At 44.8% G+C, this 72,089-nt stretch overlaps 1 protein-coding gene across 1 annotated transcript; it reads left to right on the top strand.

The window, feature by feature from the left end:
* The first annotated feature begins 53,245 nt into the window (after positions 1-53,245).
* SCRT2 (scratch family transcriptional repressor 2) lies at positions 53,246-66,267 on the top strand. Its single transcript, XM_083146634.1, has 2 exons — positions 53,246-53,598; positions 62,278-66,267. Exons 1-2 carry the CDS (start codon positions 53,457-53,459, stop codon positions 62,982-62,984), a joined length of 849 nt encoding a protein of 282 aa, XP_083002760.1. The 5' UTR covers positions 53,246-53,456; the 3' UTR covers positions 62,985-66,267.
* Positions 66,268-72,089: the final 5,822 nt, after the last annotated feature.

Below are 72,089 nucleotides of genomic sequence, written 5' to 3'. Positions count from 1 at the left end.
TTTTCAAACCCAGCATGTAAAACGACCGGAGCAGATTGGCTGGTTGTTTATCGCTGTCCATTTTATCACTTTTTGAAGCTTGATACATTTGGCCCTGTGAGTTAAATGATGTTCAGATTTCTCATTTGCTTATGTAAATGCAAGTGCACACTTACATTTCAATGTCTATATTTTAAAGTTACTTGAATTTTAAGATAAGTCTAAACAAACCTTAAATCTCACCTGGAGCAAATATATACAATTGTCATCTTCAACTCAAAAACAGCACCACCTTGTGTAGGCGTACATTTCTGCAGAGTAAGGAATGTACAGTAAAGATTGTGTAACTCAAAATAATGAATGAAGCTCATGGTCATTTTCATAAATGCCCATATATACTTACAGCTCGAAATACTGGTGCAAATGATTCTCAGGCACATACTGTATGTGCATGATAAAGATGTGACTTGGTCAACTTAAACAATTTATTTACGAATTGGTGGCTTCTAAAATCTGGCCCTTCCGATCACGTTTATAGATGACCCGGCTGTGTTTCGCTAGTAAAGTAAATGCCCTTGCAAATTTTAGACACAAATGCATTTAGAAGCTCCAGGATTTAGAACCCAATGCATAGTAAGTAATCCCCTAAATGTGAATTGGTATCCCATGGAAAGTACAAGCACACCCCCATCACATGTCAAATATTTTTGTGGGTTAATGTTATGTTAATCCTTCAAAATGTTTAATATTAACAGTAAATATATAATTACTCTAAATTGTATATACATTTATATTATATTATGGATACGGCTATGATGCCCTCACTTTCAAACTATCTCAAATGTCAGAGTAGAAATACTCATAGGACTTGAATTAATGAGTAATAATGACAAACTGACATTTAGTCATGAAGGTGCAAAACCCTCTGGGCATCAAGAGCCTGACATTTAACAGTATGCCCAAAATACACAGACATAATGCTAGCCATTTCACCCAAATATATTTCTATTGGAAAGATACAGCAACAGATTCATCAGGAACTCATTTAATTAAAGAAAAAAGTTGCTTTCAGAGCATCTTGAGGGAGGGGAAATAATTGTATAGTATGACATTTACTATGACCCGCAACTGTGGCATTGCAACATACTGCAGAACAGTTTATGCAGGGGAGTAATGTGTTTATTGATTTTAACTTACTGCCAATTAAACAAATCCTTATTTGCTGTTTCAAGACACCAGTGAGATTTTATGGGTCCTATTTAGAACTTTATTTAACCCCATAGCTCAGTTCTGTGATATCATGAATAAGTAATTTAACAAAAAAGCACATTGTCAAATAAGTACACAACGGCCGTTATTCAGATCTGATTGCAGTACAAATTTGTTTGGAAAATGGGCAAAACCACGTGCACTGCAGGTGGGGCACATGCAGTGTACTGCAATCAGATCAGAATAAAGGCCAATGAGCCTAACTCAACAGGAGTTGTAATTTAGGGAAGTTACATCTGCCCCACCTGCAGTGCATATGGTTTTGCCCTTTTTGAGAACAAACTTGTACTGCGATCAGATCTGAATAAGGGCCATGGAGCGAGCCATGATTAGGGGGTTATTGTGGTTGGTTTCAAAAGCACACTCATTCTTTAATGGACAAAACCATGTTCACTGCAGGTGGAGCTGATGTAACATGTGCAGAGAGAGTTAAATTTGGGTGGGGTGTGTTCAAAATGAAATCTAAATTACAGTGTAAAAATAAAGCAGTCAGTATTGCCCCACCTGCAGTGCACATGGTTTTGTTCATTAAAGGAGTTTGCTTTTGCAAACCAGCCAGTATCAGGCCCTTCATTTCTAAGGCATTTGGGGCATTATTCTGGTTCGCTCGCAAAGGCAAATTCCTTCCCAAATGGATAAAACCATGTGCACTGCAGGTGGGGCAGATGTAACTTGTGCAGAGAGAATTAGATTTGGGTGGGGTTTTACTTAAAAGTGAGATCTATATTGCAGTGTAAAAATAATGCAGCCAGTATTTACCCTGCGCAGAAACAAAATAACTCACCCAAATCTAAATCTCTCTGCACATGTTTCATCTGCACCCCTGCAGTGCACATGGTTTTGACCATTTGAGAAGGAATTTGCCTTTGTGAGTAAACCAGAATAACCCCCTTAGTCAGATCACTTATATTGGTTTCACATTGCAAACCTGCTTTTAACCCGTTTTTGTAAACGTGTCTTAAAACGGGTCAAAAGCCAGTTAAACCCCTTTCATATTGCATGTTGTAAACGATATACTGCAGTTTCAATACTGTTTTTGTACCTTTCAGATTCAACCCGTTTCACCCATAGAATGCCATACAATGTAATTTTAAATGTTTATTTCCTGCTTGTGGGCGGGGATCATGCAGGGAGATAACCTATCACCCTTGTGTGGTTATCATTTGTAGCAAATACCGTTTCTGAGCTGTTCAGACTGCAGAATAAAAAGGGACCAGAAACGTGTAGGATCCTGCTTTTAACACGTTTCAAAATACCGGTATTCTGTAAACGGTAAATTGACAATGGAGCTTTCACACTGCAGCTGTACCCATTTTAAAACGATAAAAAAACGGCAATATACCATGTTAAAGCTGCAATGTGAAAGGGGTATTAGAAATAGCCCTGGAATCCGACCGTGTATATGCCCCATAATGCTGCTTTCCCACTGCCAAGCCATTTAAAGAACTGGAATTTTTAAACAGTATTTAAAACGGTATTAGCTTTCACATTGCAGTAGATTACCGTTTTAAATACCGTTTAAGTACCATTCACATCACAGTGAAACCGTTTAATCCCCCTCGTGTCCCCTGGTACCTGTCCTGCCCCCCCTCCCCTGTACCTGCCAGCTGGTACCCTCGCTTCCCCCCCTGCCCTGGTACCCCCCTCCCCCCCGCCCTGTTACCCCCTCACCCCCTGCCCTGGTACCTTGCTCCCCCCACCTCCCCTGGTACCTGGCAGCAATCCATCCGGGCAGCGGGGCAGTGCAGTAGGCAGCGGCATGCCAGGGCTCCTAGTTGGCAGGTCCCCCACTGATGCAGGAGCATGATTCAATAGGAGGCTGCAGCTGGTGCACAGACAGCGGGGGCACTGGGGATCCGGGCAGGTCCGTGCTCAGGAGGAGGAAGCAGAGGAAGGTCCATTAGGAGATTGTAATTTCATCGGCGGGGGTCCCTGCCGCGAATTAGTAAATAGCGGGCCCGAATATTAGATATGTGCATATCTAATGAGCCACTAACTAAATATGTGCATATTTAATGAACGGCTCCGCTATTTCCCATTCACTGCCAGGTACCAGGGGAGGGGGTTGCGGGGTTACCTGGGGAGGGGGGGGGGGTTACCATATGCAAGGTACCAGGGGTGGGGGGGCGGTACCAGCTGCAAGGTACCAGGGGAGGGGGCAGGGGGTACCAGCTGTCGGGTACCAGGGGGGGGGGGGTACCAGCTGCAAGGTACCAGGGGAGGGGGAAGACTAGTGTGGGATCCTAAATACCGTTTCAGAGCCATTCTCACTGCATAGAAAACGGCTCTGAAATGTGTAGGACTCTGCTTTTTAAACGTGTTGCTGGCGCTTTCCCAGTGCAGCCTTAAACGTTTAGAAATGGAAAAAAAACGGCAATTTACCGTTTAAGACCTGCAGTGAGAAAGGGGTATAAGACTCATCATCAGAACTGCAAAAACCCTTTGTCGAAAATCCTAGCAAGAAAATAATACTAAAATGAAAGAAAACGAGATGGGGCATTTTTATTCTTCTTGTGTAAATAAAATTGTCCCATATTTGTAGTAAAACATATACTGGGTGAATATTTTCCCCTGGACTAGTTCATTATGTAGCAATAAAGGAAATGATTTATCATTTGTTAAACTGCTGTCTAGCTTGAAAACTGTGCTGACTGTGTTGAGCTGTGTTTGCAGGTATTTAGGGGGTGATTTCGGTTGGCTCTGTTACCTGCGAAGCTCGCAGCTTACCAAGCGCCTGTGATGCCACCTCGCCGTATCCACGCCGCCAAATCCCAACGTTAACATGCGAGGGGATGTGTAACAAAGACACACCCCCTTTCATGCGTTCCTCTGTGGGCAATGCTTTGCTGTAGTTTTACAAATAATGATAATAACTGGTTCTGTTTAAGACAGGGGTCTTCAACCTTTAAGACAACGTGGGCCACCTAAAAAAATCCAGTGAAGCCCGAGGGCCACTAAACTCTACTGCGGTATTTCGGACAGCCCCATAGAATCACAGCTCCCCTATAACATCAGCACAGTCCTTCATAGATAGTTGGCACAGCCGCCCATACTCAGCACAAACCCCCCCCCACACACACACACCCCAATAGTCTTCAGCAGCCAATTTGGGATCCAGTGCAAACAGTGAAATATGTGGGCCCCCCATATATAATTTGATATTGAATAAATTGCACGTGCCGCAGGCGCGCTCCCAAAAAGGGGTGTGACCTAATTATAAGGGCGTGGTCTAATTTTAAAGAGTGTGAACTAGCAGGAAAACAATTACCTGACACCTCTTTTGCAACCTGCATGACCAGACATTGGTTACCGCAGGAATGGTCTTTGTCCTCACACGCTTAAGTTGACTGAAGGCTGCACAGTGACATATAAGCATGAAGGCCCAACACAGTGAACTAGTATGCCTCACAGATCAAGCCCAAACAATGAAAGGCTACTTAAATCAATATAAACTGTTACACTGTTTATCCGTAATGCCCATTACACATTGTGCATCACACCATAGTGTCCATTAGACATTATGCCACACACCGTAATACCTGTTGTACATTATGTCATACACCGTAATGCCCATTACACATTATGCCGCACACCATGATGCCCATTACACATTAATCCACACAAAATTATGCCCCACACTGATGCCCATTATGCCACAGACCATAATGCCAGCAGTACTCCTGCTTTTACATATGATGCCCCAGCAGTGCCCCTCACCCAATGCCCCAGCAGTGCCCTCACACAATGCCCCAGCAGTGCCCCTCACACACAATGCCCCCAGTAATGCCCCACACACAATGCCCCCAGTAATGCCTACAGCTTTGCCAGGTCCCCTGCTCCAGCCAGCTGTACCTCCTCATCCTGCAGCTTTGCCGGGTCACCATCCATGCCTCCTCCTGCAGTTTTGCCGGGTCCCCTCCGCCAGCTGTGCCTCCTCCTCCTGCAGTTCCTGCGCCAGGTCCCCTGATCCCGCCAGCTGCGTCGCCTCCTCCCGCAGCTTCGCCGGGTCCCAACTCCCCAGCTCCCACCAGACGTGCCTCCTCCTCTCTCAGCCGCACTGGATCCACTCCTCTGCCCTGCCTGCAGCCAATGAAAAATCGGGTAGGCGGCACCCGGGGGGACTCCATTACCCTGCCTCGGCAGCGTTTTCTTTTACTTAAAAAAAAAAAAATCCTGTGCATGGCTGGCCGGTGGGCAGAGGGCCACTGAAATCAGCTCCGTGGGCCACTCGTGGCCCGCGGGCCATGGGTTGAAGACCCCTGGTTTAAGATATACTCACTCCTATGTTCATAGCATTCAGTTAAGAGAAACGCCATGCATGTTTTTTGCTGAATACGGGCACACATGCATCTATAAATATAACCGTATGACAAGATACATATACAAGATACATATACTATCTCTTTTTCCATTGTGTGCCTGCAGCTGCTATGTATCCAAAACAGTTTTTGATGCTTGAACTTGTCTTCTCCTTGGAATCAATCACAGACTTGCATTGCATTGCCTGCAGGAAACCATTTACAATGAGATGAGATGAGAGGAATCATGGCAGGTTTGCCTTGTTACCAGGCACAGCTAGGAAGTCAATCTAGTCCTTGGGATCTGTAATAGATTTATCTTGCTCTAGTCATCTAATGATGAAAATACTTCAAACACCTCCCATAGCAAACTGCTGTCTCTCATATACCTCTACCTCCAGCTCAGGTATATTGTGTTATTTTGTACAAAGCAGTAATGAGGGATTTTGAGGCTACTCTTTTGGCTAGTCACAGTTATTAATTAATAGTTTAACCCTTTGAGTGCCGGGGGAATTTGTCAAAATCGTTGGGAAAATTGCTGAGCAAACATTTTTATTCATCATAATAACCGGTAATGTTTACGTTATATAGAAAAAATGGTCTATTTTTACACAATATTTGTTTATTGAATTAATATAACAAATGTGAGTGCCGCTGTCATTTTTACCGGACATTATGAACATCACTGATGTTGGCACTCCAAGGGTTAATATGCAAGCATAGCTTCTCTGGGTGAATTAGATATGAGAGCTCATAATTATACATCTACATATTTAGAATTATGACCAGTGTTTTAGTATGCTCAGGATGAAGTCATGAATGGAAAACAGAAAGCAAATAGAAATTCATTACTGAGTCAGTTATGTGTGATGTAAAGACTAGGGGCGGGATGTATTAACATACATCGCCGCCCCTCACTACGCCCCCACCGCGATGCACTAACATATGCAGCTACCATCACTTTGCAGTGATGGAGGCCCCCTCTATACCTGTGATGTGGTGTGCGGAGGGTCTCTGTCACCTCCTGGGCTCTGCGGCGGTCCCCGGCGTCTCCTCCTCCACCCTGCAGCCGGAAGGACATCCCTGGCTGTGACATGCTGCTGGGGGTGGAGGAGCAGCACAGAGGACAGGGAGGGGGGTAGGGGTCTGCAGCGGACGGTGATAGAAGCCCATAGGCTTCTATAGGGTATCGCCACCGGAAGGTGGTGGTACCCTGCCCTGCAATGCTGCGGCGGCCGGGTAATAGTACATTTGAAAATGTGGTTTACTGCATTTTCATCTTAGTACATCCTGCCCTGTGACACAGTTACCTTATGTAGAACACAATGATATAAACTTAGCAACTGTTTACTGTACAACAGAGTGCCGTGAGGGGAAAGATACAGATGACTGGCAGTCAGAATACCAATTCCGGCATCCCAAAGAAGCGAATCACAACATGGGTCAGCTAAGTAAACTCACCCTCACCCTGCCAACCCTCCCTTCTAGCAACCATCACACCCCACCACTAATGCCCCCTTCTAGGTGCCTAACCATAACCCTCCCTTCCCCGTATTTTAACCCTAAATTTTCCTTCCCTGCAGCCTAATCCTAAATCCCCAAACTAATGCCTAAACCTGACTCAGCAGTTCTTGTGTGTACTGCTTCACTGTGCTCAGATTTGGCTGGGTGTCTTGGTGCCGGAGTTCCCTCCAAAAAAAAACAGTATTCTTGCTGGCATCTTGGATGTAGTTAGTTAACTCTACAGCCCATGTGGGAGCTGCTTCAAGACCAGCTGATCACAGCGCCCTATCACCTTCCACTCTGCTTCCTGCCAGCACCAAGTCTCCGGTACAACATCACTTCTGTTGAAGTTACCACCCAGTACTGCCCTCCCATATACTGAATATTTCCTTGGCTCCGCTCCAATCATTCCAGTATTGCTTACTGCTATCATATACCTGGCAACTGTTCCCATGCATTCCAGCATCCATATCCACTTGGATAATTAGGGCACAACTACTTCAGTTCCAGTTGTATTACAGGTTGAGTCTGGTTCCAGTTGTACTGTGGGTCCAGTCCGGTTCCAGTAATATTCCAAGTACAGTCCGGATTTCAGTTGTATTCCAGCATAGTGCGGCTTCAGTTGTATACCAAATCTGTTCATGTTCAAATTGCATTGCAAAGCTAGTCCAGCTCCAATTGTATACCGAGTCCAGTCCAGCACCAGTTATGCAGTATTTTGCTTCCTGTTGTATACAGTCACTTGCAGTTTCCAATCCAGTCACTTCTTGGGACAAGTCGAGTTCCAGTTGTATTTCTTATTACTGTTAAGAAAAGTTATCTGTTTTCCAATACACACCTTCAGGTCAACTTCTGCTCCCAAGCTCTGAGTTAACAGAACACCCTATGTCACCCTATGCTCCATGAGCAAGAGCTGGATCACACCGTAACATTGATCATTGCAGTGTCTGTGCCTTTGTCAGCAGCCCCTGTGTGTTTTAACTAGCATAATGAGATGCACCTTCAGCATTTCCCTTAGAAATATAAAACCTATGCCATTGCTTGCTCCACACATGTGGGCATCCATGAAGCCCTGGTTCATACTCGGTAGCCATTTTGTTAACCTGATAGGTGCTCGAGTCTGGCCTGCTTGTACTGTATGCTATTCATACTGTGCTGTAATTCTGTTTAACCAGTGTAGCATAATGAGATGCACATACAGCAGTGCCCTTACACAGCTGTAAACAATGCGGTCGTTAGCGCCATAGATGTGGGCTCCCATGAAGCCCTGGTTGAATCCTGTTAGCCATTTTGTTAACCTGAGTCTAGCCTGCTATAGTACATACTTCGTCCATACTGTATACTCACTCACTTATCCCCATAGCCCATTATAAGTAGCATAATGAGACGTACAGTACATCTATGCATCAGTATTTCTGAGAAAAATGTCTATTTAACATACTAAACAATACAGTATTGTATAGTAAAGTAGTTCTTGTGCTACAGTGCTTTACAATGGACACTTAACGCACACACAATTTGGATTATTTTGCTAAAGCTTTCCATTACACACCTGACGCATGCGCAGTGGTGATTTTATAAAGCAACATCTGGTGGATGATCGCTGGTATTATCTGGTAACACTAATTTGGTAACACCATACACCTAACTGTGTGACTTTTTGAACTGCCGTGTGACTAGGTGCACTGTGGCATGTTGGCAGTGCCGTCTTTCCCATTGGGCACAATGGGCAGTTGCCCAGGGGCCCTAGGACATAGTGGCCCACCCTAATGGTAAAGACGGCGGGGATCCATGTCTGCTGCCTGTGCCGCGATTAATCCTCCCACCAGACAGCCCTCCACAATCAGCCCAAGGTCACCGCAGGAAGCGATCAGTGCTCATGTGTGTCCCCATTCAGTCCCATCGCATTGCAGGAGTGGCATCTGATGGAAAGAGGAGGGCAGGTAGATGCACTGCCACCCCCTTATTGCTCTTACAACCCCGGTTGTCAACTGGAGACTTGTCCCCCTCACCTTTCTCACACTCTGGAGTGCACCAGTGTACCATGCCTTGCTGCAGTCCGGGGAGGGCGGCTGGTCCTGAGTAGAGAGAGGGATAGGAGTTGCTGCCAGGCTCTACCTCTTCCTCCGCCTTGCGAAATAAACCAAAGAAGCTGTGTCTGTGTCTGACTCGGAGCTGTTCCCGGGAGCGCAGCAACAGCTCCCACCCCTCAGCCAGCTCCCACACCGCCTCCTCCCAAGGCTCCTCCTCTTGCAGGGACACGTGACGTGACCCCAGCAGCAGCAGAGGGCACACACCGCCCGCCTCCTCATGCATCTTAACCTGCTACCGCTGTGATGCCCCAAATGCACCAACGCCATGCCCCTGCTCACCCACCGCTATGGAGCAGTGAGGAGGCATTGGATGCAAATGCTGCGATCTGATTGGTCGGTGGCAGGGCCGGTGCTTGGCTGGGAGTCTACCAAGAGGGGCAGTGTAAAGAAACCATGCTGCTCCACCCACTGGGGGGGGGATTTGGGGTGCGGGCGCCGCTCACGGCGGGGGACGCTACATGGGGGGGGGCATTCTGCCGCCACTGACCTGTTCCAGGGGAAGGGGGGAGTTGCTACATGGGGGGGCGGGGGGTGTCTGCGGCCATATCCTGCATGTTCCAGGGGAGGCAGGGGGTTTGCGGTGCCGCTCACCTGCACCTCCACCGCTCACCCACCGCTGACCTGCTTCAGGTTCCAGGTGAGGGAGGGGAGTTTCCGGCGCCACTCACCAGACTCAACTGAGAGGGGGGAGTGGCTGCTCCCAGGTGGCGCCCTCAACTGGCCGGTGACCCAGGCAAATGCCTAAAGCTGCCTAGTGGTGGCGCCGGCCCTGTCTACCACAGCCTGTCTATCTCAATGCGGTAGATGGAAGCTGTATCATGGGGGGGGGACTGTTACTTTGTGAATTGAATGGCGTATTGCTCAGATCCTAAACTGAGGTTCTTTCTGTTTTGACTCATGCCACCAACAAGATCTTTCAGTCTGTCCCATCCAGATATTCCTCCTCAAGGCTGGAGCAGATGTTCTTCCATCTTTCAAGAATGGTAATGACTTACTGATTTAATCCTTGGCAAGTCACCTCCAAAAGGTCATTCCCCAAAACCAGGCCAGGTCTGAATATATCAAAGAAAATGTGGAAAAGGGTATCATTCGACCTTTTTTTTTTTAAATTCAGTAATTTTTATTGAGATTTTGAAATATGCAAAATAAACTCCCAATACAAACATAGGGCCTTATTCTGGTTGGTGCGGCCGGGCCGTACGCGTACGTTCCGGGGTTTTTCATGATCTGCGCATGCGTACATTCGCTAATGCACAGGCGCGAACACTCCACAACGCTTACGGACGGGTCTCTCCGTGCGAAAAAACCTGTACGCGAGTGTACGGGCATTGGGGGCGGCATTGGGGCGTGTTGAGGGGAGCGGCCGAAATAATGAGGGAAAATGGGCGTAAATATGGGCGTACACGGGGGTGTGCACCAAAAATGAGCGGTGCTACTACCGCACGATCGCCTAAAGCACCGTTCATTTCGGACACAAAACAGGCGGCCGCCAACCGCCAGCTCAGACCACCCCTACAGATACCGCATGCCTGCGTGCGCCTGGGTTTGCTAATTTACGCTGATTACTACTCAAACACATACACCTGAATGTAATAAGCAATGCTGCAGTCTATTAAGTCCAAACCATGATTTCACTACCTGCAAGCCACACACAGCACTCAAACACATTGGAAGCTTATCTTTCTATACTTCTCTACATTTAAAGGTTTGTTTAATTTAAGGTAAGAATCTTTTTAAGACCTGCTTATATATGCTAAGGTAGGTATTTGTTAAACAGTTAGACACATTCACTACGTGCTTTCATAGACTTTACACAGTAGCACACTCAATCTACACAAGTCGACATGTGTCAACATGTTCACTCTAATACAAACATAGGTTTTGTATTTAGGATACAATAACATAAACCACATCTAACACCTACAAAGGATGTTTCAGCAATGTTTTAAGCCCATGCCCACTATTTTGCACACAATCTTTGTATAGTACCCAAAATACAGAACTGTACCACTATCTGATCTGCTATGAATTGGATTTTACTACACTCTGGATGTAAGATGCCACCAATCACATTATTGCACTCACATCTCTCTAACAAAGGATTCCTACATCTGCTTATGACACTGTAAAATCATATATATTTAAAAAGTTATACATGTTTGTTCACAAGCAATTTTCTCATGTTTGGGCGATTCACACATCTTTTTTTAGGGAGGACACATATGCATTCCTACACAAATGTACCTTTTGACCCTTGTTTGTCTGCCTCACCCACTCCATGAGGAAAGCATTGTTCTGGACCTGCTTTTACCTACTACTGTAGGAGCTACCTCACCTGCACACAAACTGCTTTCTCACCTATTAAGTTGCTCTGCACATGTGCTGACACAAACTAATTAGCAGGGAAAAGTTGGATAGGAACATGGGAATGGCCATGGAGAGGGTTACACATGGGAAACTTCTACCACACTTCAACAAATGTTCAAAAATACCCTGGTCAGTAAGTACACATAAATGTAGTATTTGTTTCACACAAGAAATTACACATACAACAATTTTGTTTTAATTGGTAAAATACATTTATTTGCTGTTCAGCATCACAGCTTATTTGACACTTTAATGTCATAAATCAAATAAACAAATAAAATAGACACAAAAATAAAAAAACAGCCAGAACAAGAGGTTGCATATCTCCAAACATGTGTTACCCTGCAAATGCAATGGTGAAAGAAATGGGGACACCAGAATACGTACTGCAACAACCAGGGTGAATACTAAGCAAGATACACACCACCAAAAATTTATCCTGCATTTGTAGAGGTCAAAATAAGAACTTTAATGCCCATGGCACGAAAATGGATCGATGGCCAACTCAGGAAGTGGATGTCCAGTGCAATTTAAACATTTGGGGTCCAACCACAGAGGAAGTGAACCAGGTCTCATTATTTGGGCCCTTTTTTCCCCCTTTTAGATGGGGCCTTGGGGACAGGGGCCTTTGGCTCAGATGGCTTGCGGCGTCTTCCCCTAGTGGACACAGGAGGGTCAGCAGAGGTGGAAGGTTGGGGAGCAGCTTGGGGTGGGCCAGCAGATGGGGGATTGTCCCTTAGGGACCTGGCGGTGGTCAGCAGCTCCGCAAGAATTTCATTCTGGCGGCTGAGGTGTTGGCCAATGCTTTGCATGCCAGCCGCCAGAGTGTCATTCATGCGGTTGAAGGCCTCACACTGCTGCCTGTTTGTGGCCTTCCACTCCGCCAGAAATTCCCCAACCTGCTGCTGACGGATCGCAGCATCCACCCCTTGCTGCTCGATCCTCTCCAGCATCACCATCACGCTCTCATCCCATGTCTCCTGTGGCTGGGGCTGGGGGTGTCGTCTTGGTGGAGGCTGGACCACTTGCTCCACCTGTGGCTCTGCAGAGGAAGATGCTGCCGGTTCATCCTGGGTTTCTGCTTCTTCTAGGATAATAATTGAAAACAATGTCACCATCACATACGCACAAAAAAATATCTTTCAAAATACAATGCATTACTGTGACTTACCAGCAAAAGCAGCAGCAAAGACCTCCGCCGGGAGCTCACTATCCATATTGGAGATCCCCCTGACCTCGGCCACATCAATGACGTCCAAGGCGTCCTGCTCCAGGGGGGTATACTCCAAATTATCAGGCATAGGACCTCTCCCGGTGGACATGCTGTGGTTGTACCGGTCAGTCATCTTCCTCTTCAGTGTCGTTTTGAAGTCTGTCCACCTACAAGTTTAAAAATACAAATATCACCATGAGATATGTGCACCACTGTGCTAGTGAACATCATGACTACGTTACATTTCCTAGTGTGGGTGATCTTATGTTTTTTAGCCATATGTGTCCCACACACACATTAATGTCTCCATTAGGAGGCATTTCAGTGTCTCATCTCATTCATTAGGCCACTAAATGCACATACATAGATCACTATGCAGAAATGACATCATCCATGGCCAAATTATGCACCTCCACCTGTTGTGAAACTACACATTCCACCATAGCTTGACAGTGTGGTTATTATGGAGTCATTTAACTATGGGATGGCATACTGGGATGTGTAGTTTCTCACCAGCTACATGTGCACAGTTTGGTCATTCTTGTTTCAGTAGCATCATATGGAACATGTTACAACAACTCTTTCAAAAACACACTTTCTCTTGTCCCATCACATACTTCACATACTTCACATGAGCAGAACTGTGCCCATAACCTCACATCACACCAATGGTGCATGTTTCATATATCAATGTGGGTTATTAGACATGGCTGTGTTCACATGTGACATTGAAGTGTAGCACTATCTACAAACACACCTTTCTATTATTCTCAAAACATACATGTAACATATGTACACACATATGACATTATCAGGGGGACAAACACACTTGCCTTTTCTTCACCGCTAGCCAATCTCTGACCACTGGTGACACCTGGTTCACTTCCTCTGTGATCTTGTCCCAAAGGTTTCTCCTTGCACTGGCACCCGGCTTCCTGGTTGGCAATTCGATCCATTCGCGTGCTCTGGGCACTAAAATTCTTAATTCTGCCTCTACAAATGCAGGGTTTCTCTTTTTGGTGGTGGTATCCTGCTCAGTCCTCACCCTAGATGTTGCAGCTCGTTTTCTGGTGGCCCCAGTTCTCTCACCATGCACCTGCTGGGTCACACCTGTTTGGAGAGATGCAACCTCTTGTTCTGGCTGGTTGCTTGGCCCTTGTGGAGCTGGTGGAGGTTGAACAGGGCCTGTTAGTGAGGGGCCCGCTTGGTCTTGCAGGCTACTTCTCTCTTGAGCCCTCCTTCTCCGCTCCTGTTCCCTCTTCTGTAAAGCTTCAAGCAGGGATTCTGCTGTAGCTCTCTGTAGAGCGTCCTCAGCTGCGGAATCATCTGAGTTAGACATGTTTGCTGCAATTCTGGCCTGCATCTGACTGAATATTTATATGTTAATCTCCCGCCATGAACAAGGGGGCGTATATTTTTCCCCGCAATGTAGTTGCTAATTTACGCCGATATTTCCCGATGATAATTGCCGCTTAAATTACGCAGGTCTCAAGGCACCTGATCAATCACCTGTATATGCACATACACAGGTTGTGGAGCATTGTGTGCTACATCGTGAAATGTGTGCACCTGTCATTCCAATGATGAGTGTTGTCAGCTGGTATCTGTTGGAGTTCGTGTATGCTTTGTGAGTCACATTTCAAAACATCACGTTATAATGCTTTCCTTACATATGTAATGAGTATGAAATTGTCATACACCAACATGTTGCATTGTGCCCCTTTTAGCAGTGTATTTATTTGTAGACGGTTGCGTGTATTCTTTTACGCACACTGTATATACAGTTCCTCTCTATACATTGAATGCATGCTGTTGGTTATGGTGTGTGTATATCGGAACGGTCCGCGTAAGTTTCTATTCGCATCCAGTTTGTTCATGTAAGAAGGATTAATAAAGTTAATACTAAACAAACAATTTTTTACACCAATCAGCAAGCACCAAAAGTGATATATGTACCTGCAATTAATAACTGCGCCATTGCCACTATGACTTCAACCAGGGCTAGGGCGTTTTCTACCCAGGAGCTGTTGGCCTTGGTTGAGGTCATGGACCGGCGCCTGGGGCCCAGGGGCCCATATGTGTCCAACATGGACAAGCGGCGGGCGTATAATGCTGCCCGCCGGCTAATCTACGCCCGGACCGGCGTCCGCAGAAGCCTGGCCCAAGTTGAGCGGCGCTGGTCTGACCTGCGCCGGCGGCAGCCAGTGTTGCTTTACTTCGCCGCCATATTGCCCGATGTAAGTTTTTATTTACTAGTATGTCTGTGTTTTTTTGCAATGTTTTCTGTACTTTTTATAAATATGTTCCTGAGTATGTGGGTGTATATGGGGTGTATATGGGGTGTATATGGGGTGTATATGGGTGTATAGGGGGTGTATATGGGGTGTATATGGGGTGTATATGGGTGTATAGGGGGTGTATATGGGTGTATAGGGGGTGTATATGGGGTGTATATGGGGTGTATATGGGTGTATAGGGGGTGTATAGGGGGTGTATAGGGGGTGTATATGGGTGTATAGGGGGTGTATATGGGGTGTATAGGGGGTGTATATGGGTGTATAGGGGGTGTATATGGGTGTATATGGGGTGTATAGGGGGTGTATAGGGGGTGTATATGGGTGTATAGGGGGTGTATATGGGGTGTATAGGGGGTGTATATGGGGTGTAAAGGGGGGGGTTTAAGTAGTTGCTCAGTTTTTGGGTGTAGCATATCAATTAGTTTGCATGATAAATGTCTGAAATATAACAGCAATGATAATTTGGAAGGTTATGAGCATGACTAATGTGAATTTTTCTTTCCCCCTTTTTTATGAAACCCAATCTTCGATTTCTATGCCATCAACATGAACATTTCAGCACGGGCAAGAGCACGCATAGAAGCCCGGGAGCAGGCAGCCCGGGAGCAGGCAGCCCAGGAGCAGGCAGCCCAGGAGCAGCCAGACGAGGAGGAGGAAGAGGAGGAGGAAGAGGAGGAGGAAGAGGAGGAGGAAGAGGAGGAGACAATGGGTCAAGCTGGGGCCCACCAAATTTCGCCATCCCCTTCCACCAGCCACTCCCCAACCCCCACCCACACCCCTACCCCCACCCACACCCCTACCCCCACCCCCTCCCCAACCCCCACCCCCTCCCCAACCCCCACCCCCTCCCCAACAGACAATTGAGTTAATAGAAAACAATAATTGAATAACAATTAGAATAATTAATTAATTGTCTGATTTGTAGTTGAAAGGCAAGATTTGCAGGTCCATATATGTGAAGGGTATGCCAGCGTGCACGGACGTACGCTCACTCTCACGAGCGGTGACATAAGCTGAGTTTTCCATTGAAAACAATAGGGACCCGTCCGTGCAAGCTGGCGTACGCTCAGATTTCCGCAAGAAGTCGGTGGGAAGACGGACGAGAGACGTCCGTAAACTGTGGCGGACGCTCTGTTGTACGCCAGTTGTCGGAGTGTAAGGGCTGGGCCGTCCGTGTACGTTGGCGTACGCTCAATTGTACGCCACTCCCCTTTGACGTTGTTTCTGGCCGTACGTATGCGGCTGACTTGTGGGTGGACTTAACCCCAACGGCCGCGTACGGAGAGCGTACGTTAATAGTGAACGTACGCACGTTTGGCAGCTCCGATCAGAATAATGTCCATAGTGTATTGTAGACACAGACAATGATTTCCACATGTACTGAGACAGAAACACATGGTGCTAATATCAGAATATACAGCCAGGGTAATGGTAATAGTACAATGGTGTACGAGAGCAACAGCAAAATGAGGGAATTATGTGTGGGCACATCAAGCAAGATCTCTGCATTGCAGGATAAATCAGTTCCCATTGCCCAAAGGCGCCATTTGGGCCCTAGGAACCGCCGGATGCATGGCACGTATACATACAGAGTAAAATACCACACCACAGTACAGCAAAGGGATGACATTACGGATAATTTCTCAGCTAGGAGGAGTTACTATACTAGGAGAAATAATCATTGCAGAATCAAAAGTCTGGTCAAACAGGGGGAATAAAAAAAAAATATATATATATATAAACTAACAAGCCCACCCAAGGACCCAAAGCAAACCTCCCCTATAACCCCTCAAAGCAACTATACCACAAGACCCCCCACCCTGTAAAACCCACCCCCAACTTTAGGCGTACCTGGATCCCCGATATCTACCCTTACCCCACTATCTATTAAGGTTTACAGGAGACGGCAAATTAGTGGCCTTTAGATATAATAACTAATCTAGCCAAACTAAGATCTAACCTACCTCTCCTGCTTTACCCAACCACTCCCCCCTACCCTACAAACTATACTAACCCACCCCCCACCCCCACAATTACACTAAAATAACCCAGCCCCATCCTCCCATGATCGGATAATTAAGGAGTGGACTGACTGGGGCAGTGACACAGCATTTGTCAGGAATATATAACTAGGATGTGGCCGTGCAGCTACAATGTAGGACAGGGCTCCATCACATTCAATAGTAGGCAGCATAACATAGTGAATGAAAATCATATAACAGGACACAGGCGTCTTAGTATAGAGAAATGCAGGATAAGCTACAATAAAATGTAAATATTAGTCCGGCCATGCCTTCATCAAGCGACAGGGCAGGAGTAGCATCATCCCATCCTCACAGGAACCAGAATGGATATCAAAATAACCAGCATAATAGAAAATTAGAGATGTCAGTATTTTCACTAGGAACAGAGGCAGCATCATTAGGGGCAATGTGGACAGTCCATAGCACGAAAACCTGGAGTGATAGGGAACCGAGAATCCGGATATGATCTCGGAAGAAAGACGGTTGCAAATATACTTAGGCTGAATAGGAGTCGCAGAGTTGTTGCATGAGAGTGTAGTAGTCCCGTCGCCATTAGTAGATGACCGAATGGTGTACACAAGACAGGGTGTTTCCTTAAGGAAGGCTGCGGGGGTAATATTAGATACAGAAGTACAATAGTCAAGAAGAGAAGTCTCAGTGCTGCCATCTTCATGTGCGACACCATAGACAACAGGGGGTGTTTTCAGCTGCATAATCTCAGGGCATGTGGAGGTTGCAGCGTTACAACAGATAGATGCAGCATCTCTAACCCTGTCAACCCAAGCTTCAGGGGTATCAGAGAAGGGAAAGTCGACCACTTGTATCCCTTCAAGTGTTTGGAGGAGTCTCTGGATGGAGGCTTGAATAAATGTGAGGATTTGAGAGACATCCATGGCTGCGGTAGAAAACGTGTAGGATCTAAGGCACACCCTAAAGAGGTAGTAGGAGTAAGGTAGTGGCGGCTAGCACACCACACACTGAGTGCAACCTGAGGGGTACTGAGGCTATATCCAGACCCAAAATACACTGTAATTAGAAGACCAAGGCTTTAACAGTATAAGCCAAATATGGAAATCACTGTAGTACACGCAGGGTAAAAATAAAAAAAAGGGTTCCCAGAAAAGTTCCCAGTGGAATTCAGTGGCTTCAGGGGCCCATGTGGAGGGTATGGCATCGGCACAACAGCAAGGGAGTCGCGGATATAGAAGTTAGCTGAGTAGATGCAGGTGGCAGAAATCAGGCTGTGTAGCCACATTCACCCCACCCAAGACTGATGAGGCCCCGGGTAATGGTGCTCTGTTGATTGGCGTCTTACACCGGCATCGGAGTCAATGGCAGGTGCTGCTCCCCTCTGTGAAGTCCCCCGACCAACTCACTATCAGGAGGGAGATGGCAGCCTCAGATGATTTTCGCCGCTGTCACAGCAGCCGGGCAGGCCTGAAGACGGATCCAAGATGGCGCCCGCCTGCGGAGGAAAGGGAGCACGGAGCCACTGATGCCTCCACGGGTTGTCCAGATGAGCCACGGGCAGCACAGGGGTGCAGGAAAGGCTCCGGAGGACGAGGAGGCAAGGAAAGGGTGTCCGCTGTCTCTGGGGCAGGATATTTAAACAGGATTATAGCGGAGCTCTCACCCCATGCGTCCGCTCACATATCTGGCCAAGCCACGCCCCCCATCATTCAACCTTTTACTTATGCTGGAGCAGGGTACTTTTTAAAAAAAAGAAGAATGATGGAGTATTACATTCCTGCAAGATTATAGAGGATTGAATGATTTCACTATCAAAACTGCTATCCTTTGCCCTTGCTACCCAAACGCTTTGACCAAGTTTTTGGAGCCACTGTCTTCACTAAACAAGATCTGCGAGGAGACAAGAATTTAATACGCATTTGGGAAGGAGACAATTGGAAGACCGCATTTAACACTTGAGATGTTGAATTCACTATGAATACCTTGTCCTATGGTCTCAGCATTTCTCTTTCTGATTTTGCCAATACTCTGGAAGAACATTGTTGACAAGTCATGGATGTCCCTACCTGTCTCCATGTCAACTGCATCTATTGTATACTAGAAAAGTATATCATTACAATTTGTAGGGTACATCATTTCCAGTTCTGGTCTCAGGATGGGCCCAAAGAAACTTTGTTCAATTCAAGAATGGCCTATCCTAACCACTCTCAAAGCTGTCCAGATCTTCCTTGCAAATTATTATCACTAGATCAGCAAGAACTTCAGCTATTTCTGACTTCACCCAGAAAATAGCTAATCCCTCATTTTATTTGGAAGAAGTTAAATAGTCACCAAGCAAAAGTTCATCTATACACCAGTGCTTTGCCAGCCAGAAGTGGACGATTCTCCAGTGGGAGTTGGGGCTGTACCCTCTCAACGCGCTCACGATGGTTCCTCTATCGCACATTTTGTTTGACTGAATGCAGTTACTTCATGTGTGAACTAGAACATTTTGCAATCAAGTTAGCACTAGAGGAGTGGCGTTATGGCCTAGAAGGGGCTTTGCATCCTATCACTATCCTGATGGACCACAAGAACATTTTGTATCTGAAATAGGCTCAATGTTTGACTCCAAAGCAGGCCAGGTAGGCACTTCTATTATCATTTCAATTATAAGCCCACTTTCTATCCTGGAAACCAAAATCAGAAGACAGATGCACTCTCACACTCCTTACTGCCAGATAATGAAGATATTTTTTCAGAGAAACATTATATCATTAATTCTATGGCCTTTTCTCAGTGAGAGTTTAAACTACATCACCTGCTGGAAAGATGTTTGTAAAACCAGTCCATGGGAGGAAATTACTCGATTGGGCTCACTCCTTCCACTTCACAGGACATGCAGGAATGCAAAAACTCCTCAATTTATCATCAGATCCTACCAGTGGTCTTCCCTTAAGTAGGAAATTCAATAATTTATTGCCTCCTGTACCGCAGGGCATCTTCTTCCTAAGTGAGTCCCCCCCCCCCCCCCCAGCCTTGGACTCATCTCTCCATGGATTCATCACTGATCTCCCATAATCTGACAAGAACAACATCATATGGGTGGTAGTTGACCAATTCAGAAAGATGGCACACTTTACAGTATTTCTCTCACCAGCCTTCCTTCGGCTCCCAAGTTGGCTCAACTCTTTGTGCGAAAAATCTTCAGGCACCACGACTTCCTGTGATCGAGAGATGAAATCTGTTTTCAAGTATCGGCACTCTCTATGCTCCACTCTCCAAATTAAGCTCAGTTTTTCATCAGCATATCATCCACAGATTAGTGGTCAAACAGAAAGTTAATCAAGATGGAGTTTCTTAGACATTTTGTATCCTCTTCCCAAGATAACTTGGCTGAAATACTCCCTTGGTCAGATTTCTACCGTTATAACCAGTACCATACCTCTTAAGAAACTACTACATTCTTCAACACTTATGGGGCCAGATGTAATAGCATCCGAGTTTGGTGGCTGTGCTGAACTTGGATGTTATTACAACTGGCCCACAATCTTTATTCTGAAGTGCCTGAGTTTCAGCTTTTCACAATGTCACAAGTTCTTGCAGCTGATTCAACTTTCCAGATACCAAAAGTTCCTACCATGAAGTTTGCACCGCACTACATTGATCCTTTCTCCATCGAATGAGTGGTCAATCTGGTCACATTCAAGCTCAAGTTCCCTTTATATTTTAGTGTTCCTAACTCTTTTCATATCTCACTACTTAAGCTTATTGTTCTCAGTTGCTTCCACATCAAACTATCTAAAGCACCTAATGTTCAGACTCAATGTGGAATTGAACATGAAGTATCCAAGGTCCTACTCGTATGCACTGTGGGCGTCTTCGGTATCGTCTAATTAGCTGGAAAGTTTATGATCCTGAAGAATGTTTGTGGACGAACGCTTCTGATGTTTGTACTCCACATAAACCTGAAGGACATTCGTAAAGGTGGGGAGGGGAGGGATGCTGTCATGCAGTGGCAAGTGTTAGTTTTTACCTTTTAGTATGTGTCTCACTTAGTACTGAGGTCCACTCAAGCGATTCATTGCTCCCGATAAGATTTGATGTCTCATCAAACTGTTCCCATACAGCAGGGCTCTGAAGTTCCTGTGTGTAATTCTTTGCTGTGCTCAGAATCCGCTGGGTGTCTATGTTCTCTCAAGAACACCATTACGGGCACTGCCATCTTGGATGTAGTTAGCTGACCCTCTACAGCCAGATCTGGTGCTGTTTTAAGACCAGCTGATCACAGCTTCCAATCAGCTTCTGATCTATGCTGTAAAAAAGACCTGTCAGCACTATGGGCCTTATTCAGATCTGAGCTCAGTACAAATTTGTTTGGAAAATGGGCAAAACCATGTGCACTGCAGGTGGAGCAGATGTAACATGTATAGAGAGAGTTAGATTTGTGTGAGTTATTTTGTTTCTGTGCAGGGTAAATACTGGCTGCATTATTTTATTTCAGTTTCAGCACACCTAAACCAAATTTAACTCTCTTTGCACAGGTTACATCTGCTCCACCTGCAGTGCACATGGTTTTGCCCATTTTCCAAACAAATTTGTACTGAGCTCAGATCTGAATAAGGCCCTATGTTATAAGTACATTGTTTCTGTTGATGTTATTACCCAGTACTGTGCTCCCAAATACGGGATATCTCCTTGGCTCCACTCTGATCATTTGAATATTGCTTACTGCCTTCAACTGTCTGTTCCAGAGCATTCCAGATCCATTCTGGCAATTAGATGACAATTACTTAATTTCTAGTTGTAGTCAAGGTCCAGACTGTTCTAGTTCTATTCGAGCCTAGTCTGACTCCAGTTGTATACCTAATACAGTCCAATTTCAATTATATTCTGCTTCCTGTTGGTTCCAGTTGACAACCAGTTCCAGTCTGGTAATTTCCCAGAATCAGTCCAGTTAGATAACTTTTTCCTAATAAATAAAAGTTTTCCAATACACGCTTTTGGGTCAACTACTGCTCACTCCCAGTACTAAGTTAACAGTATCCTCTGTCACCCTACGCTCTATGAGCAAGAGCTGGATCAGACCGCACGCTTGCCCAAGCAAGCAGATGCTCTCAGACATGACATCAATATTTCAACCCATGAGAAAGATATAACAGAGTTTCCCATGATCAGTAATTGTGGTTACATTCTTAGGGCACTATTTTCTGAAGAAGCTTTACATAAGAAGACCATTTCATTCCTGTTATCCCTAAGTTAATAATTGGAGGAACAGCAGGTAACTGCTTTCCTGAACAACAATTTCGGTGTCTTTAAGCTGTTGCTGTTTCTTAGTAAGATGTGATTACATTAATATGTTATGATAAACATATGGGGATCACACTTACCCTGGGTTCACACTATAAGATAATTAATGCTGATCAATTAAACTCAAATGAACTGATGGAGTAATTCCCGGATTAATACGCACAAGTACACACAGAGTAATTCTTTGCTTAGTGTGTACTGTACTTTCTTTTGATGCCTACAACAGATTTGGGAGGGTGGAAAGAATGTGTATGCATGCCAGCATTTCCATTCTGAATTATATCCTGCCTGCTACCTGAAATTGGAATTCTGTTTGTGATCTCGACAATTCTGCTAACTGCCTCGGATCTGACTTATGCCTTTGACATTTACTTTGCAGCAAAAGCATTAGTTCCAGGTACCTGATTGTGCTGTTCACTGTTCCACACACTGTTGCAAAAAACTGCTGTTTATCCATCTCCCTTGAGCAGTCATCTTGCCAACTACTGTGTTAGACATTATTTTACCTGTGGTGCTGCTTTTAATACTTCTATACTGCCACAGAATGCATAAAGGCTGGTACTACACCTTACATTTTACTGACTGGTGGCAATTTCCCTGTGGATTACTTTCCTACTGATTAGAATAATCAAGGGAAAGGGGGAAAAGGGGATTCTCTTGCACAGGTTGGTACTTTCTGTACCCAAAAATGGCCCCAATTGTTATTGTATACGATTATTCGTTATTATAGTTTTGGGGGTGCTGCCAAGGACAATAATGTAATACAACTAAAGACGGGAAAGGAAAGGATTGTCTCTTTGTTGGCGCACTAATAGAAAGAAAGAATTAATTAAAATATACCTTTTATTAGTACTAATAAAAAGTATATTTTAATTAATACTTTCTTTCTATTAGTGCGCCAACAAAGAGACAATCCTTTCCTTTCCTGTCTTTTGTTTCCTATTGATTATACTGCCAAGTGGAGTAGTGGTTCAACGTGGGTACTACAATACCTCTAGCTGCATCTTTACAAAGTTGGGCTAAAGTCCCTATCAGAGTTGGACTGGCCCATGGGGGTAGAGGGCCCAACTGCCTGGAGGCCCAAATCCTCCTCTAGGAATCAGGTGCAATTGCATTTTACATGACATATGTTACCTTTCACTGTACAGGACTATGGTGAATTTGCTACAGTGCATTGCTGTTATTAATCAGGTACATTATCACGCATGCTTTAGAAGTATTTCATATTTATATTTATCAAGGGGGCCAGACAATGCACAAACCCCCTCTGGAGACTGGCCGCACCTCCAAACACAGGCCTCTTCCACTACAACCCCAAACCTCCCAACTTCTTCAGCAGGGAAATAGGAACACTCGCGTGGCTGAGCAGCACCCGAAAAGGGACGTGGCCTATGCTAATGAGGGTGCTACATATGCAAATGAGCCGCAATTGGGTCATGCCCCATTTTTGTCCCTCTGCGACGCTGAATAGACGCATGCGCACAGCGTCTATTCACGTCAGGCTGGGGGGACTCCCAACTGCATCCCCGCCACGGGACACTGCCGGCCCAGGGCGGGACGCAGGACCATCCCAGAAACCCGGGATGGTCTAGCAAAAAACTGGACAGTTGGGAGGTATGAAACCCCCTGGTGGGTCCTACAGTGGTGGCTACAGGTGTGTGTGTGTGTGTGTGTGAATGGATAGGGTTAGGCTACGGGAGTGTGGATGTGTATGGACAGAGCTGCGCGTCTTTCAGTCTCAGTGGCCAAGGTTGTGCAGGTGCTGCCTACCGAGGATCAGAGGGAGATGTTTGGAGCTGTGAGCCATCACTCACGAGCTCTGCAAAGGCCCATGGGAGGGATTGCACACAGCTGCGCGTGTGCAGCAGCCCTCCCATGGGCCATTTTGGATCTGGGCAAAATTCTGCAGCCGCTATCTGCTGAGATCACGGTTGCACGGTCCGTGGCCAAGCCATAGGGGACAGCTGCCGACCCAGTTCTCATGTTTTATGGGCCGGCCGACCGGAAAATGGCCCCGTTGCCTGCCATGGCCAATCTGCATCTGAGCAGTACTAAGAGAGCTGGCAATGAGTATCATCAGACACAACTGATGCTAGAGTACCAACATGGAGCACTGAAGAGTGATTAGTGTCTTTCTTTGGTACTCTTTACCTAGAACGGCGCCCATCGCGACCATCGCGACCATCGAATGCACTAAAAAACGGGTGCGATGCGATGCCCGCGATGGCCGCGATTTCCCATAGGGACCAATGTTAAAAGTCAGATTGGACGCGATTTTAGTGTTCAGTGCCTCAATGCCCGCGATTTTTCCATAGGAAACAATGTTAAATGGGCCACAGAGCCCTAATAGTCCCCCTGAAGTCTGAAATGGCCCCCACAATTTTTAACGGCACCCCACGATCAACGTCAACCCGAAGCGTGGCGAGCGCAGCGAGCCCGCGAGGGGCGGCGGTACGCGTCCTCCGACCTTTTCATACCCCCACTATCCACGTCGGCGTGGAGTTGAGAATAGAATATTGTGGCGAGCGCAGCGAGCCACCGAGCCCGAAGCGTGGCGAGCGCAGCGAGCCCCGCGAGGGGACGCGGATACCTTCACAGGTAAGCGCGTCCCCTCGCGGGCTTCACAGGTAAGCGCGTCGCCACGGACACCTGTGAAGCCCGCGAGGGGACGCGTATAACTGTGAAGGTATCCGCGTCCCCTCGCGGAGCTCGCGGAGCTCGCCACGCTTCGGGCTCGGTGGCTCGCTGCGCTCACCACACTATTCTATTCTCAACTCCACGCCGACGTGGATAGTGGGGGTATCACAGTGCTGGTGGAGGAGGCACTGCAACATTGTCTGCTGGCCGAAGACTAATCATGGCTTACTTCTAGCTGGTCCAATCAGGAGCAGCCGTGGTAAGTCAATCACTCTTCATCTCATCATAGCACCAACACCTTGAGGCTTTTTGTACAAGGGTGGTTCAATAAGATAACAAGACCTGTTCTCTATTACATTCTATTTACCTACTAGACCACCAATCAGATTCTAAAGTAGTTATCATTTATCTAGAACCGGGACTCTGAAATTGCTGGGCCCTCAGGAGCCCAAACAGGTCACCTAGCACGTCCACAGATTTACTCTATATTCCATTCATTCTTAACCTCTGTCCTCAAGGTACAATAAAAGTGCAGGTTTAAGCCTACTCTGCCTACTATGACACTCATCAATTACACAGGTACCTACTTCTGTGGCCATCTTAATTCAAGCCTGGTTTTAATTGTAATTTAAGAGTGTCCTGGTTTAAAGGGATAGCATGGTAAGCCTAGGTTGTAGTAATATGTTGGTTTCATTACAGCTGATTACATCAATATAACCAAGCTACTAATTAAATCACATGTGCTCAAGCACGGATAGCAAAAAAAACCTGGACTGTTCCTGTGCCTTGAGGACCAAAGTTGGGAATTACTGACTGACAATCGATCCACAAGAGGAGATAATGATTTCACTAGTGATTCTATACAGAAACCTGTAAAATATGAACTAATTGGAATACTGTGGATCGAATTTGAGAACCTATGATCCAGCTAGCATCTTCTAGGACAGTGGTTCCCAAACTCAATCCTCAAGAAGCAGCAACAGTCCACAGCCTAACCCTCCGCTGTAGCCTAACCCTCCCCGGTAGTGCCTAAACCTAATCCTGCACCCCACAGCCTAACCTTAACTGAACCTTCTAAGTGCCTAATCCTAACCCTCCCTCCCCACAGCCTAACCCAGACCTCCACCCTCTGTCTTCGCAGTCAAACTCTAAGTCCCCCCATAAGGCCTAACCTCCTACTCCTATCTCAACACTTTAGTAAACAGCAAAAACTTCATCCACAAGTTTGCCCACTTAAAAATAAAATACAAGTATTTAACAATGAGCCCCAAAGCAAAATTACATTATTCTCAATTGACTGGTAAGGATAATAGCTTCTCACAAGAATCTAGTACCCCTTTCACATCGCTAAGCCAGGTTGACCCTGTATCATGATCCCGGGTCCAAACTGGCTCCTTTCCAGGTCTGGAGCTTTTACATTAAATCCGGGTAGCCCATTATACATAGGGTTTGACCCTGCTTATAACCCTGGACGTATTGCCAGGTTGGTCAAACCGGGTTATAAACTGTGTTGCTTTCACACCACACCTCAACTCGGGTCCATACGTCACCAACCGGGCAATAACCAGGGTCCAAGGTGCAATGTGAAAGGGTACTACATGCACAAATGCTTGAATAAGTCCACAGGAATATAGTGATATCACTGATAATGTATGCTATCCATTTATTGGGAAGCAACAAAATCTTTAGTACCTCTGGTACCTAATGAAAGAATAGTGTAAACCTTCACTGAGTATCCAGTCCCCCCAAAAAAACAGAGTAGCATTTCCTGTGTAAGACGGGGACAGGGGCACTTTCATCAGTGAGAATTGGCCTGTTCCTTAAACCATGATTTCATCCCTTAAAGTAATTGCACTGCTGCATTTGGAAACACTTGTAAAGATAACACCAGTCAATAAACAATTCCTGCAAGTACTTGCCTACAAGTGGATGTTCTTTGATAGGAAAAAGGTCTTTGTTTATGTTAAACAGTCTCATTTCTCCCCGGCTGGCCCAGAGATTCTGTAATAATGGTGTCAGTTCTATGCTGCACTGATCTGACAAACTTATGTGTCTGTTCTAACTTGTGATCTTTTTATTGCTACATGGCTTTGCCTTGACAAAGCGCTCTCAATAAATAATAGGTAAACAGGATGAAAGCTGTTCTCAGTGCAGTCGACAGGCTTGCGTGCAGAGAGAAGGGGGGAGCTAAGGCTGGTGTTCTCCCTCTGAGTAATGACAAACCCTGTACAGTCACAGCAGAAGCAGCGGCAGGAAATACACATGCCATAGGTCATACATGTACATGTGCATTACAATATTTTGTGAATACACCCAGCAATGATGTTTATATGTTAATGTCTGTACCTACTTATCTAAACACTTGTCATGCTATAACAGTATTGTCACACCTGGGGTCTGAGTGGAGTACACGAGGGCCTCAGGCGTAGGTTCTGACCGATGGATAAATCGGAGAGGCTTAATTAAGCTCTTGCTCATGAACTCAGGATATGGCACTTGACATTAGCCCAGAGGAGTGACCAGCATGGAAGAGGCAGGTAATAAAAGTATTTTATTGAAGACTAGTAGATGGTAACAGCAGTGAAGAGACTTGTGCTTGGCAACTTGAATAAACAGTCACGTAAATCACAAAGGGAGTTATTGGTGAGACAATAACTGTATATGCAGGTATGGTAAAGAGAGTGGTGCAGTTTAAACACTGATGCAGTTCTCTAATGCGGCAATGGCCACTAAGCACAATAAATAGGAGAGTACGCTACTGTAGTTGCAGATAAAGAATCCAGGAATGAAGATAAAACATCGATGAATTGACAGCGATGGTAGAACATTGATAACTTAGGAATGATGGTTAGAACATCGATCACTTGAGAGCAATGGTTATAGCATTGGCAGCTCAGGAACGATGGCGAAGTATCGATAGCTCAGGAACGATGGTGGAAAATCAATAGATTAGGAATGATGGCGGAACATCAATAGCTTAGGATCCTTCTCTGGGCAGAGGATAAGAGGAGCTGGAATACCTGGAAGCAAACACACTGCAGCAGAGAGACACAACTGTATCAGCAGATACAGACAACTGAAGCACTAGCAATTAGGCAGGTGACTGGAGCAAACATGGCAGCCCCCATGGAGCCCCCATCAAGGCCTTGAAAAAGAGTCCTAGAGACTCGAAACGGGTTGGACATTTGAAGGACTGCTTCTACAAAGACCCTACCCAGTACAGACCTTTGGAGCCTGCAGGGTCTTTATTCGGTACCCAGAACACTCTGCTCACCATCCTAGGCTCCACCCCCAACACTGGGTAAGGGGGATTTTATTGATGTTTTTATGACATTTTTGTTTTAAAGAATAAATGTACTAACGCCTTTGCGCCAAGGGATTTTTTCTTACTTACCCATCCCACATTCTACTAGGTGCTTTGGGAAAACACCAAGAAATTCCCAGGCAGCATATTAGGGGTGCGCAGGGTGATCTGAGTTCACCACTCTCCAAATGGCAGCCCCCATGTTTGGCTCTGGCAGGAAAGTTCATTTGGGAACACCATGCTTGTGGCCAGGAGCAATGGCGGCAGACTTGGAGGCCTCAGGGAACTGAGAACTGCAGGCCAGCGTGAGAGGGGAGAGACACAGCCACAGAATCAGGGGCACCAGATGGACACTGGGGAGATCACGGGACAGCCGCACTGCACACAGGACGCCAACAGCACCCAGGCTTCAGATGCAGGGACAGTCTGGACAGGCATTTGGATATTAAGAATGTCTGTTTAATTACCCAGATCGTGACAAGAATATTTCTTTGAAATGTACCATTTATGCAAAGAAATAGCTACAGTACATAGCCAATTAGCATTACCCAATCAGTAATGAGAACATTGAGAAACCCTTTTGATACTTACTAACTAACCTGACATTGAAATAGAATTGTTTTGCATTGTAGTATGATAAATACTGTAGATGTAAATACTGTAAAGCTGGGGACACACAAATAGATATTGATATTGTAATTGATCTGCAGTTATATCTTCAGGTGGATCAGGCAGCATGTTCTCCATTCACACTGCCCAATCTGTCGGAACTGACATCACAAGTGTGTGGGTGCATTTGCATGTGCCCGCCCAATGAGATGTCTGAGATTACAACTTTGTTTCATGTTTTATAACCTCGTTTCATGCACAAATAAAATGTATTTGTGAGTATTTCATGTGTTTGATGTGTTTACACAACATAAATGCAAGATACCTCAAAATACCTCATTGAACTATAAAAGTATTCCAAAATACGGAAGAATCCATTACCCCAAATTCTTCTGTTCGCGAGCATTTTGGATAAGGGATACTGAACCTGTATCAGTAGCCAGATTTAAAAACCACATGTTAGTAGAGATCTTGTTACATGTATTTGCAAATACATGGTAAGCCCCCAAGCCTTCTGTTGAGTATTGGGGGTCCCAAATGCTATATCTTTGTGCAGGGTGTGACACCCCAAAAATCAACATAAGCCGGAATGCCCAGAGCAGCACACCAGTGAAAATAAAATAAAACTCAAGTAATAATCAGTGTTAGTGTTAAGAAGACAGATCTATGTGCAAAAATTGATAAAAAAAAGTGATGAATGAAATTAAAATATTAAAGAAATAGTGTTAGTGAGATTGTTAGTAAAAGAAAAGTGTTAAATATAGTGCATCCGTAAAGTATTCACAGCGCTTAACTTTTTGCACATTTTGTTATGTTACAGCCTTATTCCAAAATGGAATAAATTCATGTTTTCCCTCACAATTCTACACAAAATAGAAATACCCCATAATGCCAACTTGAAAAAGTTATTTGGAGATAGTTTCAAATTTATTCATAATAAAAAACTACGAAATCACATGGACATAAGTATTCACAGCCTTTGCCATGAAGTTCAAAATCGAGGTCAGGGGCATCCTTTTTCCACTTAGCTTTGAGATGTTCCTACAGCTTATTATTGAGAGTGTTGATGCTGAGGTTGTTGGCGGTGGATAACTGGAGAATTCATGGAGCGGTCCAAACTGCTAGTAGCTGATACTGGGCTGCTTGTTATTATTTTACTAATCATTTTCATTTTGTAAAATATATTCATGAACTCGCTGTAAATGATGTAACATGGAGTTGACTTTGTTGGTCTTATGTATGACAAAAGGCTTTTTATAAGGATTAAAAGCTCCTGCCACTGGTGGCTGACTTACACAACAACATCATCATCATCATCAACAATTTCCTTAGCATCAGATAGAACACAAAAAGACCCCATCATGTTGTTGTACTTCCACACAAGCATTGTCACTTTCTGTTATGTCATCATCACCAGCTTTACTGGTATTGCTCATGTGAAGTGGTAGAAATGTGTGAAATGATGGTCAAATCACTGCAGAAGGGGTTAATAGAGTATCTAAAGCACATAAGATACAACATCAGGGAGATGATGTTTTGCTTTATTTTGGAATCCAAGTCTGGCAAGTTGTGTGTGCTCAGATCAACCCGGGTAGTCTTCAGTGTGAAAACTCAATATGGTCATTCACCCAAGTCACACAAGTATATAGAGAGCCGAAGCAACAGTGCTTGGAGAAGACATCATCTCCAAGTACTGTTGCTTTGGCTTCGGAACGTGCTGGACCAAGGACTTAGGTCTGAAAGCAGTACCTCACACCCAGGGCTGTTTCTAGACAATTTAGCTCCCAGGGCGAAGAAATCAAAATGCGCCCCCCCCCCCCCCCCCCCAAAAAAAAAACCATAACATGGCATCATAGAAATTGTGCGCGCCTCCGGCGCGCCGAAATAGGGGGTGTGGCTTAATTTTAAAAGGGGGTGTGGCTTACTATAAGGCGTGGTCTAGCAGGAAAACAATTACCTTATATCACACTTTTGCAACCTGCATGACCAGACATTGGTTACTGCAGGAATTGTTATTGTCCTCCCGCACTTAAGTTGGCCGGCTGAAGGCCACACAGTGACTTAGTACGCCTCACAGATCAAGGCCAAACAATGACAGGCTACTTAAATCATTATACACTATTTATCCGTGATGACAATTACCCATTACGCCGTACACTGATATGACGATTACATATTACGCCGCACACCGTGATGACAATTACACATTATGTTGCACACCGTGATGCCCATTAGACCCCACAATGTGATGGCAATTACACAATACTCCCCACATCGTAATGCCCATTACACATTATGCCCCATGTGCCGCTGCCGCACAACTGATGCCGTTTACTAATATGCCCCCACAGTGCCAGCTATGCCCCCACAGTGCCACAAATAAATGCCCCCACAGTGCCACAAATAAATGCCCCCACAGTGCCACAAATAAATGCCCCCACAGTGACACAAATAAATGCCCCCACAGTGACACAAATAAATGCCCCCACAGTGCCACAAATAAATGCCCCCACAGTGCCACAAATAAATGCCCCCACAGTGCCACAAATAAATGCCCCCACAGTGCCACAAATATATGCCCCCACAGTGACACAAATAAATGCCCCCTCTGTGACACAAATAAATGCCCCCACAGTGACACAAATAAATGCCCCCACAGTGACACAAATAAATGCCCCCACAGTGACACAAATAAATGCCCCCACAGTGACACAAATAAATGCCCCCACAGTGACACAAATAAATGCCCCCAGTGACACAAATAAATGCCCCCACAGTGACACAAATAAATGCCCCCACAGTGACACAAATATTTGCCCCCACAGTGACACAAATATTTGCCCCCACAGTGACACAAATATTTGCCCCCACAGTGACACAAATATTTGCCCCCACAGTGACACAAATATTTGCCCCCACAGTGACACAAATATTTGCCCCTACAGTGACACAAATATTTGCCCCCACAGTGACACAAATATATGCCCCCACAGTGCCACACATATGCCCCCACAGCGCCACACATATGCCCCCACAGTGACACACACATATGCCCCCCACAGTGACACAAATATATGTCCCCACAGTGACACAAATATATGTCCCCACAATGCCAAACTCACTTTGTTGCTGCCTCTGCTGCCGCTGCTTCCGAGGGGAGGGGAGGGGAGCGCATCGTGCCTCTTTCCTTCCCCTTCAGTGTGTGTACCTCGCGCCCTAGCTCTGATTGGCTGACAGCGGCAGCCCAGTGACGTGAGCGAGGGGAAGGAGAGACGCACAATGCGTTCCCCTCCCCTTTCCAGGGAAATCTCAGCCTCTGCTTATGACGTGTCGTGCGTGGAGTCGGGCCGGCCGGGGACACAGAGCGGCGGAGGAGGAGGAAGGGAGGAGGCGGCGGCGTTGGGGGAGACTGCCGGGCGCCCTGGCTGTTTCAGAGGCGGACAAGCCGTGCGGCGCCCCGGGCTGCTGCACGGCTTGTCCGCCTCTAGAAACGGCCCTGCTCACACCACAGTGTAGCAGATATAACGGGTGAAAATTAATAGGATGAGAGAATCAGAAAGTGAGAGATTTGGTAAGAAATCTCCATTCTTTTTTTAAAGCGGCAATCATTTACACTGCAAAATCAAACTGGTTTTACAGTATAAATGATTGCAGCTTTTAAAAACTGGCGATTTCTTAGCAAATCTCTCACTTTCTGAATCTCTCATCCTACTAAATTTCCCCCAACGTTTCCATGAAAACAATCACACCTTTCAGAAGAAGTTTTATTTTGGTACATATAATTATACAGAGCTATCTTCCTTTTGTCAGGCAGTGAGTGGGCTTTATTTTGACAGGTTACATATTGTATATCTGCGTTGGTAATACTTTGTCAATAAACTGCAGCAGATACTGAAGAGAGAAGAAGGCACCAGATCATTCACATTTATTGCTTAATGGAGGAAGCTAGTGCATGTATCCATATGTGGTCAATAAACAGATTCTTGCCGCTTGTGCCATTAAGTGCCCTGTAGCTGAATTCACAAGAGCTTACATACAAATCACTTGTTTGTTCTTTTGTTCCTAGAACCTGTGATGCAGTAGACAACAACAAAAAAACAGATGTCTGCCTCTATCAGGAGTATATAACAAGTGTGTAAATATTCTGCAGCCACAGCTGCTTGTATCTCTATAATAGTTATTTTCAGCTGTATTAATCACATATCAACATTTGCTCATTTTGCAACCAATTTTCAATAGGCTCCGCTACACCAACAGTTTTTAATTTAGCTAGCCACAGAACCTGTGTAAATTATAGGGAGGACATTTAATAGGATTCAGAAAGTGAGAGATTTGGTAAGAAATCTCGGTACTTGTGAGTTATCCGGGCTGCCGATTTCTAAATCGGGTCGGGCACATCGCATCGCATCGCATGCGACCATCGGATGCGATGCGATGCGATGACCCGATTTTTCCATAGGAATCAATGTTAAAATGGACTGAGTCCATTTTAACATGGAATTCAATGGGAAAAAGGGGTCCTTTTCATACCCCTACTATCCAAGTGGGCATGGAGTTGGATATAAACCTGTGGCGAGCGTAGCGAGCCACCGAGCCCGAAGCGTGGCGAGCGTAGCGAGCCCCGTGAGGGGACACAGAATACCGTCCCCTCGCGGGGCTCGCTTCGCTCGCCTCGCTACGCTCGCCACAGGTTTATATCCAACTCCATGCCCACTTGGATAGTAGGGGTATGAAAAGGACCCCTTTTTCCCATTGAATTCCATGTTAAAATGGACTCAGTCCATTTTAACATTGATTCCTATGGAAAAATCGGGTCATCGCATCCGATGGTCGCATGCGATGCGATGCGATGCGATATCGCATCGCATCGCATCTGATTGTATGCCTTAACTTAAGGCATACAATCAAAAAATCGGCAGCCCAGATAACTCACAAGTACCGAAATCTCCATTTTTTTTAAAGCGGCAATCATTTACACTGCAAAACTAGTTTGATTTTGCTGTGTAAATGATTGTCGCTTTAAAAAAAATACGGAGATTTCTTACCAAATCTCTCACTTTCTGATTCTCTCATCCTATTCAATTTCCTCCCTATAAATTACACAGGTTCTGTGGCTAGCTAAATTAAACTTTCCAACCAGTTTGATGACTGTAATGAAAATCTGGTAAAGTATGGTAGCAAATGACAAACAAGACTTTGATCCCAAACTACAGAAAACAGACTCCTCAAGTAGTTTACATCTGTATGAACTCCATTATTTGTCCATTTTCTGGTGTTTGGGATTAAATGGCTTTGATACATTACCAGATTTTAATTTCATCCAGCCAATTTGTTGGATGTTTGGAGAAAAGTTGATCAAGTATATGGCTGGCATTGTGTATCTTTAGGGTACCTTGCAAACTTAAGCCAGCCATACATCTACAGATCGATTGTCAAATTGGGCTGGTTGGAATAAAATCCTGGTACTGGATGAAAGCAAATGACAGTTGACCATTTGCTTTGAAATGCTGAAAAAATGCAAACTGCCATTCAAATACTACCAGGATTTTGTTGCAACCAACCCAATCTGACAATCAATCTGTAGATGTATGGCTGGCTTTATTTTCAAAAACCCTAGATTAGACAATTAGTTAATAGATCCAACCAAATCTTCTACCTTTCTGGGCAGGAAGCATTGGTGAAACCTGTGTTGGCGCACATTGATCTCTACAGTGCCCAAAACTAAGACCCAAATGGAACTTTACTGTGAGTGTGGTATACGGTCATTAGGTCTACTCTACAACATCTAGGTCAACAAGCATTGGGTCGACACCACTAGGTTGACATGCAGCAAAGTCGACATGTGTTAAGGTCGACATGGGTCAAGGGTGACATGGGTCTAGGTCGAAATGACATTAGGTCGACACAAGCATTAGGTTGACATGGGCTAAGTTGACAGTCAAAAGGTCGACATGGGGTTTTTCACTGTTTTTTGTTTTTTTTCATGTGCTGGCAGGCGGTATTTCATGCTCTACCATCCCCTAGGGCGTGGTGGGAGAATAAAATAGTGTGCCCGAAGCATTGCGAGCGAAGCGAGTGAATGCGGTGCACTTCAAACTGTGCCCATGTCAACTGTGTCGACATTCGGGTAAAAAAAAACGGTGAAAACCCCCATGTCGACCTTTTGACTGTCGACCTAGCCCATGTCGACCTAATTCTTGTGTCGACCTAATGTTATGTCAACGTAGATCCATGTCGACCTTAACCCATGTGGACCTTGCTGCATGTCGACCTAGTTGTTGTAGACCAAACAATCCACACCTGTGAGTGTGTTGGCTCTTGTGCATGCTTAGAAAAGCAGAGCAATAGCCTCTGGTGACCCAAACCTTTTTGAATGCGGCCAGAAATATTGCACCTCTGGCACAAAGTATTAATTTCAAGTTGAATATTTAATATATAAACCTGGACTTCCCCCTTAATGTGTGATTGCCATCACCTGTTTCACACAGGTTAATTGATAAGAAAGGTGCTTTAACACAGGTGATGGCAAACCTAAATTAAGGAAACAATGTCCCTACTGGAGAGGGTCATGTTGGGAGGCATAGGCGTGCGCAGCCCATTTTATTAGGGGGTGCACCATTGGAAGGGCATATCTATCACCGTCTACCGGGCATGTCTATCACCGCCTACTGGGCATGTCTATCACTGCCTACTGGGCATCAATACAAACTAAACAGTTTGGACAGGCGCGCATCAAAAATTTACAGCATAATGCCCATTACACATTATGCCACACTCCGTAATGCCCATTACACATTAGGTCACAATCCATAATGCCGATGAAACTTTATGCTACACTCCGTAATGCCTATTACAAATTATACCAAACACCGTAATGTCCATTACATAGTATGCAAAATGCTGTAATGCCCATTACATCATATGCCACACACACATCTCTTAATGCCTATTACATATTATCCCACATACTGTAAGTGCTGGACGGGGACAGTGGACGGGCAGAGAGGGGGAGGGGGAAGCAGCGGCTTCCTAATATCTGTGGTGGGTTTTGCTGGGGCAGGACAAACCTGCCCTAGTAGGTTTGTCCTGCCCCAGCAAAACCCACCACTCAAGGGGTTAATTGCTAATTTTTCTCCTATGAATAATAACCTAACCTAGCTTCCTTCCTCCTATGAGGAACACTGTGACTGCAGGCAGCCAGGTCACGACTCACGCTGGCTCCTGCTCAGTGTGGATATCATTCACTTCACTGCCTCCCTCTGCCAGGGCGTGTGCTGCTGCAGTGCTGGGCTTGCTCTCTGCCTCAGGCTGGCAGCAGCGAGGACGGGAGCGCGGGCAGGACGCGTGTGCGCTGTGACGTCATCACGTCACGCTAGCTTGTGATGTTTATAGGCGGGCCGGGGGCTAACTTGAATGGAGCCCGCAGTCCAGCCTGTGCTTCCAACTTAGTCACCCCCGCCGTGTTATGTGCGTACTGCGGGGCGGGCTTGAGATCGGCGGCGGCAGGCAGCAGGCAAGTAAGGCTGTCCTGACCACCGCCGGGTAACGGTGCTGCTGCGCATTTTGCGTGCAATCGCGTGGGGGGTGCCGGCGTCCATTAGGAGGTGCCTGTGCACCCCCGGCACCCCCCGTGCGCACGCCTATGTTGGGAGGTATGCATTTCATCGATTAGTAGTAGCTTTGTACATAATTTGGGAAGATTCTAGTCTTTTGTAATCCGCAGCCATGCATAAAACCTTTGTAATGGGGTCTGGATCATAAGGTTGAAAGTCACTAGGTCGACATGGGAAAAAATTTGACACAAGTAAAAGGTCAACATGGAAATATTCGACACATGAAAAGGTAGACATGACTAATCCAAGGTCAGTATACCCCACTCATACAACAACAACAACACTTTATACATAAATACTATACTGTGGTCTATCCGCGTTCTTGTTTTCCATGATGTCCCAAAGACAGGATGAGTCCGATTAAAGCAGAGGCATAGGGAGGGCGGAGCCACCGGAGCTCATGCTCCAGGCGCCGATTGGTTGAATGGCGCCGTCGGCCCGCCCCCCCTCCGCAAATGATCCCTGCAATCATACTGTTACTAATAACGGCGGGCAGCGTGCGCGGCGGCTGCCCTGCCCGGCACCTGCCTCCTGCCCTACTCACCCGGCGATCCCTGCTGCCAAGCGCACCGTCCGGGCGGCTTACTCACTCCAGTCTTCTGTAATCACTAAATTGCTGCTGCTGCTGCTCGGTCCGGCTTCCGGGCAGCGCAGCGCAGCAGGACACTCCAGACTTCTCCCGGAGTCACCTGCCTCTACTATTATTCAAGGTGGATTTCTTTTTTTTCTTACAAATAATTAATGATATTAGATAGTAATAAACTTGGGGTTTGGGGGATTTGTGGGGCCCAGGGGTAGGGGGGGGGGGGCGTGGGGGAGGGTGAATCTCTGGCTTCTGCTGCCGTCCTGCTGTGCTGTATATAGCTTTATCTATTATATATATGTATGCATTAGCCCCACATACCTGTTTGAGAACTTTGATTTATTTCTTTGTTCTCCACCTGAGACGGTAACATGCCATTCTGTTTCTTTGTCCTCCAATTTTAATGTTATTTTATACCAATAAATGATTTTACACTATACCCCCCCAATATCTTTATTTTGGGTCACCATTGCTTGAGGACGGCCGTTCTGAAGAACCTATACAGTTCGTTATTTGGGTGTCCAATCGTGTGATCCTATTGAGCTTAACCATTCGGAGAAGAGGAGCCCTCTTATATCTTAAGGGGCGTACGGTATTTATACCTAAGCTTTCCCCACTTTTGGAGAAGAGGACCGTTCCTACATATATAGGAACGTATTTATTGGCGCCAGTGGAGGAGTTATCAATATCTTCTTTTACGCATTACATGTTTCTGTGGTTATAGGGTTACCACATTATTGGTACCACCCCCACAAGGCAGCCTATCAGCGCACATCCACCATCAAATCCCCCTTTTGCATTATATATATGTATTTATTTACAGCTGTCAGCATCTTATATAGCGCAGCAGATTCCGTTACAGTGTCTTATATAGCGCAGCAGATTCCGTTACAGTGTCTTATATAGCGCAGCAGATTCCGTTACAGTGTCTTCTATAGCGCAGCAGATTCCGCTACAGCGTCTTATATAGCGCAGCAGATTCTGTTACAGCGTCTTATATAGCGCAGCAGATTCCGTTACAGTGTCTTATATAGCGCAGCAGATTCCGTTACAGCGTCTTATATAGCGCAGCAGATTCCGTTACAGCACCTTATATAGCGCAGCAGATTCCTTTACAGTGTCTTATATAGTGCAGCAGATTCCGTTACAGCGTCTTATATAGCGCAGCAGATTCCGTTACAGTGTCTTATATAGCGCAGCAGATTCCGTTACAGTGTCTTATATAGCGCAGCAGATTCCGTTACAGCACCTTATATAGCGCAGCAGATTCCGTTACAGTGTCTTATATAGTGCAGCAAAATCCATGACAGTTTCTTATATAGCGTAGCAGATTCCGTTACAGTTTCTTATATAGCGCAGCAGATTCCGTTACAACACCTTATATAGCGCAGCAAATTCCATTACAGCGCCTTATATAGCGCAGCAGATTCCGTTAGTGTCTTATATATTTGAAATGTAACATGCCAACAGATGTTAGCCACGCCCCCAATTCATTAGCGGGGGGGGGCGCGAGCGAGAAATATGCCCTTGCTCCGAGCACCATGGCACCTAGCTACACTGCTGAGCATTAGTCTTGAATTACTACAAGAACAGGAGAGCAACTGACTATTTATTGAGGAATGATCAATCTTATGGGCCCTTATTCTGAATGGTGCGGATATTCCCGCATTCTTACGGAGCGGTCCGCACGCCACGGTGTTTTGCCGCGTGCGGCCATCGTCCGTAGAAACGCCCACGGGTCCTCCGCATTCGGACGGACTCACTCTTTAAGAACAGGGCGTGTTTACGGACGACATACAAACCATGCGTGTGCGGGAGAAACACTCCGATTCTGCACGGTATTACAGAGTATTACAGAGTATGCTCGGAAATACCGCATCCGAACGGGAGCCAAGCGGTGCTACCGCCCGTAAGCGGAGTATTTACGCCAAACAACCCACTATTATGTATCTTCTGCAATACATCACATGACCCACTTATTCAATTACCTATCCTCATAAAAAACTGCTTATTTGGAATTGGAATCAATTAGATGCCAATATATCCTTACAAGCATGCCTAACACATGCATTGCACACATTAACCCTTACAGCAATTTCAGTGCAATGGTTTGTATTAGACCCTGTGTAAAAGATTATAAACAATCTACACATATACTGTTTAATGTGCAAATAAAACCAACAACTGTGAACTTGCATAAAACATTTATTATAATACAAAATTAACATTTAAATAAAAATATATAAAATAATAAATTAGATCAGGAGATCTCTGAGGTCCTGCAGATCTGCAAGTAAGAGCCTCAAATGGTGCTCCGCCCGCAGGAGGGCCCCAATAACTCCCTCATCTGCCGGTGTGGTGTCATCTGTGGGCATGTCAAAGGGGCAAAAATTAGTCATGATATTCATGCATACATTTCACATACTGCTACATAAATTGCACAAATGCTAGGTGACATGTGTATATATATATATCTATGTAGAGAGATAGAGACACACATAGATAAATAGATATGACACATACATATATACATACATGCAAACTTATTTACTACATACTGTCTTTTTTTCCCTCTACCCTTTACTCTGCAGAAGACATAACAGTCATAGTGTTTCTTCTCAGTCACAACCCACCCATGACTAACCAATGACAAGCATGTCATGGCCTCCGTCAATAAGAGCTTGTCACAATCTGCTCAGTCTAAGTTCAGTGATGGTTCGTGGCATGGGAGTTATGCAAATGTCAGGAATGCACAGTACACATCCTCAAAATCATAATTCTGTCTAAACCAACCTACAATTCTGTGACGGCAAAAAAACAATCTGAACTACAGGGGGTGTTTAGGTAGAGGAGGCTCCTGGGACACTGGCAACTTGTGACTCCATTCCAAGGTAGGCCGGGCCATACTCCATTTATAGCATACATGCTAGAGTTTATAAATAACATTCCCCAACAATATAGATTCCACTATTTGATGGGTCATAATCTACGCTTGCAGCAGGTGAATTTAATCCACAAATGATCCACTCATCCCTTTACTCCAGGATCCTGTTTAACTACAACGGTTATGTGGCAGTCAAAATGGAGCTCCAACCCATCCCACAAACCTGTGTAATTGAGAGGTGTCCTGGATGAAAGGGATGCCTTGGACACCCCATCTAACCCGTACCTGTATCTGTAGCTACCCACTTTGGGGTCTATATGAATAGTATTGGAACAAAATTTTTAATCAACAGTGCTACATAACAAATACCAGTACAACTACTTCATGAATGATGCATTATGTAAACATACCGATCTGATGGGACTCCGGGGCCTGGCACGCCTCCTCCCCCTCGGAATCGGAATCCTCTGGGGCAACCGTGGCCTCCTCAGCCCCCTCCTCCGCAAGCTCCTCCGCCACCATGACCTCGTCCACCTCCTCCGCCACAACCACCTCCTCCACCACCACCACCTCCTCCTCCACCTCCTCCTCCACCACCACCACCTCCTCCTCCACCTCCTCCTCCGCCACCAACACCTCCTCCTCTGCCACCAACTCCTCTTCCACCTCCTCCACCACCACCTCCTCAGGCACCTCCTCCTCCTCCACCACCTCCTCCACCATCTCCTCCACCATCTCCTCCACTTGCTCCTCCAACATTTCCTCCTCCTCCACTTCCTCCTCCTCCACCCTTGCCGCCACCTCCTCCTCAGGGTCTTGGGCCTCCTCCTGGGCCAGGGCTGCCTCGGCCTCTTCACGGGCCTGTTGGGCTCGGGCTCGTGCTGTGTGGTAGAAAAAAAAAACATGGTCAATGTCGGGTCATTGGGGCACATGTATTAATCCATAACAAGACATACATGGAAGGGTGATAATGATGGCAAACGATGCAGGAAAGTAGGTCCTTACTGTTAATGGACTCCAAAATGTGACATTTAAATTATTATGTGATTGTTAGTAATTTGTTCAAAAATTACAACCCTGGCATTTATCAATGTGTAACACATATTAGATCTGGCACATTGTATGCATCAGAATCCTCAATGCTATGTCATTACATATAAAAGCCACATGAATGCATGTTAACCAGGAAGAAGCACACATAACAGTCTATGGACTTTTAAACCCATGGACACCCACTTATCATGAGACACATTTTATTGTTTATATATGCTATGTTGTAAGTGCGAAATTTCATAGCTAAAATACTCACAATCAGCAATTTCGCCCCTGATTTGCTGTAACAGCTGGGGCTGGCGCCTGCGGAGGTCCGACCACCGCCGCTCGAGCTGCCCGATGGACCTCCGCACCCGAGTGCGGGCGTAAATACGGCGCCCTGCCGCAGCATAGGCCCTCCGCTTATGGCGGTTACTGATAAAGGGCCCCGCACGGCCCAGCCTTGTCTCCATGACGGAGACCAGAACCCTCAGCTCCGCATGTGAAAAGGGGTCTGCCCTTCTTGTCTCCGCCATGTTAACAATGGCATCTATCAACCAATCAGGTGGTGGCATTGGTTTATCACAGTTATTTGTGTTAATAACTTTATTGTTCATCTTTACATGAACAGCGTCTCTGCGCCAACACAAATGGTGACAAATTCGCATGCCTTCAAAACAGTAGTGCTGATGTATGGCAATGAACAAATCTGATATATATAAAACACAGTGTGTATGCACTTAGCAAATCCAATGACGCCTCGCTCCGCCAAGCAACGCGTGCTATAGCTTAGCAACGCATAACTGTACTTAGCATTACTTACTCTATGCATCTATGTGTATGACAAGTCCAGATCTGCTGACAAATGATTCTAGCAGCAACTCACTATTTATAGGCCTCTCACATGTGTGGTCTATAACAGTAGTGATGAGTATTGCATGATTTGTGGCTTGGATTTTCTAAGGGATTGGGCTACTTTTAGCTTGCAATCAAACTCCACAATACCACAGTAGTCATGAACCAAATGTCATGTCATGCTAGCAAATAGCATGTGTATTGTGCAATAGTCACAGGTGTATCAGAAGATTCTATGCAATGTTAGAATTGGTGACCAGTATTTCATGTCGAAGTTTCTCCAGGTTTTACACAATGGAATTTCCGCCACCGTATGCGGCGCGAAAAAACAGCGACGTACGCACACGCACGGAACGCAGCTGCCGCTGATGTCCGCCAAACAGGATACACAAACAGTATATAAAGGTGTATTAGAAGGTGACAATGTTGTTGCTAACATGTCTGGATCACAACCAGAGGTGGACCCAGACCTGCAGCAACTATTTGACCAGATGGACTCCAGCACCACCTATGTGCCACTGCACATGCGGCCAGTGGGTAATGAGGAGGCTGCTGGCCCTTCTACAGCAGGGCAACCTGCACCTGACCATTCTACAGCAGGGCAACCTACACCTGGCCCTTCTGCAGCAGGCCAACCTGCAGCTGGCTCATATGCACCATCAGCAGAATCTTTGGAACACAACCGGGGACTTCACAAGGTAGTACCATGGCCAGCACTTCAAGTGCAGCGACACGTGCCAGGGGGCGTGGCCATGGACGTGGCAAGGGGACAGCGAGGGCAACAGAGGAACCAACTACAAGAAATAAGGCATATGAAGCACAGGAGCTTGCCATCCTGGTTCCCCGAGCACGTGATTGGATTGAGTGTCCATCGGAGAAGCTGACACACACACGCAGATGGAAGATTTGGGAACAGATAACGGCAGAGATTAATGAAGTTGCGCCACAAGTTCGTGAGATGGACCATGTGAAGAAGAGGCAAGTTGTTTTGTGATACATGTGCCCAGTAATAGGCAAGTAATGATTGAATTCATGCTTAGATGGATTTTGCAAATGGCCCGTGAGGTTGTTACGATACACAGACATTATTGACATGTTATTTCGTTGAGAGTTAGAGTAGGGTGATTGTGAATGTGTATTGTAACGGTTGATATCATAGTTGCATGTAATATTATCTATTGGACATTAATCACATGTCGTAATATGTAGCACAGAGCAATGGCTGCAACAGCTAACATCTGGAGTGACATGTATTAATATGTCAACTTACATTGCAGGTGGCAGGACTTCAAAACCAACCTGAAGAGGAAGATGACCAAGCGGTGGGAACACAGCCAGACATCTGGGGCCGGGCCCATGCCATCAGGGCTAGAGCTCACCCCCCTGGAGTTGATGGCCGAGAGCTGTATATCAGTTGAGGAGATCAGGGGGGTGAGCACGATGGATAGTGAGGCCCCAGCTGAAGTGTTTGCGTCTTTTATTGAAGGTAAATATTGGTCATGCCATAAACTTGTGCAAGTAATTATCTTAGAATGTGTCCTAATTTTGTTTATCTTTTTCCACAGACAACCCACCGCTTGGTGACGACTCTGCTCAGGAGGTGGAGGAGTCCGTGCCACCTGGCCCCAGGGGTAGGCCTGTGCAGCAGCAGCCATCGGCCCAAGCCGATTTGGCCGCCTTGGCCAACATGCTTTGGGACATCAACCAGCAGGGAGAGTTGGCATCAGAACGGATGCATAGGACCGAGGAGATCCTGGCGAGCTTGGTCAGCACCCAGCAGGCCATCGCTGCGAGCATGCAGGCCATGGCTGAGTCACATCAGGCCATGGCTGCAAGTGCTCAGGTGCTGGCCGAGCAAGCCACCCGCCAAAATGATCTCCTCCTCCACCATAATGAGCTTATGGTGGAGCTGGTTACCAGCAACAGGGTCCTAATGTCATCCGTTTCTGGTGCATTACCACCGGCAACACTCCCTGCTGGCAGGAGGGGTAGACCAGCCAACCCCTCAACATCATCTGCTCCACCTGCCCCAGCATCTGCCCGTGCCAGAAGAGCTGCTGCACAGGCCAAGGAGCCTCCCAAGGCCAAACGTGGTCGCAAATGAACTTGTGGCTGCATTAATCTCCACCGTTATGTGGTCCCAAATCTTCCATTGTGCTGTGTGTGTCAGCTTCTTGTGTCCAATCACGTGCTGAGGGTAACCAGATGAGCCCTTGCTTCATATGTCCTTTTTGGTGCCCCTGTTGCCCTCTTTTGCCTGCCATTACTGTCAGCTGTACTTGAAGTGATGGCCATGGTACTATCTTGTGAAGTCCCCGGTTGTGTTCCACATGATTCTGCTGATGGTGCATATGAGGCAGCTGCAGGTTGGCCTGCTGCAGAAGGGCCAGGTGTAGGTTGCCCTGCTGTAGAATGGTCAGGTGCAGGTTGGCCTGCTGTCGAAGGGCCAGCAGCCTCCTCATTTCCCACTGGCTGCATGTGCAGTGGCACATAGGAGGTGCTCGAGTCCATCTGTGTGCAATTATATTTGTTTTGTATTCTTATTTATTTTTGTACATTCCTGCCATGTTGTTTTTGTTTGGGATTTTTTATTTTTTGGTCATTGCATCACAGTGGCATTGACTGTGACATGTATAGAAATAAATTTGTTTACTTTACCAAAAATGTGTGGTTTCATGAGTACATGTCGAATACACATGTGTATTGCTAGTATTAATATTCAGTCATGTCCATTGTTAGCAGTTTTAAAGTGTGTGACAAGTACAGCATATGTGGGGGATTAGTACGGTTTCCTTGAAGCAGCAATGGTTTCAATTAAAGCACTGACAAGCGTCCTATTAGTGAGTAATGAGTAAAGGAGTCGATTCTATTGGGTTCAGGTGTTAATGCTTGTAGTCATTAGGCGGTCCGTTCGCCTACCGCATGAACGAGTGGTGTCCGCAAAGCAATAGTACACTTGTGGACACCGCACATTTCTTCTCTTTTTGATCGCGTGCATTCGGAGTGGTATCCGAATGTACGCCCCCCAACATAAGTGTACTCCCCCGTGTCCGCCCATGTTTCCGCCCCGTTTTGCCCACTTTGAAACTACGCCCATGTGTCATTCCGCATGACGCCCATAATACGCCCATATTTCCCGACTGATTGCGGGGAACAGTTTGGGACGGGATTTGGCCGAACTGGTACGGAGTCAAGGCCTGGCACATGCGCGTTGCGTTCTCCACGCATGCGCAGACGCCGTAAAGACGCCATCCGAAAGTATGCGGTAAAGTACGCGTCAATCAGAATAAGGGCCATGGTTCCATAATCTGTTATTTACATTCCTTTGTATGGTTCATTCTGTGCCAGGGGTTTACTGCAACATAATACAAAATTAACTTCTACTGTGTTCTCTGCATTGTGATTAACTGTATCCAGAAAACAGCTACATGTTCTATATCAGGGTAATAAACATGAACATCTCCATCTCTGCCTTATGGTATTGTTTCATGACTAAACACATTTTATAATGTTTAAGTGAAAATATATGGGGTGAAATTTAATAGGATGGGAGATTCAGAAAGTGAGAGATTTGGTAGGAAATCTCCATTTTTTTAAAAGCGGCAATCATTTACACTTCTATATCAAACTGGTTTTGCAGTGTAAATGATTGCCGCTTTAAATAATCTGGAGATTTCTTACCAAATCTTTCACTTTCTGAATCTCTTATCCTATTAAATTTCCCCCATGATTTTTATAGAAAGGGGCATTTTTATTATATTGTATTATTCTTTAATGTTTCACTTGAAGTTATGACTATGGGCCTGTTTTAGAGGTAGACGCCAATACACTTGCAGCTGCGAATATGCACGCAACTAAATTATGCAAATTCCACAGCCGCCGGATTTGCATTGAGAGGCCGACCGGTGGCTTTGCGAGACCCAGTGGCTGTGTACAGAGATGTCCCACATAGAGCTGTCCCACATAGATAAGTCGTAGTAACAATGACTCCATCATCTACCGCAGGAAGTACAGGATCACAGATGTAGGCTGACACACCACACATCTGCATATCTTCCACCACCCCACATTACCTCCCCTAAATGGTCCCTGTCAATTACTGCAGTTTCTACCTTCGTATGTACACAAAATATTTCTCGCATTTAATAACAGAAGTAGATTGAGATGATACTATCATTTTTTATGCAATGTAATCTGCCTATTCATTTTCTTGTGGCAATTTTAACCCTTACTTTTAAGGGGGGGAGTGGGTAAGATTACACAACAATATGGAATTATCACGCTAGTACATTGTTGGCTTCTTTCCAGAGACCACCAACATTTTCTCCAACCATACTGAAGAAGGTGAGGTAGTTGGACTCATGAACTTGACTGTGGTAGGAGTGGGCAAGTGTGTGCGCTATCAATGCAGGAATCCTTACTGTAGGCCAAGGGTGTCCAAACCGGTCCTCAAGATCTACTAACGGTCCACGATTTCCAAATTTCCAAGCTGGTGCACAGCTGTAGTCATTGCTAACGGTCACATTTTCAAACATGCTACATTCATTCCTACTATAGATCCACAGGTTGCCTGAGAAACATGAACTGTTGGTAGAACTTGAGGACAGGTTTGGCCACCCTGCTGTAGGCCATTGCATGCATACAAACAGAATCCACCTGGCATTCTTCCCTGTGTGTCGGATACCTTCCTCCAATACTTCACACTGATTGGTCCCAGCTGCCGAGACCAAGCAAAGGTTCCCAGTCACAACCAGTGGTGGCTCCAGGGGTGAGGCTGTAGCACAATTCAAAGTTAAAATAGAGGAGTCACACAAACTGCCAGTGAGTCCGTTTGGAATGACAATTGGTGGCAATCGATGTGACTCCCCTATTTGAATTTTCAAATAGGAGCTGCCACTGGTTACAACAGATCCTGTGTTCCTGCTATGTTAAACCAACCATGACGCAGGCCCAATAAAGGTGCCCTTACTGAGTACAGAGAAAGGAAAAATGTGGTGCAAAACCTCCAGTTATGGAAAACCAGTAAATTAGCACTGATTAATATACTAAGCTTTTAATCACACAGTCTCATAAAATGCTGTTTTCGTGATCTTTCCATCACTGTGTTGGGGCCTAGTTATGCCCAAAATCTCCTTTCTTTCTGACTGATTCCCATAAAGGGCTTCTACCACCAGCCTGAATAACACCTGATAGAACAAGAGAGAAATTTATTTCCATACAGCTGTCTAGAGAGGCATTTATAGATCACCAAAGCTCTGTGTAAAGGGGCCATATCCAGTACACTTCTGTGGGTTTTTATTTGGTGGGTGAAGAAATACCGAGTTAACATTATTAGCCCAGCTTAGTGAGGATGATTGCAGGTTATTATCATGCATTATCTCACCCACATGTCTCTAAAAGGGTCTCCAGTGTTCTGTGTTTTTTTCCCATACTGGCTATTTTTTTTCCCTGAGACCCGAGGACCTAATTACCTCACTTATTATAACATGCCAGCTTGTTAGGAGACAGAGAGAGGGAAAGAGACTATGCACAGGACTATGGGCTGGCAAACCCTTCACAACTAGGGCGTGAGTAATATCCTATCTTGCTAATGCCTGCAAGAAAATAACTGTTCTCCGGCACACGCACATACTGACGGAGGGAGACGGATCCTGCCAGCAGAATGATCCCATAGTGTTTAGTCTAAGAGAAGAAAGAGGTGTTTTACAGATAAAGTGCACAACCTTGCAGAGAGGAGATTGAGCATTTAATGTGTGCATCACTGATGGTGAATTAGTTTATCATTCCTATCCCTGACCTACATCCACATCTCATCACTGAATGGCTGCCCAGGAACTGCATGCAGTGTAACTGACATGTGCATTCACAATGACATATCTCAGCAGTTCTCTTGTATTCCTATGGAATTGTTGTGATGACGGGCTGAGGTAGCTGTAATTGGGATTGTCCTATTTATTATTAAAAAATAAGAGATCAGGCAACTGGAATTAGAATGCACAAATGTATCGTGGCTGGAACAATGTTTGTATTTGGATGCTGCCTGTTGCAAAGGAGCTCTACTGTAGATTGGAAATGACTTCTACCAGGACCCACTTGCTGATGTGTCATTAATTATCTGTATTCCTGTTTTAGCAATCCAGCTCCAAATCATATTGCTTTAATGGGAAGTTATAGATTTGGGTTTCCACTTAATATCACCACAAATGTAATTCATAACCTATTTTTTACCACCAATTGCCAATTGCATTATTGTTTTAAATAAATTCTGCAGCAAGTACATACCATAAGGCAGGGACAACATTTCTAGAAGTATAAAGCAAGTATATGTAGTAATGCACATTGAGCGGTAAAGGTACTATCAAAAAATGTAAATAAGTGATGTTACTTATATCAACCAATCAGATTCTGTCTTTCATTTTCCAGGATGCAATAGAGAAATGACAGACAGAATCTGATTGGTTGCAATGGGCACCAGCACCTCTTTTCATTTTTAGAAACTTTAGTAAATTTACCCTTAAGTGGTTGACTTTATTGGGGCTAGGAATTCATACTGTACTATCTCTTTTCTCCCACATGCAGCTTAATGCAGTGGCGTAACTATCATATCTGCCCCCCCCCCCCCCCCCACCGGTAAATTTCGGCAGTGCCCCCCCTCCCCTCCAGTAAAGTTAACAACCCCCCCTCGCCACACATGCCCCTGTGCCTTACCCATCCGCTCAGCAGATCTTGTCTGCGGTGTGGTCCCGAGTCCCCTCCTGGCTTCTGCTGCTATGAAAATGGACCATCACAAAATGTCCGCCCCCATACAGCAGACAGTTTCAGAGAAATGTCTGCTGTATGGGGGCGGACATTTTATGATGGTCCATTTTCATAGCAGCAGAAGCCAGGAGGGGAGCCGGGACAGCAGCGCAGACAAGTAAATCTGTGGGTCCCAGCCGCAGCACAGACGCGGCTGTGGCATTACAATAGCTCCGCAGACCCCAGGAGCTGTGATACATAGCATAGCAACATCCCATGTGAAAAAGAACTCCCAGCTTTGTAAATTTTCCCCCATATTGGCTTTGATTGTATTCTCTTTGCAGGGGTCACAATCCTTCTGACTTTTTAGGCTTTAAGTAGGAGGTGGCAGAAAAGTACTTTATATAACTTTACAATACCAATCAATTGGTTTTCAATAAAGTATCTAGCAGAATTGGGAATAATTTGGTTTCAGGCACCAAAATATGATATATATACCATGCCCAGGGCCGTAGGGAAAGCGGAGCACAAGCTCCAGGTGCCGAAGGGGTGCAGGTCGGCGGCATGGGCGTGCACCGCAAATGACTGACGCTGTGCCTGTCCAGCGCCTGCCGACCCCCCCCCCCACAAGCCGATATCCTCCCAAAGGCATGCAGCACCTGCTAAAAGACATTACTGTGGGTGGCATTATGTGTAATAGTCATTATGGTGGGTGGCATTATGGTATGTGGTGTTATGTGTAATGGGCATTATGGTGGGTGGCGTTATGTGTAATTGGCATTACAGTGGGTGGCATTATGTTTAATGGGCATTATGGTGTGTGGTAGTATGTGGAATGGGCATTACAGTGCAAAAAAATTTTTTGGGAGGGGGGAGCATGCCATTGCTTTTTTCCACCCTACATACTTGTTATAGCACTATACACACGTGTGACCCTGTATACATACATCCAACAGTTGTCTAATGCATCAGCCAGCATCACTTATTATTATTTATAATGATCACTGCTTAAAACATACCAGGAGCATCACAGCTTAAACCTCTCCGGCATTATAGCACTATAGCTGGTGATGTAGAAGGTGGTTGAACACTGGCCTTTTTCCTACTGAAGCAATACATTTTCTGCTATATATAATGCAACTGTTAAATGTGTCCTAATACACCAGTTCAATGTGTAAAGTCATCCATTCCTGCATGCTGTAATATCTATATCTATTCATATAGGGACTGACTGGTATCTGCAAACTGCACATGCGCTGTTGAAAGCAATTGCAGTCTGCACAAGCGCATAACATGAACATGTGCATAGATGGAAATTCAAAGTGTGAACGGACTGATTCATTCATTGATGGCTTTTTCTTTGTGTAAAATGGATGTTTCTGGATGGGAACTGACTAGATTTCATTACATGGAATAGATTTCATTGTAATATGGAGCATGTGGGTGGAAATAAGATGGCGGCTTCTGACGGATCTTCACACGTGGCATATGGAGTGGATGTTACTTCTGATGACGGTTGTGGACTACAAACAGAGGTCGGTGCAGCTTTATGTGTAAAGAGAAATGGATAATCAGCATACATATACAAAAGGTAATAGACTAATGTTGGCATATTGAGATATGACTAATGTTGGCATATGCAGTGGACTCATCCACTTATCTACAGCAGCCAAGATATGGACAGCTGAGTTTTTAAGGACCAATGAGTGGAATAGTAGAATACAGATGCCTATAAAATATAATGAAGTCCTCACATCACCTCAAGTCCTCCTGGTGGGATCAGATTCCTGGATGGTCTCCTCCAGGCAAGTGGGGGAAATTTACTAAGATGAGAGTTCTGTTTCACATGGGATGTTGCTATGGGCAACCAATCGGATATTATCTATTATCTTGTAGGTGTTAAATAATTAAGGAGTAGATCCTGATTGGTTGCTCATAGAGACATCCCATGTGAAACAGAGCTCCCATGGGTGGGGCTTAACTATGGCCCTGCTAGTAAACAGCCTGGCTACTACTGACTGCTTATGCTGTAGCTCAGGGCTGGCAAAACCGGTCCTCGAGATCTACTAACAGTTTTCCAGACCAACATTTTTTGGGGACGTTCCCATGTCCTGCCCTGGGTCAGCAGTGTCTCTTGGCAAAGAGGCAGATGGGAGTCCCCCTTGTCACTCGCTGAGCAGTGCTGAATAGACGCTGTGTGCATGCGCACAGCATTTTTTCCCACAGCCAGAGGGGCTGGGGCATGGCTAGAAGCTCACAGAGCCTCTGGGCCATGCCCCCACAGCGGCAAACAGGGGCCTGGCCTCACAAAATGATGTGACTTGTAGACCACCCCTTTCCATCAGGCCACACCCTCAAATTTCAGGCGCACGGAAATGTCTCGCTCCAAGGACACTGAAAGTTTGGAGGTACAGTATGCATGCTGTGACATTTTCAAACATGCTGCATTCATTCCGACCTGACACAGTCTGCAGATCCACAGGTGGCCTGGAAAACATGGACCGTTGGTAAATCTCAAGGACCAATTTTGCCAACCCTGCTGTAGCCTCTAGAAGCTAGAAAGAGATTGGCTTTCCATAGGTTAGCAATAGGCTGCAGGAGGAGTTGGTTTGGAATGGGGTTATCCATAGAATACTGTACTTACCAAATATTGCCAGCATTTTCTGACAGGATTCCGTGCACAACCCAATCCAGCAAGACATCATCATGTTTCTTGCACCTCCCTATAGCAAGCACATTCTCACAGGCATATTTGTGTATGTGTTTGCCTGAACATGCCCTCACTGAAATCTGCCTGCATTACAACACCTCTTACTTGTAATGATCAATGTGCCCAAATTATACACAACGTTACATAAACCAACGTATACAGCATATGCTTGTTTTGTGTGCAAACGGGCAGTCTGTATTGTATAACATGTATTGTGACTGCTATGGAGTCTGAGATCTCCAAATAAAGAACTGCTGATGCACAACTTTTGAAGGTCATTTCTCTGTACTCAGCTGAGCAGCCCCTCCCTGGTCTAGCTGGCTTCTACAACTTGTTGGCCGTTGAATTATGCATTTTTCTGCCCATCCTGTGACAATTATATTAAATCAATGAGTTCAGTCATATTGTATTCCTTGGAACAAGCAGAGACACTTGGTAAGGAAAGGGTTAATACTCACCTAAAAATAACTCTGGAGTCCCAGCTAACCCACAGTAATGTGTATACTGTGCTTCTGTAAGCCTACATCTAAAAATCTATATAGAAAAATCAGTGACCCCTCAGCAGTACATTTGCTTAAAGATAACAGAAAAAAGAACAGGAAGCCTATTCGCATGTAAATATTCAATTTTCTGGGATAAAGCGGCCTTGCTGTATGACCAATAATGAACACTGATACACGTGATGTTGTTCTCACATGTTTAATAGCACAAGTGATCTGAAATATAGGTATAAATGCCCCTGGAAAGCATTTATAGAAAGGGTATTATCGATTAAATAGTACCTATTAGCAATTATAAGAGATATGCCTTCTGCATTAATGTGCATTATACAGGAATAAACATGCTCCTTGTTATAGTTTATACAGATACTATAAATAATACTGCAAGGGAACTCCTACCTGCGACCTCATTTTTCATACAGTCAAAGAACTCCTCAATGACCTACTATAAGAGACTAGGGGGAAAATCACACAATTCAGAACAAAAATGAACTGCACACAATATAGTCAAGCAAATGAATACATATACATTCCTATATATATATATATATATATATATATATATATATATATATATATATATATATATATATATATGTGAGTGTGTGTGATATATATATACACACACACACACAACTGTGTTACTTACCATGTGTCTGTACATAATTACATAACTGTTACACTGTCTGTGACATGACAGACAGGACCAGACCTAAGTTGCCAGCTTACTCTTCTCCTCTTTGTATAATATAGAGATGGAGAGGCTCTCTTCTTTTGTTGCAGAATTGCAAGGGTCACTGTTTATTGCCCACCTTGGTGGATGTGGGATATTAAGATGCTCCCTCCCCCTCCCCCCACCACCATATGGACTTTCCCTGTATGATTCACAGGCTGTTAAAACACACTGGTTGCATCAAGACAAAGGAATCAGAGTTCATCTACACAATGCCAGTCTTCCTGATCTTATTCCTTAGTGCCCATCTCCTCTTGTCACCTCTTCACGTGTTGTGTTATGTTTACTGATCTATGGCAAGAATGCAGAAATAACACAAATAATGCAATAGCTGTGGTTAAGCGGCACATTGACAACATCACTTCATATCCTATTATCCACTCTTTAAGAGCCTCTTGCAGCCTACAAGAACTCTCAGCAGTGGATGATTTATTACAGTGCATTGTTCTTGCGCTGGAAGTTTCACACTGATCCTTACATTCAGGGCATACCACAAGTAAGTTGCAGGGTGCAAGCATGAACTGTATTTAGATAAAATAGCTTCCCTTTCCTCCAGCCATGCTGCTCTGCATTACTTGTTTCCCCCTGCATTGTCTATAAGTAAGTAGGCAGGAGGCAGTCTCTTTCTCTATGTCTGCACAGCCGGTTCACTGGTAATGTGATGATTGTCCTGGGGGACATTTGATGGATTAGGGAGCTAAACAGCTCCATTGCAAAGCACCACCTGATCTCAGGCCTGCGTCCCATATAAAGACAGCATGAGTGCTGAGCTCAGCTATTGCTGCCAGATTCCCCCCTCCCTCCTTCCCAGCTCCCTTCATCTCCTTTCTCTCACTCTCTCTCTCTCTCTCTCCACACTGCAGAAAGTAGGAGCTGTCCAGTGCTGAATGTGACACACAGTCCCCTTCTCTTTAAAGACTGTAGCTAAACAAAAGGAGACCCGTGCAGAGCTCACCATGCCACGCTCCTTCCTTGTCAAGAAGATAAAACTAGATGACTTTTCCGCATCACATTACCACCACTTTAAAGATCCCTGTGTCCTGGGGAAGTCGCTTACCAGCACTGTAGAAAGCTTGGTTGTCCCTGTTGCTGAAGACGGTAAGTCAGCACCTTGGGTGCAAATGGATAGATGATTTAGGGAAACATTTGTCTTCTTTTAAGGAATAGAATAATACTGTACACATGTTCTCTATAGGATAAAATCTCACACACCCTTCGGTTAGGATGTATATATATATATATATATATATATATATATATACACACACACACACACACACACACACACACACACACACACACACACACACATACCACATATACACTATACTTTATAACACACACACACACACACACACACATATAATGACTGTATATATACATTGTCTACTTTCGTACTGGTGGTAAGGTGTGTACTACTGGGCTGAGATGTCAGAGTTGGCTGTTATGTGCATGTATACAGTATGTGGGACAGGCTGCTTGTACAGAGCCTTTGTGTCCTGCTGACTTGTGGAATATGTCTCTGCTAGGTGCAGGATGCTACATCTATTAACCATCTAAAGTAAGGTTTTATCCCAGCCCTTCTTCAGGTTGGTTTACATTTGTGCAGTGCAGCACAGGAAGCTCGTGCCAAGAGACACAATAATAAACACTATGACATTCTGAACACAAAGCAATGAAAATCAAAACTATGCAAAAGTTAATAATCAATCATGAGACATAACTAATGTCAATACAACAACTAAGGTGTAGCACAAAGGGAATATGTTACTACTATATTAGTACTATCACCTGTGGAATGGGAGTTATATTAACCTTTTTTATATTTATAGTACTTTGCTTCCTCTGAGAACAAGGTATTAATTCCTGTGCTATCAGGCCCTTGATGTCTTTTGGAGGAGTGAATACCAGAGCTTTACAGATGGGAGGACAGAAAGGGGTGGGGGGAGGGGATCTAAGCCTTCTCCGGGGACATCATTGTTCATGCGGCAGCCAAAAGACTCTCTCTAAAGCCTTTTAAGAGGCACCATCCTGAGGTCTGCTTGATATCAGGGAAGGACTGTCTTTACTGAAATTATTATTCATTTGTGGTTCATCTCTTAAAATGTATTCTGCATCAGGATCCTTTGGAGAGTGTGTCAGCACAGTGGCTGCCTTTGGCACATTGTGTACACTTTACAGAATAGCCATGGACTTCTGATTCACAGATATAGTAACTTGCGGTCCCAGGGCAGGAAATTAGCAAGCTAAGCACATCTAGCTCCAAGACTAGCATGTGAAACACAATTCTTTCTGCGCTGCAGTCAGAACTGATGTCTCTTTAGTAAAGGAAGATATGCTGACACTAGCATGGGCCGCCATGTACCCCTGGAGCCATGCATGTACCCCATGCACTGCATAGAATCTGTTTACAGCAAGTGTGGGCTACCTGTAGCTCTTTCACCAGAAGGGAACTACAAGTCCCATCACATGGTAGGATGAGAGGGTGGTCCACCTAAGAGTAACCTGACCAACACTAGCAGAACAGTCTCCTTAGCTGAAGTCATTTTATTTGGATCCTGGTACCAAACACAAAGACTACTCCAAATACTCACACATTGCAATAAGATGAATGATGGAAAGTCAACCAAATGTATCAAGATAAAAAGAGCACGAGTTCAATAAGCCTCAATAACACATTTATATAGGTGGAAAGTGCGGTTATTTACACTTATCCACAGTTGTGAGCAATAACCATTAGGCAGGCCTGGAAAGCACACACACAAGGCAATTGGGGGAAACCATAGAGCAGAACCATGCTGAACTAAGCCTTTTAGTCCATACAAAGTCAGGTAATGCTCATATTAAATCACATAACACATAATACTCTGTAAACTCCTGATATCCCCAATGTATATTTCCAAAAAGTTTTATGTGTTAGTACAGCCTAATGGAGATAAATGTGTTGTTATCTGGAAGGAGGCATCTTGAAAAAGAATATATATATATATATATATATATATATATATATATATATATATACTGTGTGTATTTAGATGGCTTGAGATGAATTCAATGGTTGTAGAAGCCTATTGTACCATCAAACACTATTAAAGCTCTGACATTGGGCCCTGCACTTGCTGTGTTTAATCAAGTTGTTACACCATGCTCCTAACATTACTATTATGTCTATTACTGCTACAGCATTGAGCATAGGGAGCCATCAAACAGGTGTCACGAAGACCTCTGAGTAGAGATTAATGATGCAGTTACAAAGATAAGGGAACAGGAAGGAAGGTCTTGTGCCTCAAAGTCATGTTCTTGAAAATAACCTTGCTATGTGCTTTGAGAGGTGTGAAAAATTGCTGAGGAAAGCTTTCTGTACCTGAAGCATGTGACTGCACATTCTGCAACCAAGGAGGCAGGAGGATGACTGTTATAGGATGGAAAATAACAGGTTGCGAGGAGAGATGGGTAGACTAGGAATGCATTGTCTCTATCATAGCAGTGGTGTATAACTGAATGTACTCTGCCTTTATAACATTGCTGCCAAAAGCAGTGTAATTTGCATTTTTTTATCCCAAGGCATCATATGTAATTGAGCAACAAGATAAATACTATCATGCAGCATATACAGTAAGCACAGGGCTGATTATGGTATCATAGAACAGTATAAGACACAAAATCTGGAATAAAAAATGCATTTCATCACATGACATGGCATGGGGTAGAGAGGGTTAGCTGTTGCATCAGTCAGCAGTAAATAAACCTGTCCCAGAAATACAGTATGTATAAAAGCAGTGTAGCGTAGGGTGGGAGGTGGAATTGGTATACATAGTGACGAGACCTTACTGCATACAGAAATCCAGCTATTGATGATGCAGATTTCTGCATCCAATCCTTAAAGTCTATAAATCCTGTAATGTCAAAACTAATTATAGCTTTCCGCGTTAAAGGTGTCCTTTAGGAGGCAAGGCTTAGCAAGACAAAAAATGAATGGTAAAATCGTCCTGTTCACGCATTCCCAAAACAACGCTGAGAAAACAGGTTTAACATTCCAGCCTGTTAATTTCCTATAGCACCCACAGACAATGAACTGTTAGATGCACTTTAGTTTGGATACATGAAATCAGCATGAGCCAAGATTTGTTCGCAGGAGATTGGTCCACTTATCTGCAATCCTTATCTATTATGGCTGGAGCAGCAGATCTGGGAAGAGTGAAATCCTCTGAAACGCACAGTGCTGCAGGCCAGCAAGCAGAGATTGTCTATCCATGTGTCCCCTAGTGTCACCTTGCTTCCATGAATTGAGCATCACTCGGTGACTAATAAACCACATGTGTTGAGGGAGGGCAGCAAACATTCCAGTAGTACAGTACATGTACATCAATGGTATATTATTGAGCATCAGCATGCACACAGAGACGGTGTGAGAGGCATTAGTAGATTGTGGCAGAGTTGTTGCGCTACAGGTTTATATTAAAGATAATAAGAACCATTCTACAACATTTAACTAGCATGATTACATTTACATTGCAATGGCAGGATGACAGGCAGCGCCAGACCTTTATCTATGAAGATTTGCTGTAACTAGTGAAAGAAAACTGAGTAGACAGCACATTTAAAATGCCTGACCCCAGCTAATGCTTGCATTAAACAGAGTATTGACTACACAATAATGGTTTAAGTCAGAGATGCAGGAAGATAAAGGGTCACTTTGCCCAGAGCTGAAATATTACACTGTAGTGAATGCACCTCCTACTGCACTGCTGCCTCGTTGCTAAATATGAATGGGAACCGACGGCCTTGGCATCTAAAATGTGGGCAGTGCCCATTTAAGGGGCCATACACACAAAGAAAGCAAACTGCATCTCCACAGAGATCACCATTCTGCGCTGTTCTTGGAAAAAGGCTCATCTTGCAGATCAATAGATCACTCTTATCGACACAACAGTCCAGTAAATAATGTCACAGCTGGGAGGACAAAGGGAACAGGTGTCATGGAAGGTGTTGCTGAGATACTTTGATAAAATAAAACAGGAGAAAGCTAAACCTTAAAATAGAATAATTACTCTGTGATTTTCTGTGCATACATAAGACATTAAGAATATTTTACCCTGTGCAACAATGTATTGAAAGACAAGTCACTAAGATGATAAAATATCATGCAACATCCTTACTTCCATAGGTGTGCGCAGCCCATTTACTTAGAGGGTGCCCCATTGGAGGGGCTTGTCTATCACCACCTACTGGGCGTGTCCATCACCGCCTGCTGGGCGTGTCCATCACAGCCTACTGGGCATGTCCATCAACGCATCAATGCAAACTTAATAGAAGGTGACTTATTTTTGTATATGCTCTTCAGAAGGAATCACCCCCACATAGCAGAAATAAGGACAGCTGCAAAAATTTACACTGTAATGCCCATTACACATAATGCCACACACTCTAATGCCCATTACACAAAATGCCATATACAGTAATGCCAATTACACATAATGCCACACGCCATAATTCCCATCACACATAATGCCACACACCATAATTCCCATCACACATAATGCCCATTACATATTATGCCAGTGCTTAAGAATTTCTTGTAGAATATGGGCAATAGGTACAGTGCCACACACATAATGCCCATTATTTATAATGCCTCTAGTAATGACCCTTACAAATAATTCCCCCAGTAGTGCCCCTTACAGATTTTCCATATTAGTGCAGGAGGGGAGAAAGGAGGGAAGGAGAACGCTTACTGTCACGGTCCTGTGTGGTGTGCGCCCAGCAGCTATGCTGCTGAGCAGCTCACACCAGCGCTGACGGATATTTGAAATAAGGTGCTGGCTCAATCAAAGCTTGCCGCCTGACAGCCAATCGCTAACTTGCTGCTACCGGCATCATTCATGAGTCTCCAGTCCACTGCTCAGATCACTCGTGTCTCAGCAGTGTCTTCTGGCCCGCGCACCCACGCTGGCGCCGCATCCTCACTGCGGCCACAGCACTGGTCAGACAGCAGCCAGCCCGTCCGAGCACAGCATCCTCACTGCTGCTGCAATTGTGCGGGGTACCATAGGTATGTCATTAGGAGGTGCCTGTACACCCCTGGCACCCCCTGTGCGCACGCCTATGCTTACTTCATTTTGGGGCTGTGGGTTCTTAACCTTGGTTCGCAGGACCTCAAACAGGTCATGTTTTCCAGGTCACCTAGCAGGTGCACAGGTGGACTCATTACTACCTGACATATTTTAAAAGATCCTCAGGTGGAGCTAATACTTGCTCTTCTGTGAGACCTGGAAAACATGAACAGTTTGGAGTCCTGAGAACTGAGATGAAGAACCTGTGGATTAAGAAATAATATAGTTTATCTTACTTTACCTTCCCTTGGAGATTCCGCACCCGTACACGTTATACCATAATGTGCTGCCATCACGGCACTATACAGTGATGTATTCCATTATATCATTTTTTGTGCTGTTACCATAGGTCAAGTTGTATTTGTGCAGTTGACATATAAACTGGAGTTATGCTAGTGTTGATCGAATAAGATCATTAATATAATACATTCTGCCGGATAGTGTTTAGTCACTATAAGAATAGCTGAACATGGTACCAGGATAACTAACTTTGTTGACAATAATGATTTAAGTAACACTTGTTACCAGCTTGTCAAAATAACAATAAGGTCAGCGCTGGGGGTTGTGCATGGCCACGGCCAAAGGTAACGATACTTTATCCATTGGGCACCATGTAGTGCACAGAACACTTTAATTCCCCCATAGAGATGAGGAGCAATGTTAGCCTTGTATTACATAGATTGAATCATGATGAATTTAGTCATGTATAACACATTGGCAGGATGGCAGTTCATTTACAGGAAGGTAGTATCACATTTGGCACATTCACAAGCCATATTATTCAAATCATTGGATTTACAGTTAGAATGACACAATACTTTGAAGAAGTTTCCAGAATAAGAAGAACTTCAGTTATCTGAAATTTCTTTCTGGCAATATCTTATTTCCTTTTCTGATCTTATTGTCTGATAATGATACAGTGATCTTACCCAGTGTTGGACTGTGGCATGAAGGACCCACCAGTAAATGCAGTGGTAGGGGACCAAGCTTATAGTCACTAGAAGGGGTGGTCCTCTTTGAAGCGTTGTAAAGGGTAGGGGGTGCTGCTATACTAACCAATCAGCAGTGATCGGCAGCACGCTAGGCATTGAGGGAAGGCACTGTGAATCTCTTCCAGCAGCGCAGCGTCGACACAGTGACCTTTCTGACTGGTTGCAAAAGATGCAACAGTGTCAGCCCAGCCCGCTGTGGTAACATCTGATCCCTTAAGGTGGCCATACATCAGAAAGATATTGTACCCAATCGTACAATCTCAATTGATTGTAAGATGGATTGTATGCAGATTGTGCGCACATCTTGTGTACACAAATCATACAATCAATCATCAGATGGATTTTATGACTGATTGTATGATGGATTGTATGCAGATTGTGTGCATATCTTGTATACACAATCATACAGCAGATGGATTGTATGACTGATTGTAAGATAGATTGTGTGTAGATTGTGTGTCCAAAAACCACCAAGGACTGCCGGGGATTTCAAGGGAAATTGTACACAATCATGAGCGCAATCGATCTTAAGATCGATCTTTCTGATGTATGGCCAGCTTAATGTTTTTATCTTCCCAATGTTTGTCAAATGATCTGAGTCATATATTACAGACAAAAAGGCATAATAGTAAAGAAGTTGACAAAAGAGTGTACATTGAGGCATGGGCAAAAACCAAACAGGGCCCCGGAACGCCGGACCGGACAGGCTCCATTCATCAATATCTGTCATTCCAGAGCTTGTAGTGTCTGTCTGGGGGGGCGGGGGGTTGCATTGCCGGGGGTGTCCCGTCCGGTGGGGCTGCTCTGATACCTGTCACCAGGGAGAGGAGGAGGGGGAGAATACAATCTACCTGCACTGTCCGGGGATGTAACAAAAACCAGAATGGTCTGGACCACGTGGGGAGACTGCACTCTCCCCTTCCCCATGTCCCTGGTGAAAGCTATCACAGGGACCCCCCTGGAAAAGACACACACACACACCCCCACCCCGTCCGGTCCAGTGTTCCGTGGTCTTGTCCGGGTCTGGTTTTTACTTAGTCCCTTAACATTGTATACATGATGCAGCACATAGTCATTTTCCCATCAGAATCCTGAGAAACTGTACTGCAGTTATATACTGTAGTACAGATTATGTATATGTGGATTGTTTTTCAATAAACTAGTATGTTAACATCAGCATCTTGATGGTAAGTAGTGGGGTTAAGCCCCTGGGGAAGGTTTAGGCTGCAGGAACACAGGGTGACTGGGGCTCAGCTACAGGAGGGGACAGGACAGGTAGGATTAGGCTACAGGAGGGGTGGGTTAAGCTGCAGGAGGGATGGGTAAGTGGTACTCACTGGGATTCCTCAGGATGCCGTTGTCAGTATTCTGACTGTTGGGTTCGGATGCCATTCTAGAATAAAAACAAAACAGCAAATCAGCCACCTTACAGGTTATAACTGAGCAGTTCTATGCAATAATATACTACATCCTGATTGTATCACCTATCTTTCGGATAAAGAAGTATTAGTTTCTCCACCCAAAACATATTAATTTCATAATGTAATATATATGGGCATTTCTGTTATGGCAGTCATTCAATTTGGTAGCAATGCACAAGTGTGCACAGCAACATGTGACAGTGTAAAATGCCACAACACCCCCTTTAAACACAAAGTAATATTATTATCATCTATATTTATGTGGCGACTTATTTAGGTGCGGTTGTTCTTGCTGCTGTCATTACTATAATTTGCCTATGCAATTGCAAATATATGCTAATATGGGCAGAAGCTAACCTGAGCATAGGGATGCCCACTGCTATCGTATCATTTCCATCCAACAGCTGATACATCGGTACCATCATCGCAAATTGGGACATGTCGCAGAGTCTGATTGCCTCTGTAAAACCATAGGCTGAAATGCTCTCCTGGGAAGCAGATGACTCTCCAGTAGCAAGTAAGATTGCAACTGCTAGTATATAGACACCCTCAAAACGGCATTTGATCAGCCATGACAAGCCGGCATTTATCCTACTATTCCCCATTACCACCCCCAACACCCCCACACACTGTCTTCCTGTAAGTCACTCTGTGACCCAATCTCAACTAACACACTGCACATGCGCAGGGTGGCCCAGATGCATGTGCAGTAAGAAAACGAATGTGCATACAATAGCCGCTTTTCTACGGCACCTGAATGAACCTCATGGGGCCACTGAGTGTCTCTAGTACAGGGAAAATTACAATGAAATACAAACAATTCAATATAAAACAGTATAAGGCACACAAACAGTAGAATATGTAGCCAAATGTCCATAGTACAGTGGCCAAGTGCTTAAGTAAGGGTGGACAAAAAGGATAAGAGTTGCTGACAGTGAGTCAGGGCTCACTGGAGACAGGGACACTGCAGGGAGAGAAAACAGAGAATGGACGACCTTGCTGGTAAGAGCTTACAATCTGGTTACATCCCAATGGTCTTTCTTGTGGCACCCAGACATAGCGCTACAAAGCGCTTTCAAACTGGACTTACGCATGAGCATAAGAGTGAGGGTCCAGCCTGATTGGATGATAACTTGTTCTTTTATGTGTTCATAAAGTGATATTCCTTTGTTAGAAAACTTTTCTTTATTTTTACATGCTACAAAATTGTACTAAATCCCTATTTCCCCTTTGTATTTTGTCCTGCAATAGATTATGCATCACATTGTATTGCATCTTCTGACTACCAGGATGGAAAGAAAAAAAAAATCAGGAAAAACAGCCCGCCATCAGAATCGGAATACACACCATTACAGGATGATTACAGTGAACCCGACAGCCCCCAGTCCAGCCTCTCTGCTGGATATTTCAGTGGAGAAGCCGCAGTCACAGACAGCTACTCAATAGACGCTTTCTTCATCACAGATGGACGTTCCCGAAGAGGCAGCGAAAGCCGCGGAAACCAGCGCCACACATGCAGCGAGTGTGGTAAAACCTACGCCACCTCCTCGAACCTTAGCAGGCACAAACAAACACACCGGAGCCTGGACAGTAAGATGGCAAGGAAATGCCCCACCTGTGGTAAAACATATGTGTCTATGCCAGCACTCGCCATGCATCTCCTCACACACAACTTGAAACACAAGTGCAACGTATGTGGAAAGGCCTTCAGTCGTCCCTGGCTACTACAAGGCCACATGCGCTCCCATACCGGTGAGAAGCCCTTTGGCTGTGCCCACTGTGGCAAAGCCTTTGCCGATCGCTCCAACCTCCGTGCACACATGCAGACGCACTCTGCCTTCAAACACTACAAGTGCAAGAGGTGCGAGAAAACATTCGCTCTCAAATCCTATCTTAACAAGCATTACGAGTCAGCTTGCTTCAAGGGCTCTGAGCATGAGTGCGCTATACAAAGTTAAAGCCATGTGCATGGAGAAATAAAACTGTACACGAGGAAATAAGGCACAATGCGGTGTGCCTTCCGGCTCTCTTGGATGGCACAAGGCACCAGAAACTGAAAAATCAGGGTACTTGGCATAAAACAGTGTTATACTTGGTTGCACTTCACCTGTCTGTGAGAGAAGCAGCTTCAAATTCCACAGCATCATGTTTCTTAATTTATATATGATTTGACATTATTTATTTTAAACAGTGCAATATAAATTTTTACAAAGGATAGTTCTGACTTGTCCTGCTTTTCTTCAAATAAATCTTCCACCTCTCTACTCAAGCTCTTAATGAACTTTTATGTGCAAACTGCAAAGCCAAGCTTTCTGTGGATAAAACACATGAAATGTGACGTGTCATTGGTACAAAAAAGGAATTCAACTTGAACAGAGGGGCTATTCAACACAGACTCAGGTGCCACGTATCTGTCCTGCATTACATCATTTCTGTCATTTTATGGCTTGGCTGCTGACTTAGCAGCGTGTTTCTTTTTCTATTTTGTGCCATGCTTCTACACATCCATGTACCATGCAGAGGAGGAGACTGATTATCATGTATGCAGCACAATAGATTTCATGCTTGCTAAACAGCAAACACATGAATGTCCCAAAAAGGATTTCCAGTGCATTAATCTGCCTGTAGCAGTAGGGTTTGCAGTGTCTTGTTTTAATATTTGGAAGCACATATATATTATATATATTTTAAAAACTGCAGTAATAAAACTGTGCCAACACCTTAAAGAAGAGAGATAACAAAATGGCACCCTTCTTCAATGAACTGGTTGCAATTTCCCTGGAAACAGTGTTACCTGTAGTGTTTTCTAAAACAATGAGAATAGGCACTACATTGAGATGACTGGTACACATATTTGTTACCCACGTGACACTGAGAGGTGTAATTTCACAAAACAATATGACTACTATTATTTATTAACCTCTGCGTCATGGACACACCGAACATTTCTTTTAAATTTGTCCTTCCCGATTATGGGATGGGGAACTATGAGATTCAAAGCAATTGGTATTACGAACTGCTTATTTAATTGATGTAATTTATACTATTTGTTATTTATTATATTTATTTGCCAATTACTTTTTTACTAATGACATGACATTGTGAATGGAAATGAATGGACGGGATGTGGTTCAATGGAGAGAAAGATACAGTGTTTACAAGCACGTTACAGCAGAAGTCCCCAACAGATATTTTCTGTCAGAATTTCAGCGCAATTTCTCCTCAGTTCTGCTACAGCCAGAGACACAGTCTTCTTCAGGCCCATGTTTCTGTTCTTCCAGGAGACCCTGGGTATTATTGGAAAAGCCTATGCAATTTCTCATTGATTTTTTACCTCACAACAACTCAGAGGAAGCCCATGTATCATGCCACAGATCGCTCAAGCACTTTTGTCAAAGTGGGGGTGGCTGTGTTTACTTTGTGTCTATCCTCTGCTCATGGGAAAAGCCATGGATCCTGAATCACATTTTATAAATGGCTGCCCAGGCGTAATCTACTTCCAGGCGAGAATTGTGACAAGAACCTGGGTGAAGTCATTCAGTGATTATGAACAGATAATACAAACGTGTCACGTATTCAACAAACTGTGGCAAATGTTCTCTGTGAAAGTGTGCAAAAAAAAAAAAATACTAAAGTTTACAGAGTTATGTATTAAAATGACAAAATGAGCCTTGCAACTACATTATGCATAGACAGCACTTGCTTAGGAACACTGGGTTATCTTCATGTTACTTATAATGCAGTATTTATACACATCACACATTGTAATGCAAAAAATCTGGCAAATAAGAATTGATTTATTTAGTCTCGCTGTGTTTTTCATAGGACCTACTAATGGATAGTAGTAGTAATAGCAGTAGCAAATGTTATACAGGGTGCAAGGCACTTTCCGTACAATACTTGCCTACAAAATGAACCTGGACAATGCTCAGTGTTGCTTTCTGTTTACTGCATGCCAGAACTAAGCAAGCCTTGTGTTAATAAACAATAGAAGCCTTAATTGCATCATCAGTATTAATAAATTGCGAGAAAGAATGTATCATATGGGTAAAATAATCTTTGCAACGGCCTCAGGTGGTCATTGTATACATCCATTTTAATATTCCCAGCTACAGAAACAAACGGTGTGCATGGGGATACCTCATTATTCTACTTAAATAATAATAATTTGCTATACAGTCATAGAAATCCCAGTACTTGCACCTCATGATCAAGCAGACCATATATATAATGGTAACACATAACTCTATTAGCCACCTGTATGTACATTTTCTAGGGCATACAAGGGAGGGAAACATGTTAAATGAGCAGTTTCTTCTGAAATATTTATGCAAATATTGGCATTTCTAATGAATGTCTGACTAAATTAGCAATTTGTCTACATGCGACTAACAGGAGTGGTGCCTGTATACCTGTCTATGATGGACACACTTCCTGCTCAGTACCAGCAAAGCCAGAAATACTGTATCACCTAAACAACTCATATTTCCAAGCAGATGCCCCCATGAGCAATGTGATGAATGAAAATGCTTGTGACTGACTTCAAATATTCAGCACTTTGCATCATTATGACACCTAACACAATGATAATGACAACCAAAAGCAGGGCTTTCATATCCAATTAGCTCATTCCTATAAGCATCCAGCACATTCTTGCAAGGTGATAACAGAAGTCCTGGACATGTAATAAGATGTTCCTTGCAATTCCTCCTTTCATCTTGCCTCTCTTACTTGCATTTGCTTTGCAGCAATAAATGACTACTGAATCTGCCTGCGGAATTTTAAACCTGTTAGCACAAATCTTGATACATATTTAAGTGGGCTCCCGCATTTCACAATACCCTGAGGGCTGGCACCAGAATGGGTTAATTCCTCATAGCAAATCATAAATGCAGGTAAACCTGCACAATAATAAATAACGTCCTTTCCTTATTTGATTCAGATACATGCATTTGCAAACGGATGGCAATCGCCAGTTTTTCAAAATGTCAGCTGCCTTGGTACCTTCCAAACAATCCTGTATGATGCATTTTTAAATGTAGATTTAGTAAAACTCGCCGTTCTTTGGTATTTATACTGTAATTAGAAAGAAACAGCAATAATTTTAAGTGCATGTCAAATTTTCTTTTTTTTTCCAAAAGGTTTTGTAACTGAAGCTGACAAAGCCAGTTCAACATGTCACCTTTACTGTATTAATTCTCATGCAAATCAGGGAAATTAAAGAGTTTATGATTAACTACATCTGTGTTGTTGTCACTTTTATTCTTCTAGCTGTTAGGCAACCAGAATACTCCAATATCATTACTCATTGCTGGAGACAGAAAACATCTTCCGTCTGCACCTGTTCTGCCTGATCAGTCAACTAGGAGGTTGAGAATATGAAGTAACCAACCAGTTTATCACACAGACTCCTTTAAGACCTACATTTACATGACAAAGCTGTCCGCATATGGTGGCCTGTCTACAGTAGGGTGAGCTTGTCCTCTGTGTAAGTCACTGTGTAATAATAAGCAGCCACTTTGCCTAATTGGGCTCCACGAGACTCAGCTGCACTACCTTCCCCCAGCTCGCTGTATCACGCTTCAGGGGTCGCAGGGGTAAAATATCTAAGGCCTATCTAAAAAAAATCAGATTGGGAATAAAGTCCTTTGTGCACAACAGAAGCAGCAGCAGCAGCAGCTATTTCTAGCAGTAAAATAAATGCAGACAGAAGCAGCTGCGGTGACTTGCGAGCTCTGATTGGCTGCTCTGCGGGCAGAATGTGCCACCTGCAGTCCTTTGTGTGATGTGACTGAATTACATTACAAGACGCCTGGCTTTGACGGGCTCCTACAAAATTGTATGTTCCTTCTGCAGAGAAATGCAGAGCAGGGAACACAAAAGCAGACAGATTATTAAATGGGCCTATCGGACAAAAGGCTTTGCAAGTTTCATTTCAGAATATGCGCAGTCAACAGAAGGACAAAACCTGATCAAAATGCAGCACCCTGCAGGGGATTAAAGGTCTTTTACTGTGCCGAATGGAAAGATCTGACAGATTTCACCTGTCAAGAAAGATGATCACAAATTTTGACCTGCCTTTATTTGTGTGTATGCAATCTACTTCCCCAGTCTGCGTCCTCACACCCTGAAACTTGCTCGATATGAGCTGAATTTATTTACCTAAATGATGACCTTGCATTTTCTGCAACAACAACAACAGAAAATGATTCTTCAGCATGTTGCTCCACATGATAATAAGCCCCTGGGTAGAGCCCTACAGGTTACAGTACACCCATTAGGATGTCCTGTTCTTTTATATAATAGGATGAGTGTAATTTACTGAAATCGATAAAAAATACTAGTAAAGCAATAAACAACATACACGTGTCTAGAAAATGATTCTAGAATTTGTGATAAATCCATTATTTATTAAAGTATCTAATCGCCAAATATACAGGTTGCTTTAATAAATGTTTCTCTAATCTGGCCACAACATAAAATTGTACTCTGACACCAATACAGACGGAGGAACTGTTTCAGAGTAGAAACTGAAGGGCGGCAAATGCTATAAATGGAAGAAACGCATGCTTGATTTCCATGATCTCCATGCTGGTAGAGTAAGGATTATGGGTACATTGGAATACTGCATATTGCAAGTTAGGTTATAATTCTGCCCCACACAGATCAATAGAATGTACATCTCACTCAAGTTACCTTAAGGGAGGTCTGGTGTAGTTTCTTTAAGACAGATGTGTCCTCATATATTATTGCTGCAGTCACACCAAACATCCCTTCTGATTGTGTAAGGTCCAGTGTGACTCAGCCTGCGCTGAGCATCTTTATTGTATACAGAATCTCTTGCATTCAATTGTGCATCATAATTGCAATGTGAACTGATATAACTGCATCATGAGACCACAAAAAAAAATCTGATACTGTATGTGGCACTTACACAAACTTGACGGAGTTTGAATTTGTACAATACATTGGCTTTCCCCATATGCACATGCAGGGGGTGTTTCAGAGTACCTAGAAATCTCCCCTGCCCGCCGAGCTGTCCGATTTTAAACACAGCCTCCAGCAGCTGCCTCCTGTTAGAGAGACAGGCTGCCACTGGTCTGTCTGACTGCAGAGGGCGCTAGCTTCAGAGGCAGCGAGCAGCTCCACACAGTCAGTACTCCATGTGGCTGTGTGTGCATGTGCGCGTGTGTGTGTCTGTGTGTATGTATGTATGTAAGCTGTGGATGTGTTTACATGTTATGTGTATGTATGATGTTTGCGTCTGTGTTTATTTATGCAATGTGTGCCTGTGTGTATCTATGGTGTTGTGTGTATTTGTGTGTGTGTGCATGTGTGTGTAATGGAAACCTCCCCCCCCCCCCCACCCATGAAAATCCTGTGTTTGCCCCTGTTCCCCTTTTCAAACCAAGTTCCATTATGCTTTGTATACAGTGCCAGTTTCAGTCACACACATATATACAAAGTTGCATCTAAAATTACGCAGTGCAGTCTTTGTGAAGATGCACTTTTCAGCAAAAGACACTACACTGCTTGGCTCAACTGGATGAGGCATCTCATGCTGCTTGGCATAGTGAGGCTAGGTGTATGAGGAAACATCTGTATATACAATCATTGTGATACTGCAAGCAGGAAAGCAATTACCAGTGCAGACCAGGGGCGAAATGTAATAGGGTGCGTTTTTTTAGACTAAAAAAAAATCGCACCAAATCGCACCTTTAAAAATCGCGTTTTTTGCCGCGAATTCGCATATGTAATGAGATGCGAATTAGCGGCAAAAAATGCGATTTGCCGCGATTTGCCGCGATTTTTAGTCATGAAAATGTGCGCATTTTCAGTCATGAAAATGTGCGCATTTTCATAAATGCGATTTTGTGCTAAAAAAAAAAAGTAAAAAAAAAAATGGCGTGGGGTCCCCCCTCCTAAGCATAACCAGCCCCGGGCTCATTGAGCCGGACCTGGTTCCAAAAATACGGGGGGACAAAAAGCATAGGGGTCCCCCGTATTTCTGAAACCAGCCCCGGACTCTTGGACCGGTCCTGGTTCCAAAAATACGGGGGACAAAAAATCTGGGGGTCCCCCGTATTTTGAAACCAGCACCGGGCTCCAACAGCCCGCGGTGTCATGCCACAGCCGGGGGACACTTTTTATACAAGGTCCCCCGGCCAAAACATGAGCACCGTGGCTGGTCAGCCTTGGACGGGGTACCTGGAGGAGTGGGGACCCCCCCAATAAAGGGGTCCCCCCCCCCCAGGCTTCACCCGTCCAGGGCTGAAGCCCGGGGCTGTCACCGGCGTCCGTGGCCAGTGGACGCCGGCCTGATAGGGTTAAATCCATCATACATATCATTACATTGCTTTTTACCGGCGAACTACAAGTGCCAGCAGACCTCCCCCGCATGCTGGGACTTGGAGAACCACAAGTCCCAGCATGCAGGGCATTAATGGGCCCGCTGGGACTTGTAGTCCACCTGTAAAAAGAATGTTTATAAAAAACACACACACAGAGAAGTACAAGTTTATTACACACACACACCTCAATTTTACACCAGCGTTACTTACCATTCCTGGATCCAGCGCTGGTCTGGCTGCTTTACAGCCGGCTCCCCCCGAACTGACAGGCAGCGGGGAGAAGCGGCTGTCTCCGTCGCTTCTAACAGCCTCTGTAGCGCTGTCCGAGTGCTACAGAGGCTGAGAGCGTGATTGGCTGAGCTACAGTATGCGTCTCCATGGAGACGCATAGCTCAGCCAATCAGGACTGAGCTATGCGTCTCCATGGAGACGCATACTGTAGCTCAGCCAATCACGCTCTCAGCCTCTGTAGCACTCGGACAGCGCTACAGAGGCTGTTAGAAGCGACGGAGACAGCCGCTTCTCCCCGCTGCCTGTCAGTTCGGGGGGAGCCGGCTGTAAAGCAGCCAGACCAGCGCTGGATCCAGGAATGGTAAGTAACGCTGGTGTAAAATTGAGGTGTGTGTAATAAACTTGTACTTCTCTGTGTGTGTGTTTTTTATAAACATTCTTTTTACAGGTGGACTACAAGTCCCAGCGGGCCCATTAATGCCCTGCATGCTGGGACTTGTGGTTCTCCAAGTCCCAGCATGCGGGGGAGGTCTGCTGGCACTTGTAGTTCGCCGGTAAAAAGCAATGTAATGATATGTATGATGGATTTAACCCTATCAGGCCGGCGTCCACTGGCCACGGACGCCGGTGACAGCCCCGGGCTTCAGCCCTGGACGGGTGAAGCCTGGGGGGGGGGGACCCCTTTATTGGGGGGGTCCCCACTCCTCCAGGTACCCCGTCCAAGGCTGACCAGCCACGGTGCTCATGTTTTGGCCGGGGGACCTTGTATAAAAAGTGTCCCCCGGCTGTGGCATGACACCGCGGGCTGTTGGAGCCCGGTGCTGGTTTCAAAATACGGGGGACCCCCAGATTTTTTGTCCCCCGTATTTTTGGAACCAGGACCGGTCCAAGAGTCCGGGGCTGGTTTCAGAAATACGGGGGACCCCTATGCTTTTTGTCCCCCCGTATTTTTGGAACCAGGTCCGGCTCAATGAGCCCGGGGCTGGTTATGCTTAGGAGGGGGGACCCCACGCCGTTTTTTTTTTTATAAAAACACTTTTACACATTTTTATTAACAGAACCATGCACAGATCTCAATGATCTGTGCATGGTTCTGTCAAATTCGCCTGTCAGAACCTGGTCTATTTTTTTTGCGATTTTTGGTAACATTGACCAAAAATCGCACCCTATTACATTTGCGAGTTGTATACTTTATAATGGGAAAACATCTGGATGCGAATTGAAATGTGACTAAAAATCGCACTTCTAAAAGTGCGATTTCGCGGTAAAAAGTGTGATTTTTTACCGCGATTTTCAACCTATTAAATGTGCGATTTTCGGAAAATGTGCGATTTCGGCCGTTTTTGACCAAAAATCGCACATGTCTAAAAAATCGCACCCTATTACATTTCGCCCTAGGTGCCCCAATGAGAGGAAATTGGCAAGCATAAAGCATTTGTTGATATTACTTCAGTATGCTTTTTCGGCACCAAAACAGCAGAGGGTACTCACACAGCAGTCAGGCCACAAGTTGTGACTTAATACAAACAGGGTTAAAAACCTCACCATATTGTATCTGTTTGTAATGTAAAACTGATATTTCTGTAACAGGAGTTCCTAAAAGCAAATACAAATACATGAAGTCCGTATGCTTCACTGATGTAATTTGCGGACATCAAAGATATAAGGTTTAGGAGGAAAGAGATATCTAAATATTCACACATCCCAGAGCAGCTTATAGCTTAAATAATAGACATAATAGAGATGAATGTGAACATACCATATTTCATGTGGTTATTACGTAGGGGAAGTTGGGTACAGTTACTGTATTTGTGCTTAACATAAATCTTATGTAGGGCATTCCTGACATGTTCCCTAGGTTAGTTTGGTCAGCCAGTCATCAGGCACTTGGTCATTGCATCACTATGGACTTGTGTATGGGCTGGGGAGGGCTGGGGGGGGGGGGGCGCGTGGGGGGTTTGGTGGTCAGTAATTATGTGTAATTTTTTCCTTTTATTTGGAAATTGCAACAGGTTTGTAACCCTGATTAGCTATACACGTTTCTGTAAGTGAGCATATTACAATCTTTTGTAAAAAATGTTTCTAAACTGACAGCTTTCGCAGTGACCCAAGGCGGGATGTACTAAGGGGAAAATGCGGTAAACCCCCCGTTTTCTAATGTACTAAGATCTGTCCGCCCCGACTTCGCAAGGCAGGGTATCACCACCTTGGGGTGGCGATACCCTATAGAAGCCTATGGGCTTCTATCCCCAACCATCGCATGCCGCAGATGCAGACCCCCTCCCTTTCCTCCGTGCTGCTCCTCCTTCCCCAGAAGCACAGCCAGGGATGTCCTTCCGACTGCAGGGGTGAGGAGAACATGCTGGGGACCACCACAGAGCCCAGGAGGTGACTGAGACCCCCCGCGATACCGGTGATGTGGTCACCTCCTGGGCTCTGCGGTGGTCCCCGGCATCTTCTCCTCCCCCTGCAGCCGGAAGG

Source organism: Crinia signifera, chromosome 6 (genome assembly GCF_055691185.1).
Source record: "Crinia signifera chromosome 6, ASM5569118v1, whole genome shotgun sequence".
NCBI lineage: Eukaryota > Metazoa > Chordata > Amphibia > Anura > Myobatrachidae > Crinia > Crinia signifera.
The sequence above is the reverse complement of the archived record's forward strand: the minus strand, read 5'-3'. Positions and strand labels throughout refer to the sequence as shown.

Excerpts from the sequence above, each read along its gene's own strand:
- SCRT2 (XM_083146634.1), top strand. The coding sequence starts at position 53,457 with ATGCCACGCTCCTTCCTTGTCAAGAAGATAAAACTAGATGACTTTTCC. Across the intron at positions 53,599-62,277 it reads TGTCCCTGTTGCTGAAGACG|ATTATGCATCACATTGTATT; the intron begins GTAAGTCAGCAC and ends GTCCTGCAATAG.